Source organism: Melospiza georgiana, chromosome 29 (genome assembly GCF_028018845.1).
Source record: "Melospiza georgiana isolate bMelGeo1 chromosome 29, bMelGeo1.pri, whole genome shotgun sequence".
Classification (NCBI taxonomy): domain Eukaryota; kingdom Metazoa; phylum Chordata; class Aves; order Passeriformes; family Passerellidae; genus Melospiza; species Melospiza georgiana.
Genome location: NC_080458.1, coordinates 956,773 through 1,028,339, shown reverse-complemented (window position 1 = coordinate 1,028,339; position 71,567 = coordinate 956,773). Strand labels below are relative to the sequence as shown.

Genomic DNA, 71,567 nt, shown 5'->3' with positions numbered 1-71,567 from the left:
GGGTTTAGGATTTCTGTATAGGGGGGTCTAAAGAAGTAAGATGGAGGAATTGGGGCGTGTCCTGTCCTTCTTCTTCTTCTTCTTGGCCTCCATCTTCTGTGGTGATGGTGGCACTTTGGGATTGGTCTTTACTAGAAGTGCACCGGTAATAAGGGTAGAAGGTATTGGGGAAAAATTATAAATATTGTATACGTAACTTCGGGTATAAAGATAAGTGACCGCCCTGGGGGCTCTCAGTGTGCTCATGGCTGGCTTGCTGTGAAGACCTCTGTTGGGCTGAAAGAAAATCTTTTAGATAAACAATTAATAAACACCGAGACAAGATCAGAAGTCTCTTCTCGTCCTTTGAAGCGCCGGGCTGTCCAAGGCCACCCTGGGCCTTTCCAGGCCACCTAAACAGCTGAGAAACCGACACACAGAGACCATTCTGAGCCTTTGGAACCCATTGGAACCTAGGGTCCATTGGGATATTGCAGGGCCTCATGGAACCAAGGGGACCTTATGAGCCTTCGGAACCCATTGTAACCGAGGGGCGATTGTGACACAGCAAGGCCTCATCGAACCATGGAGACCATTGTGACACATGGGGCCTTGTGCAACCAAAGGACCACTGCGGCACTGCAGGGCCTCATGGAACCAAGGGCACAATAGTGACACTGTGGGGCTCCAAGGGATCAAAGAAGCATTCTTAAAGTGCAGAACCAAGGAAGCCATTGTGACACTCTGGGGTGTTGAGAATTTAGCTGACTAGAGACTAGAAAAGTACAAGGCCATGGCTAATTCCAAGTCCTGCACCTGCAAGATAGTGTGTCCTTGGGCCTAGCTGGGTATGATAACAAGTGGACAGAGAGACGTGGGAAATAGAGAATGTAAGCCCAAAGGAATGACGAAGACTTGATGGTATAGTTTAACCAATAGATCACTTAGCTTACAGAATATTCATAAGCTTATTATTTGCTGTATAAGTGTCTGATGCTCTCTTCAATAAATGGAACTTGCTTATCACTCATATTTAGTGTCCGAGTTTCCCCTCATTGAAAAATAGCTCATCCCCAACAAAGGCCTCATTCTGCAACAAATGGCTGCCCAAACAGGGACCTAAAGGAAGTTTGAACTTGAGAGCCATTCTGCAACAAATGACGCCTGAACAGCGACCCTATGGACTCTACAGACCCTACAGACTCTACAGACCCTACGGACTTTACAGAAGATTTGGGCCTGTGAGCCACGGTCGGTGCAGTATTTTGGTGTCAGTCCCGATGCAGCCCAGGAGGCACAAAAAGTGGGCCCTGTCTTAGGCGACCCTACAGAGGAGTCCTGGAAAAAGGCAAAAGGGCGGGCTTCGGTGCCCTGGCGACCTCACAGGAGAGTCCAGGTGACTGAATGCCTGGCGACCTCACAGGAGAGTCCAGCTGATTGAATGCCATCGACGTTTTGCAAAGGGCTGCAGCAGCGCTGACTATCAGGTTAGAAGGTAATGGAAAGGCAAGTGGCTAATCACCTTTTAGATGCTTTTTAGAGAAACGAGGATTACAGGGTATAGATCTGCTTATTAGAAAAGCGGGGACTATAGACTGTCGACTTGGGAAGAGAATTCCCGAGATTGCTGCATATAGACTTGTAAAGACGTGCGTTGTGGTGCTGGCGCTGCAAGTATACGCACAGTGGGTCAGCAACCCTGCTGTGATGGCAGCAGCAGTCGTGGCTCGGGGCGCCTGCGGGGCTGTGCCACTCCGAACTCGGCATGGGCACTGCGCCATGGGGAGGAGCCGCGGCGGCTGGTCGCCTGAGATGCTGCGCTGCAGCGGCGGTAGAGGTGGCAGCCGCGGGGGGAGCGGAGCCGCCGTGGGGGGAGCGACCCACGCTGCCATGGGTGCAGCGCTGGGTGCGGCGCATGCAGTGATTCAGGCTGCCGGCTAGTCTTGCGAAACCAGAATCCCAGCGCGGGGGGGTCGCCCATTCTGACACAAGCGGCACAGGACCAGAGCGCTTTTCCAGCGTGAGCGCTTCTCCCTCCGCCCCGCGGCCAGCAGGAGTCAGTTTCGACTTAGCAACCTAAACAGACAGTACTTTGACAGACTCCAAGTATAGCTCCGCGGCTCAGCTGGCGCCTCCACAGACAGTGTCTCTGGCGCACAAAACTCGGTGCGGCCGGCCGGCGCTAGGCGAGCAACAATACGAACAGCCACAGAGCGCAAGCCAGGTGGGTGCTGTGCCCACGGTGCGGTGTGGTGCGCACCGGCAAGGCTGGGTGCACGGAACTCAGCAGCAGGCGGGCAGCCTGTGGCGGGGCCCACCGTGCCCTGCTGGCAGCCTGAAGCGGTGGCGGCAATGGCGCAAAGAGGGCGCAGCGTGGTGGGGGGGCCCCCCGCCTCGGGGGCCACGACTCGCGCAGCCGAAATGCTGCGCTGCGTCCAGCAGCAGCTCCGTTAACCCACCGCACCACAGTGACACGAACAGCAGCGGCCCGATCCCAGGGCCTTCCAAGCGCGACTACTTTCCCACCTCCGCCCCACAGCCGGCAAAAGCTTCAGTTTTAGACCTAATAGCCATAATAAATGTGACTCTTGTCAACAAAAGAAAAGATCTCTACTGCAATTAAGAGACTTGTGATAATAAATAAGCGACACCGAACAGCATTGCTATCAAGACGCTCCTCACCTAAGTTAAAAAGACTTTTTGTTCTTCCTGGCAGAGACTGTAAAAGAGAATGAGTAGTGAATGCGTGAGCCAAATTTCAGCCGATTTAGCTGAGCGTCCATTATACTGTCTTCAAATCACCTGTATTAACATAGACTTTAAACATCAGAAGCCCAGATAACTCAGTCGGTGGAACATCAAACTCTGAGATTGTATTTTGAAAAATTTAAAAATGTTAAAGATGTGTTAAAGCAAATGTATAAGTAAGATGTAATAAGTGTGCTTTTTGCATTCTTTGAGCTTTGCTTGGATGTGGTAGATGTAAAAGCAAGCACTGAATTCAAAAGAATTTTTCCACAAGTATACCTTGAACAAACTCCTTATGTTTAGGTGCATTCAAGTGTAAAAATGCTGTAGCACACACATGAAGGAAGTTGTTTTAGCTTAGTATTTTAGAGTCAGGCCTGTAAGTAAGTTATAGTAAATGCTATATTCTATGTCTATAGTAAGTTACATCCGTTGCTAAGTAGTTTAACCTAAATTATCTATTAAGTGCCATTAAATGTTAAATACTGTTAAGGTTAAGTTTTGTTAAGTTTATGTCCTGTTAGGTTTAAGTGCTGTTCAGTTTAATTTCTGTTAAGTGGTATTAAGTTTAAGTGAAGTTGATTCTGTTACATTTAAATTATATTAGGTTTAAGTGTTATGTAGAATTTAAAGTCAGTTAAGTTCTGTTGAAGTTAAGTTCTGTTAAATTTAAGGGATTTTATGTGTAAGCTCTGCTGAGTTAAAGTTCTGTTGAGTTAAAGTTCTGTTAAGTTTAAGTAAAAATAAGTTTAGGTGATGTTAAGTTCTGTTAAGTTTAAATATTTTAAGTTTAAGTATTTTAAGTCTAAGTGCTATTAAGTTTAAGTGATGATAGATAGATTTATGCATTTATGCTAAGCGTTTATTTTATGACTTGTGTGCAAGGTGTTGTCATGAACATCAGAGAAACTCTAGTTAAAAGAGACAATCAGAAGCATTTGTGAGTAAAGCCATTCTTGTTTTAAGTGTATCTGCTGCTTGAGAATGGAAAGCAAACTTACCAGATAATCAACGCAGATGAAACCTGCACACATGTTGCTCCTTTAGCTTATTTTTGTAAGTTATATTAGCACACCTTTGTTTGAGCCTTGTAGCAGCATAGAATCCTTTCTGTGTCTGTCATATAGCATATCCTATAAATAGTGATAGCCTTTTCAGTTTGTCTCCCTGTCTTAGATCCCTTGTAAGAGAAAAAGCTTGCTAGTTGAGAATACTGCTTGTAATGTAATAGTTGTTAGAATTGCCTATTCTTGTGTTGCAGAGTGTGAAGCAGTTAGCCCATAGAACTTTGCTTGTTCCAAAACAAAACGGGGGAAATGTTGAGAATTTAGCTGACTAGAGACTAGAAAAGTACAAGGCTGTGACTAATTCCAAGTCCTGCACCTGCAAGATAGCGTGTCCTTGGGCCTAGCTGGGTATGATAACAAGTGGACAGAGAGACGTGGGAAATAGAGAATGTAAGCCCAAAGGAATGAGGAAGAGTTGATAGTATAGTTTAACCAATAGATCGCTTAGCTTACAGAATATTCATAAGCTTATTATTTGCTGTATAAGTGTCTGATGCTCTCTTCAATAAATGGAACTTGTTTATCACTCATACTGAGTGTCGGAGTTTCCCCTCACTGACAAATGGCTCATCCCCGACAAAGGCCTCATTCTGCAACACTGGGGCATCATGGAGTCGAGGGTCCATTGTGACACAGCACGGCCTCGTGAAACCATGGAGGCCATTTTTACACTTTGAGGCCTCGTGAAACCAAAGGTCCATCGTGGCACTTTGTGTCCCCAAGGAACCAAGGAGTCCATTGTGACACTACAAGGCCTCATGGAACCAAGGAGTCCCTTGGGATACTATGCAGCCCTGTTGGGCCAAAGGGCAATTGTGGCACTGTGTGGCACCCTGGAACCAAGGAGAAAATTGTGACACTACAGGGCTCCATGGAACTCAGGACTGATGGAACAATGTGGGACTCATGGAACCAAAGATTCATTGTGACATTGCAGGGCCTTGTGGAATACTGGAGCCCATTGTGACATTTCAAAGCCTCATTGAACCAAGGGGCTCTGCAGGACCTTGTGGAACCATGGAGACAGTTTTGACACTGCAAAATACACTATGGAAAACAATACAGAGAGAATTGTCTTGTCCTGTATTCTTTTCCGGTTTATAGACTGATACCAGCAATGTCCAATTGATATTGACCCCCAGAACCTCCTAATGCAGTCTCAATAGATATGAAAATCAAAACTCTTCATGGCTGACAATGAATCCCACTTTATCCCTAACCCCTCCCTACCATTTCCCTCGTCCAAGCTCTGGGACTTCTACAGATCAGGAATGGTGTGGCCAGCAGGAGCAGAGCAGTGATTCTTCCCCTGTGCTCAGCACTGGTTCAGCAGCACCTAGAGTGCTGTGTCCAGTTCTGGGCCGCCAGTTTAGGAAGGCCATGGAGGGGCTGGATTGTGTCCAGAGAAGGGCAACAAGGCTGGTGAGGGGTCTGGAACACAAGTCCTGTGAGGAGCAACTGAGGGAGCTGGGGTTGTATATCCTGGTGTCCTGGTTTGAAAAGGAGGTGAGTTTTTTGGGATGCTGTGGTTAGGCCAATAGGTGCTCAGATTTGAATATTGGCACATGGTGTGGCCACTGAGGACATGAATATGCCTCTGAGAACACAGGGGGTTCAAAGCAGAGAACTGCCAAGAAAACTTTCTTTTGGTTCCAGTGGGTGAAAGAGGTCAGAGCTCCCCTGCCCAGCTGCAGGCTGGGTGCGGGAGAGGAAGCCATGGAGCCGGGTGAGGTAGGCAGGGGCCTTGGGCAGAGAGGGGAGGTGAAGGCCCCTGCAGGATGGAAGGGTGGAGGAGCACTGAGAGGCAGCAGGCAGCCCCCGGCCCCCGAGACAGAGAGAGACAGAGCCTGTGCCTGTGCTTGTGCCACCTTGAAATTTGACATCATGTGCTGGCAGCACGGCTGAAGGAGAAGAGGGGCATGCAGCAAGGGTGTGGCGAGAAGGTGCCCAGCAGGGCCAGCATGGGAGTCCTGGACAGGCAGAGCCTGAGATTTGAACTCTTTTCTTGGATGATGGAAACCTTACAAATGCTGATCCTCCTGGATCTGAATGACAAGAGAGATTGAGATGAAATAGAAGGAAATGGACAAGTGTGATGAAAGTCCGTGCAAGGGAAAGATATCAGAAGAGTAGAGAAAAATCCTAGATGATGGAATGGCATTTGGCTGGACTTCTCTTGTATAGCCATGGACAGAACCATTTTTCCCGTGACACAGAGAGTGCATTTAGGGGGAGGCAAGGCCAGAAAACCTGCTGGCTTCTGCCTGCACACAGCCATGAAGTTGTCATGTTCCAGAGGGGGAATGTGCTACCTAAAAGCAAACCAGCACATTATCCTGGGGGAAGGAAGAAATTCCCCTCTAGCAGATCAGGTTTGGGTAGGGATGTTGTGGGGATATAGTCAGGCAGGCAGAGCAGCAAGAGAGGAGACCAAACACTGTGGACTTACTAGGAATAAAAGCAAACCTGAAAAGCAAAAGAAGGAAGGAACACAGCCAAGACCATCCCTATAACAAAGAGATGGCAAAGAGAATTTAAATGGGCAGTAAAGCAGCAAGGAAGAATCATAAAACCATGAGAGCAACCAGCTTGCCATAAGTGACAGAAACACAGGCTGTGCGTATGGACTATGGGCTTCAAAGGCATTTTTTGCCTGGAAAAACAGGACCAGCACTGACTGACAGTGTGGTTCCAGTATGAAAAGCCAATCTTGGCTCTCCAGGGATTCCTGCTGCCTGTGAAGGCAAGCTGGGCTGCTGGGCATTCCTGCCTGCAGCCAGCAGGCCATGTTCTGCCCTCTGGGGTTCACAGACACAGCACACATGCATTTTCTAGCACACTGATATCATCAACCCCTGAGCACCAAAATGCTCTCCAAAAGTCTAAACCAGATGATTTGGACTCCCTCCTGTCTCCTCCCACCAGCCCACTCTTGGCACAAGCCTCATTTGAGAAAATATCTCCCATGACTGAAATTCCAATGGTCTCACGTTTTCCTCTTTACAGTGGAACACAACTGCTGACATTTTTCAACTTTTTCCCTCTCAGCTCTCTTGGGAAACTGCAAAACAATCTCAATTTCTTCAAGTGAAGCTGGAATCCTCCAGGAGCACATGGCTCTGGATGTGCTGTCGTTCTCCAAAGGGAAAGCAGAGCACCGTGTTGCTTTTGGAAAAGATGAGCAGAGCTGGAGGAAGCTGAGCAGGAGCCTCAAGTGGCACCTAAAGGCCTCTCACTGCTTCTGCTCCATCACTCTGATTGCAGGGGTCTTCAAGAACACGGTTCCTGCAGTGCCAATGCCATTTAAGAGAAGTGACTCCAGCATAAAGTGCAGAAGGCTCAGCCTCTGAGCTTTGGCTGTGACCTGCACAAAGGGAGCCAAACTGGCTGAGAGAAGCAGAGATTCCTACCAGGAGCCAAGATTAACCAAGGAGACACAGGGTGTGCTATAGACCCAAGGCAAAGCATGAGAGCAGGTAAGAACTGTACAGCCCTCAACATTCCTGTCAATCCAGAGCTTGCAAGAGAAGGAAACTCCTTTGGGATACACACCATCAATGCATGCCCAAAATCAGGGGACAAGTCTCAGCACAGAAAGGTTTCCACCACCTTGCAGAACAAGGTGCTGAGATATTTTCTTCTGCATGTGCTGCAGCAGATAACTTGCTTTGCTGTACACTGGGAGAATGACAGCACTCTCCTCTTCCAGCACAGTGTTAAAGCTTCGTGTGCCAGCACTTACCTTGTCCTTATTCATGAGACACAGCACCATTTCAGAGACCTCCCGAGCGATGAAGTTCTGAAATACCAGCTCTGGTGGGGAAACCCCAAACCAGCTCTGTTTCGGGGCAGCTGACGGCAGCTGGAGAGGAGAGACAGCAGGGAGAGCTTCAGCTGCTGTGAGGAAGGTTCATGCAGGAGAATCTTCCACTGATCCCCAGTGAAGTACAGACTCTGAGGGAGCATGTCTGCCCAGCCCACACTGGGCAAACAGTGGCTCACCCACCTCTGCTCTGAGCTCATCCACAGCTGCTGGGCCACACAGAGCAGGCTCAAGCCAAGCTGCTCTTTTGGCATGGATTTCTCCAGGTTTCCTTCTCCAGAATGCCAGGCAGCACTTTCCTAAAACACAGCCCTGTGCCCATGTGGTCACAGAGCTCTGGGGCACTGACTGAGCACTCATGGAGCAAGTAAAACCCATGAATTTACATTAGACTCCATGGGAAAGAATTTTGGAATGTTCTTTACTCTGAGACAGGGAAACCGAGGCCCACACAACTGCAATATCTTTTTTGCTCTAGAACTTAGACATCAGTAAAAAGAGCACAGGCCCAGAGGAGGTGTGAGAGATGAGGTGACATTTGACTGAAGCCAGAAGTTTATGAAGCAAACGAATGGAATTTCTTGGTTCTGTGTGTTGTTTGTGGTTTGGATTTGTTCAGGTTGGTTTGTTGAGTGTCACAGTCAGAGGCACGGGGTTGAAGACCTGACCAAAAAGAAGGAGGATGAGAGGAGAGGGGACAGAAAAGTTGGTGCTCAGTAGAGAATGGAAGCACCTGAGTACCCATCCAATGGCAAAGGGCACAGGGACCGCCCCAGCCGGGTACAAAGGGGATACAAAGATTGCCATTTTCTCAGAGGGTGTGTGTGTGTGTGCTTGGCTCTCCAGGAGGGAGACATGCCCGGCTCAGCTGAATCGTTACTAAGAAACACTTTTCTTTTGCTCTGATGATTTTGTTCCTTTTCATTGTACTTAAAAGTTAGTACGTTTCAAACAGAGGGAAGAGCAAAAATAAAAAGACAAATGAGATGAAAATAAAAAGACAAGTGAGGTGAATGCTGAATGAGGATAAGTTTCAGTTATTTTCTCAGCAACTTGGGTAAAAGTAGAGTTGGTATCTCCTTTTTCCATGAGCTTTAAATGGGTGCTTTCTTGTCATTACTGCAATCTTATTTAATGTCATTGTAGAGGCACATCTGGAATGACACAACAACAGCAAATGCTTCTGGAGCAGAGACATTGTTTGGAGAAAACTCTGCCCTGCTTTGTCTGCCACACTGCTGTCACTGCAGAGACACAAGCAGGTCTCCTCTGTGACTTCACAGCAGACACATTCTGCTGAAGGGAGTGGCTGCAGCACACTGTCCCTTAGCTGTGCCCTTCCCTGAGGTGTTCCCAAGGCTCCTCTCCAGGACAATCCTTTACCTGGATTGTGTTCTGTGTCTCTTACTGCCAATTTCCTGCTCAACAGCCCACCTCAGTCACCTACCCGTTTGGACTGTGCTTTATACTGAGCTAGTCCCGCCAGAAAAGCAGCTTTAAACACACCTCTAAGTAGGCGCTGATCCAGACAAAGCACATCCATTCCCCTCTGCCCAGGGCCAGTCCCCTGTACATCTGGCAGCCTGCAAAATCTAACACCCTGTCAGGGTCCAACACATTGTTCCAGCCCAAAGAAGTAATGCAATTTGTTCTGTTAAATCTGAAGTAATTCCTGCAGATCCTTGTCCTTCAAAGGCCAACGCTGCCACTCTGGAGGGAATCTTGTGACCCCAAGCATTTGATGGTGGCCACACCAAAGCAAGAGGTGGCTCCTCCAGCAGGAGAAGGGCAATTTTGGGCCTCTGCGTCCCCAGCCTTCCTCCTATTGTTTTAGCAATGGCAGCTGCACTCCAGCACACCCCAGCAGCTTCAGCAGAGGGTATTTGTGTTGGCTTAGTGCAGATCAGGACTCCCAGTCCACCACTCCCAGCACCTTGCAATGACAGCAGGACCTGGACACTGAGGTATTTTGCTGGAGGCAAGCCTGTCACAAGCACACACCTCTTCAAACTTCATGTGAAACAGAAAGGAAAAGAGCAGGAAAAGGCTACCTTTGGGCGAGTCTCACTCCTGTCTAGAAATGGGCCAATTCTGGGCAGAATACTCCCCCCAGAGCTGGCCTCCTTCTTCCTGCTGAGAAACTTCTCCCTCTGGAACTTAGAGGGAAGCAGCTGAAAGGCAAAAATACACCAGCTAGAGCCTCAGAGATGTGCTTTTTCAGAAAGGCTTTTCTTGAACAAGTGGCACTGGTGAATAACTTGTGATCACAGCCACTAGGACAGCCCTGGGAGCCCTGGAAGTTTCCTGCTGAAATACTTAGCATCAGTCAAATAATAAGACAGAGTGGAACACACATAGTCCAGCCACATGGCTCTGTCCCATTGGCTTGTCCGTGACTGGATGGGACATGGTTGGGGATTTCTGCTCTTTGGGCATTTGTTTCCTCTTACGTTTCTTTGGATTGAGGCAGTGACCTTTCCAGAGAATGGGGAGGAGCTCTCAGAACTGCCTGAACTCCATCCCTGCACAGCACTCAGAACTCACAGCAAGGAGGTATTGCTGCTGGCTGAGTCCAAGAGATGAAAGAAAACAAAGTTGAACCAAGAGTGAGGTGCACAGGAATGTCTCTAGGTTTTAGTTCTCCCTGTTGATTGTTTTCTCTGTCTGGGCTGACAGAGCCCTCCACAGAAGAAAACAGAGGCATCTCCTTGACAGAGCCTCAGCAGTGCGGCATCTTCAGCCAAGGGAGCTGCAGACAGCAAGGGACCTTTGTGGCCCTGGCTCCAGCGCTGCCTGCAGGGCTGCATCTGTGCCCACACAGGAGCTGGGAGAGAACAGCTGCTTTGGAAGCTCTTCCAGCTGGGACCAGCCATGGCTCTCAAGGCTTTGGGCAGAGTATGAACTTCCCCCCGCCACATGCCCAGGTGCCCAAGGGCAAGATGGTCAGAGCAGAACAGGTGAGTGCCCAGCCTGACAGAAGGAATTCCTGTGGCAAAGGGAAAGGGACAGAACACATGCCCAGGCCTTCAGCTGTACATTGGTTTCACTTGGCTCCGCTGGCACAGCCAGGCAAGACACAGCTGAAGCATCCCACAGTGTTCCCTATTGCACCAGGACAGCCCCAGCAACAGCAGCACAGCACAAAGGCCTGGGGAGGGGCTCTGCAGCTTCACAGCCCTGCTGGACAACAGGGGCAGGGAGAGCAGGGACACCAGGGCAGTGCCAGCCTTAACACAGCCCCAGTGGGTACTCACAGTAAAAGACTTCAGTCCTTTCCTGGACAAAAGACGAGGTGTTGTGGTCTTTTCTGGGAATCCAGACGCCATTTCCAAGGGAGGATGTCGCAGATGACTGACAATGCCTCAACAAAACTGGAAGGAGCAACAATGGAACTCTGAAAATCCAGAACCCAATTCATGGTTGTCCTGGTTTAGGACAAATTAGGGGAAATCTCCAAAAGGGAGCCCCCCAAAACAAAACAAACCTCCAACCACCCCTCCCCCAACACCGGGTTCGGGAAGGAATTTCTCGGAGGAGCAAAGTGGAAAACAAAACCTATTTATTTACAAGTAACAAAAAGAACACTCCCCAACACAAGAAAAGGAAAGAAACAGACTGTGTATGGTGAGGGCTTCAAGCTTCTTTTGCAAGCTCCAGGTGTCCTGGACGTCTCAGGTCAGGTCCGGAACCGGTCCAGTATCTTCAGGGGAGGGTAAGAAAGAGGGAACAAAAGAAAAGAAAAAAAAACAGCGCAAAAAAGCAGAAAGCAAGCAAGCAAAGCGGCTAGCCAAGCCAAGCAGCAAAAAGCCAAAAGCCAAAAAGACCTGGTCAAACACTCCCCCCCTCTCTTCCCCGCCCCGCCACAGCAAGACGGCCGGGGGGGGGGAAGAGAGAAAAGGCACAGCTGCCAGACACAACACACGATATTGGGATAAAGGCTGTCAACCCACGACACTCCACCCCTTATCCCATATCGTGAATATACAATAAAACTTTCATTTCACTTGCTCACACCTTTGACACTTACGCATTCCTCTCATCTTACTTGCTCAGACCTTTGACACTTACAGTTTCCTTCTGTCTCACATTCAACAAACAATGACATTCATATATGAGTCTCATCCCACAATCAGGTCTCCCTGAGGTACACACCGTGTTGTTCCATCTTTCTGCATTATCCACCATGTATAACCTGGTCCTTGAGCAAAGACAATCCCACGGATGGGTTTGTCTGTACTCGAGGCAGGGTTGATCCATACTGTCTTTCCCAACAAACCTCTGACATGGGCCACTGGGGCTTTATCCCCATCTACTATATTAAGGAGCTCAGACTGAGCAGGACCTGCTCGGTTGGTGGAACCTCGAGTGTTAACTAACCAGGTAGCCTTTGCTAAATGCTGCTCCCAGTTTTAAAAGACCCCCCACCCAATGCTTTTAAGGTGGTTTTTAACAATCCATTATACCTTTCCACCTTCCCTGCAGCTGGTGCATGATAGGGGATATGGTATATCCACTCGATGCCATGTTCCCTAGCCCAAGTATTAATAAGATTGTTTTTAAAATGAGTCCCATTATCCGACTCAATTCTTTCGGGAGTACCGTGCCTCCAAAGGACCTGCTTTTCAAGGCCCAAGATAGTGTTACGGGCTGTGGCATGAGACACAGGGTAGGTTTCCAACCATCCCGTGGTGGCTTCTACCATGGTCAGTACATAGCGCTTGCCCTGGCGGGTTTGAGGCAGTGTGATATAATCAATCTGCCAGGCCTCCCCGTATTTGTACTTAGACCACCGCCCCCCATACCAGAGGGGCTTCACCCGCTTGGCCTGCTTAATGGCAGCACACGTCTCACAGTCACGAATAACCTGAGAGATACTGTCCATGGTTAGATCCACCCCTCGGTCTCGTGCCCACTTATAGGTGGCATCTCTACCCTGGTGGCCTGAGGCATCATGGGCCCATCGTGCTAAGAATAACTCTCCCTTATGCTCCCAGTCGAGATCTATCTTCAACTCCCCTATCTTTGCAGCCTGATGGACTTGCTGGTTGTTTTGCTGCTCTTCATTAGCTCTACTTCTGGGGACATGGGCATCTACATGGCGAACCTTCACAGGTAACTTCTCTAACCGAGTAGCGATATCTTTCCACTCTTCCGCAGCCCAAATTGGTTTTCCTCTGCGCTGCCAGTTCGCCTCTTTCCATCTCTTCAGCCATCCCCATAGAGCATTGGCTACCATCCAAGAATCGGTATACAAATAGAGCTTTGGCCACTTCTCTCTCTCTGCAATACCTAGGGCCAGTTGAATAGCTTTGATTTCAGCAAATTGACTGGATTCGCCTTCTCCTTCAGTAGCCTCTGCAACCCGTCGAGTGGGACTCCATACAGCTGCTTTCCACCTCCGTTTCATCCCTATGACGCGACAAGAACCATCGGTGAATAGAGCGTAACGCGTTTCTTCTGCTGGTAACTGATTGTATGGCGGAGCTTCCTCAACCCGGGTCACTGGCTCTTGTTCCTCATCCGCGACACTAAAGCTTTCACCTTCGGGCCAATTTGTAATTATTTCCAGGATCCCAGGGCGATTTAACTTCCCAATTCGAGCGCGCTGCGTAATGAGGGCAATCCACTTACTCCAAGTAGCATTGGTGGCATGGTGGGTAGAGGGAACCTTTCCTCTGAACATCCATCCCAGCACCGGTAGTCGGGGTGCCAGAAGGAGTTGTGCCTCTGTACCAATCACCTCTGAGGCGGCTTGGACTCCTTCATAGGCGGCCAAGATTTCCTTTTCTGTTGGAGTATAGTTATCTTCAGACCCCCTGTAGCTCCGACTCCAAAATCCCAATGGTCGGCCTCGGGTCTCGCCAGGCACCTTCTGCCAAAGGCTCCAGGACAGACCATGGCTCCCGGCTGCAGAGTAGAGCACGTTCTTCACATCTGGTCCCGTCCTGACTGGACCAAGGGCTACAGCATGAGCGATCTCCTGCTTGATCTGGATGAAAGCTTGCTGCTGCTCAGGGCCCCAATGGAAGTTGTTCTTCTTGCGGGTAACCAGATAAAGGGGTCTCACAATCTGACTATACTCAGGGATGTGCATCCTCCAGAAACCTATAGCACCTAAGAAAGCTTGTGTTTCCTTCTTATCAGTTGGTGGGGACATAGCAGTGATTTTGTTAATAACATCTGCAGGAATCTGACGCCGTCCATCTTGCCACTTCACTCCCAAAAACTGAATTTCTCGGGCAGGTCCCTTGACTTTGCTCTTCTTAATGGCAAATCCGGCTTCCAAGAGAATATGAATTATCTTCTCTCCTTTCTCGAACACTTCTATTGCCGTGTTCCCCCAAACAATGATATCATCAATATATTGTAAATGTTCTGGAGCCTCACCCTCTTCTAGTGCAGCCTGGATCAGTCCATGACAGATGGTAGGACTGTGTTTCCACCCCTGGGGCAGTCGGTTCCAGGTATACTGCACTCCCCTCCATGTAAAAGCAAACTGGGGCCTGCATTCTGCTGCCAGAGGGATGGAGAAAAACGCATTAGCAATATCGATGGTCGCATACCACTTTGCTGCCTTGGACTCCAGCTCGTACTGCAGTTCCAGTATGTCCGGTACAGCCGCACTCAGTGGTGGAGTCACTTCATTCAAGGCACGATAGTCCACAGTCAATCTCCATTCTCCGTCAGATTTTCGCACGGGCCAGATAGGGCTGTTGAAGGGTGAGTGGGTTTTACTGACCACCCCTTGGCTCTCCAGCTCTCGGATCATTTTGTGGATGGGGATCACGGCATCTCGATTCGTCCGGTACTGCCTGCGGTGCACTGTTGAGGTGGCAATTGGCACTCGTTGTTCCTCTACCTTCAAGAGTCCTACTGCAGATGGGTTCTCTGATAGTCCAGACAAGGTATTCAATTGTTTAATACCCTCTATCTCCACTGCAGCTATTCCAAAAGCCCACCTGAATCCCTTAGGATCTTTGTAATAGCCATTCCGGAGGAAGTCTATGCCCAAAATACACGGAGCCTCTGGACCAGTCACAATCGGATGTTCCTGCCACTCCTTCCCAGTCAAGCTCACCTCAGCTTCCAACAAAGTCAACTGTTGTGATCCCCCTGTCACTCCAGCAATGGAAACAGGTTCTGTCCCCACGTGTTCCGATGGCATTAAGGTACACTGTGATCCAGTGTCAACCAATGCTTCATAGTCTTGTGGCTCTGATGTGCCAGGCCATCTGATCCACACCTTCCAGAAAACCCGGTTCTCCCGTGCCTCTTCCTGGCTGGAGGCAGGGCCCCTCTAAGCCAGATTGTCCTTCTTTCCTTGGGCATATGCCTTAGAAGTTCCTTCAAGGGGATCGGACATGTCATCGTCATCAGCATACTTAACATCTCGGCTACGAGCGACCGGAGCTGCTATCCTTTTGGTGATACTTTCTCTTTTCTTCAAATCATGCACCCGTTGTGCCAAAGCAGCGGTGGGTTTTCTGTCCCATCTCCTCATGTCTTCTCCAGACTCACGCAGAAAAGCCCATAACTCAGCCCGTGGGATGTACCTTCTCTCCCCATCAAAGGAGCGCCAGCGTTGGACACCAGGGCCTCTAATTTGTACAGCTGAGATTTGAATAAGGTCCTCCTTAATCTCTTCCCGGAGTTTCTTATGATTCTCCTCTATTTTGTCCTCTAGTTTCTGCAGTCGGGTTTCCACTGCTGCAATTCTGGCATGAGTTGGGCCATGCACAGCATCTGCATACGCTCGAAGCTTCTTTGCCATATCGAGCACAGTCTCATATGTATCATCCCGCTTCATTATTGCTAGGGCAGAAGCGTATTCAGGTGGCCCAAGTCGCACAAGTTTCCTCCACATTATAGGTGTGCATGGTACCAGGTCCGGATTCCTAGTTGTTGTATCATCTGAGAAAATGAGCTCTGCCACCGCCATCTCTCTCAGGCGTTGGATCCCCTGTTCTATGGTCTTCCACCGTGTCTGCTGCATATAGAGATCATCCGTACACAGGTATCGTTCTGCTACGCTTCTTAGGACCCGTTCCCAGAGGCTGTGAGGGTTAGCCCCCCTCATCATACCTTGATCAATGACAGGATCATGTGACAGGGATCCCAAATGCCTCGCTTCAGTACCATCCAAAATTGTAACCTCCCCTGCAGCATCCCAAAGGCGGACTAACCAACTAATTATAGATTCGTCAGGTTGTCGTCTGTAATCCTTTCTTAGGCCTCTGAGGTCCTTCAGAGAAAAGGAGTCAATATTAGCTCCAGATTCTGTGCCCCTTGATGTGGCCTCTGATTTTGGTGAGGGTCCTTCTCCTGCATCATCATCATCATCCTCCACCTTTCGATCAGTCTTGCCTTTACACTTTCCACCTCTTGTATTAGCTGCAACAGCCATGGGTTGGGGCCTATTGTCTGATTCAGCTGCTAGCCTGGAGCCTGGGATGTTAGCTGCAGCCTGGGTCACTGGGATAGTAACTAACTTATCTCCCTGTTCCCTTTCTGCTATCTGCTGCTCCACAGTATCTAGCAGAGTACGGTAAACAAACGCCAAGGCCCAGCTCACTGCAGTAACCCTTTCCTCCTTAGTATTACCATGGCACTTCTCCCTCAAATACTTTGCCACCTCGACTGGATCCTGAATTTGATCAGATGGAAAGTCCCAATCTATAGGATCGGAAAATTCCTTTAAAGTCTGGCCCATGTCCTCCCATTTCCCACTCCAATCAAGATTTTTCCTGCTTTGTTTTACTCCTAAGTCAGGAGTGTCTCTAACCCCTCTAGAAATCTCAGTCTTCATTTTATACACACTCCAGACAGTATAGAAAAGGCTTAATAAATTAAATGCCAGAAAGATGGTTTCTTTCAAACTCAGGGGAAATTCAATATTTTCTAATAGAGATGTCAACAATTTGGACGACAAGAAGGAGGACAGAGGCTGAAAAGCCCCTTCCCCTTCTTCTCCCCAAACAAACTGAGTAAACAACCATAACAGCAACCCATACATTCCTGAAATAAAGTCCAGCATTTTTATCCGACACATCATCACACATAAGACCAGCACAATGACTATTCTGGTTAGTGCCCCCCGCTTACAAAAGCTACTTATTAGGGACAACATCAGAGCTATTTTTGGGTAAGGAAATAACCCCAGGGACCACAAAAGTATTAAAACTTCAAAAACCCCTAGGGACCAGAAATACCGGCAAGCTTCCACTCCAAATGACATTATGAATCACCAATATGCCCACCAAAATAGCCAAAACCAAAATATTATTGTTATAGGTTTTTTTTCCACTGTTTTTTTTTTTGGCCTCCGTTTCCCGGCCAACGCACCAAAAAGTATATTGTCCTGGTTTAGGACAAATTAGGGGAAATCTCCAAAAGGGAGCCCCCCAAAACAAAACAAACCTCCAACCACCCCTCCCCCAACACCGGGTTCGGGAAGGAATTTCTCGGAGGAGCAAAGTGGAAAACAAAACCTATTTATTTACAAGTAACAAAAAGAACACTCCCCAACACAAGAAAAGGAAAGAAACAGACTGTGTATGGTGAGGGCTTCAAGCTTCTTTTGCAAGCTCCAGGTGTCCTGGACGTCTCAGGTCAGGTCCGGAACCGGTCCAGTATCTTCAGGGGAGGGTAAGAAAGAGGGAACAAAAGAAAAGAAAAAAAAACAGCGCAAAAAAGCAGAAAGCAAGCAAGCAAAGCGGCTAGCCAAGCCAAGCAGCAAAAAGCCAAAAGCCAAAAAGACCTGGTCAAACACTCCCCCCCTCTCTTCCCCGCCCCGCCACAGCAAGACGGCCGGGGGGGGGGAAGAGAGAAAAGGCACAGCTGCCAGACACAACACACGATATTGGGATAAAGGCTGTCAACCCACGACAATGGTACATTCAAGGCATATACTGGTACTAAAAATGTTACATTACTTGAAAGTAGCTAAGTGCTTGTTTGGTGTAAATAGCTAGTATAGTTAGACCTCTAGTTGGACTTTATTTGAACTATATGGCTACTTTGTGCAATTCACAGATGGATCATACTGAAACCTGGAGCTCAAAAGCTGAACATTAATAAGAGTTGGAACAGACAAAGTCGTAGCTTAAATATTACTCAAAAATAGCTAGAGTGGGCCTCCTCTTCTTTAGGCTAAAGCACCCCTGCTCTCTCAGCTGGTCCTCACAGCTGAGAGACTAATGAGAGACTGGAATGTTATGGCTAATGGCTTAAATGTCATTATAAAGGACTTTCTGCCCATTGTGACAAAACTGTATAAAGAAGCTGCGACCACTCAAGCCCACGCTTCCCTGAAAATGCCTCCTGACTGGAACTTGGCACTGTGAGTTAAGCTGCCTAAGGGAACTTGAGACAAGATCAAGGTGACACTACCGTCCCATTAGCTCAGGTCTGGGGAGAAGTAAACAAAGCTGAGGAGTAAAACCTATCTACAACAAAGCCAAACCCAGCAGCTGTCCTGAAAATCAGCCCTGTTTGGGTTCAGGCTGGGGAAGTCATAGCCACAGACTCTTCTGCTGAGGCCAGGTTTGCACACAAACCTCCCAGCAAAGACCTCCACAGTGCCTCCAGACCCATTCCTGAAGCCTTGCACCCGACGACTGCAGGGCATGCAAACTAACAGAACAAATCTGAAAATCCAGAACCCAACTCATGGCAGACTCGAAGGATATACGGGTGCTAAAGATTTTGTATTATTTGACAGTAGCAAGAGACAGACTCCAACTTGCCCCACCCCAGGGAGGTACCTGGGCAGTCCCACCTTGCCCAAATCTGCACTAATCCATTGGAGTTTTACATTTTGCCAGACCTCACCACAGAGAAGACCAGAAGAGGATTTAATGGTATGCTGCTGGCATCCATGGAATGGTGATATTTTCTACTAAATCTGTCTCTGTCACTCTCTTTCTCCACCCCTTCCCAACCCCCATCCCCCTCTCACTTTTTCTTTTCTTTCTCTCTCTTTCTTCCTCACATTTACTGTTCTATAAAATCCAGACTATTGACTTTGGCATATGGTCTCATTTGCACCTCAATACAGAGGCATCCCCCTAATAATTTTAATCACCAGATGATAAAAACCCACTGAAACTTGAACAGAACTTATTCACCTTTAAGCAGTTTAAACAATTACTATAGGAAAAAAATGCATAGACTAGTATATTTAGAAGATGTTGCATTTCTTCAGTGAAAAAAAGCACAATCAGTAGAGCATTTACTGTTCATCCTTTCAGGTGTACATGTCACTGAACTACTGTGCCAGAAGACTGGCATGATCACATCCTGTATTTCCCTTTGGCATTCTCTTTCAGAGCACACATGAAACAAAACCAAAAAGTTCAACTTTAGTCAGTCTTTACCTTCAAATGAAATTCAGGACTCCCTAGCAGAGACCGATGCTCTGCACGCTGAGGAACTTTTCACAGAGGCCAATGCTCTGCACCTTTAGGAATTCTCTGTGCAGAGCAATGCTCCGTGAACAATTCCCCTGGCGAATGGCCTGGTGCAGCCGCCTGCAGGAGCCCGGGCTGCGCACACCCAGTCAGGGCCGCGCTCTCAGGCAGCTGAGGCCGCGCCGCTGTCACAGGCGCTGAGGGCCCGGGCGCATTTACCGGGCAACCGCGGCGCCGAGTGCAGGGCCGGGCGGGACCGGGCCGGGCCACAGGGATTTGCAAAGGAGATTGGCACTGCAGCGACTGACTGCAGTTTGGGGCTTCCCAAGAGTCTTTCTGTAAGTAATGAAAGGTTAAAATGTGGGGATAAAGGCACCAATGTCAGGTGTATACATTGCTCTTTGCCGCACTAGTATTCTACCCTGGCCGGAATAGCAGGAGGGGCTGAGGGAGCTGGGAAGGGGCTCAGCCTGGAGAAAAGGAGGCTCAAGGGGAACCTTCTGGCTTTGCACAACTACCTGACAGGAGGGGACAAAAGGCTGCTGCAAGTTCAGGCAGCGCCAGAGCCGCCTGGCTCCGCCTCTCCTCTCCCGCTCCGCCTCTTCCTCCCTCCCTCCTCCTCCTCCTCCGCTCCCGCAGCCCTCACAGCCCCCGGGAGGGGCGGGGATGGAGCCGGGACAGGCCGGAACGCAGAGAGGGCTGGGGGGATGCCAGGAGTGGGAGTGACTGGGCTGTACTGGGATCATTCTGGGTGACTGAGTTCTACTGGGATCATCCTGGGATCACGCTGGCAGTGAGGAGGAGCAGCGCGATGGCTCCAGCGCTTGGGCTGGGGGCGCTCCTTGGGGGCCAGGGGGAAGTGGGAGGCCCGGCACGGGGACCCTGAACCGCAGCTGCCGGCACGGGGACCCCCCTGTTCCCCTTATCCTGCACAAGGCTCCCCCTGAAATCCCCATTTCTGGACATCAGGGCTCCCTGCTTCCCTTCTCCTGGCCATCCCATGGCTCCCAGCCTCCAGACTTGCTGTGGGCTTGACCCTGAGATGCCCTGGAATGCCTTGGTCCCCCACTCCTGCCTTTCACAACCCCCAGCCACAGCTTTGTGCAAAATCAGAGACCCCCTGAACTCCTCGTTCTCAAACATCCCGGGTATCCCCACCCTGGTCCTCCCTTTTTGGGAAATCCTGGACTCCCCTTTCCTGGGCTCAAGGACCCCCTGGAACTCCCTTCTACCTCTCCACATCCCTGATCATGTCCCCTGTCCCTCAGCTGTGCCCTGTCCCTGTCCCCTGTCCCTTGGTTCTGTGGGGCCCAAGGTGGCAGCAGGAGCCAGGGCAGCCCCAGGGGAGAACAACCCTGAGCCCCAGCTGGGCCAGTTCCCCCCAGGTCACTCCCAGCATGGGCCCTGTGGCTCCCAGTCACTCCCAGCATGATCCCAGTATGATCCCAGGTGTTTCCATTCACCCCTACTATAGTTTCAGGCACTCCCAGTATGGTTCCAGTCCTTCCCAGTATGATTCCAGTATGAACCCAGTGACTCTCAGTACAGTGCCATTTGCCACCAGTATGGTCCCAGTCACTCCAAGTCACCCAGTATGATTTCCAGTCACTCCCAGTAGGATTCAAGTCACTCCCAGATACTCCCAGTATTATTCCAGTAACTTCCTTTATGGTTCTTTTGTGATTCCAGTCACTCCTGGTCTCTCCCAGTACATCCCAGTTGTCCCTAATGTGTTTCCACTCACTCCCAGTTGCTCCCAGTAGCTTCCAGTATGATTCCATTTGCTCATAGCCACTCCCAGTCACCTCCAGCATGATTCCAGTCACTTCCTGTATATCCCAGTTGCCCCAACGTGGTCCCAATTGCCCTCAGCCTGCCCCTAGTCACTTCCAGTATGATTCCAGAAGGATCCCAGTCACCCTCAGTGTGGTGCCAGTTGCTCCCAGTATGATCCCATCTGTCCCAGCATAGTTCCATTTCCTCCCAGTGTGATCCCAGTTGCCTCTAGCACAGACCCACTCCCTCCCAGTATGATCCCAATCTGATGCCATGATGATCCCATTTGCTCCCAGCTTGGTCCTAGCTGCTCCCAGCTTGGTCCTAGTTGCTCCCATTTCCTCCCAGTCTGATCCCAGTTGCTCCCAGTGGCCCCTGTGTTATGTTTTGGAATGGGAGGAAATTTAGGGAAGTGATACAAAGTTTTTTGTGGATCTGACAGTCTGTTGACCTGCTGAAAAGTTAGACATGCTTTTGTGAAGCACACATGGTAAAGACCAAAAAATTCAGAAACTTTTCTTTTCTTTGTTGGTCGGCAAGGAGGTGCTGGGTTTGGGTTTGGGCTTCAGCTCTGTGTCTCGGCTGGGCTGGGGTGGGCTGGGCTGGGCTGGGCAGTCTTGCTGCAGGCTGGGCTTCTTTTCTATTTTCTGGGTTTCTTGCTGGCTTCTCTCTCCATGGGCTCTGGTTTGGCCAGGCTGGGCTTCAGCAGCTGCTGGGCAAGGAGACAGGGGAGGCTGTGGAGCTTTAGCCAGAGCAGGGCTGGCTGTGGCTGTGAAGATCTCGCTGTCAGGCTGCTGCTTCTTCTTGTGAGCATGGCTGAGATCAGAGACTTCTGTAGCTGCTGTAGAAAACTAAACACTAACTATAAAGCTGATCTGAACACAACTGAGCCACAGCTTTCTGTTACAAGTTATTGGTGGGTTAGGTAGGCTTCAGGCGTGATGTTAACTTTTTCAGTACTTCAATCTTCTTTTGAGTGAGAGAAATAAACAAAATGCAAGTATATTGAAAACAAGATGAAGATTCAAGTTAATAGTAATTCCCAGATGGGAGGGGTGAGAAGATGCTTTGTTTTTAGAGCTGAAATACTCTTGTAAGATATAAAGAAAAAACTCTTTTCCCTTATAACACATAAAACTCCAAGGAAATGAAAGTGTTTGAATTGATATTAGTTAAAGTGTGGGATCTCAGCACCTCAGGACTGATGTGTAGAGTGACCGAGACCACCCTTGGGGGGCTTGGGAGTCCTGGAATGTTGCCAGAAGTGTCTGGTGGCTGGACTTTGATCCTACACGGGAGACGACACCTGTATGAGGGTGGGAGGATTTCACTGGGGTAAATGGTGAAGGGATAAGTTAATTAGAGTGTGAAACACAAGGTTTAAGATTTCTGTACAGGGGGGTCTAAAGAAGTAAGATGGAGGAATTGGGGCGTGTCCTGTTCTTCTTCTTCTTCTTCTTCTTGGCCTCCATCTTCTTTGGTGATGTTGGCACTTTGGGATTGGTTATTACTAAAAGTGCACTGGTCAATAAGGGCAAAAGGTATTGGGGAAAATTGATAAATATTGTATATGTAATTTTGAGTGTAAAGATAGGTGACCACCCCGGGGGCGCGCAGTGTGCTCATGGCTGGCTTGCTGTGCAGACCTCTGTTGGGCTGAGAGAAAATCTTTTAGATAAACAACTAATAAACACTGAAGACCGAGAAAAAACCTGAAGCCTCATCTCGTCCTTTGAAGCGTGGGCTGTCCAAGGCCACCCCGGGCCTTTCCAGGTCTTTAAAACAGCCGAGAAACCGACAAGTGGCGTTCGCTGCGTGGGCTACTCCCCACCAACCTTTCGGGGGGAAACAGCCCTGAAGAGCTGAAGAGCTGAAGAGCCGAGAGGGCAGCTCCAGCCTTGGACGAATTCCCAGGAGAGCAGTGATAACTCCTGAGGAGAGAAGCCTGAAGAAAGAAGAAAAAAAAAAAAAACAGCCAGGAGAGTCTGCAAAAAACAGCAGTCACTGAGAATTACATCTCTCAGCTTCTGCCAAAGAAAGTTCGTAGCAGAGCAGCCCAGACCGGAACCAGAAAGGCGCCTCTGGATCCATCCCTCATGACCTGCTGGACGGAGATCGGGAGCCTTCGGACCGCTCTGATGACAGATTCGGTGAGAAGGTCAAAAAATAAGAACATGGGGGGCAGACTCTCCCAGGAACAGCGGGAAATTTTGTCCGCCTTACAAGGCGTGGCTGAATCATACATGGAAGGGATCCCAAAGAAGGTATTAAAACAACTTTTATTGTGGGTGAGGCTCAATTATCCACTTGCAGAGACATGCCTGCTATTCGAAGTGGGGTTTTGGCAGGAAATTAACAGACATTTATATCTCTTAGCAACGGAAAAAGATGAGACAGCGTTAAAGCTGCTCTCGCCAGCAAGAATAATGCTAGAAGGCATTTCGGTGCAGTCGAAAAGACTGGCAGGACCCTTAGAAGGAGGGGGGGAGCAAAGCTCTGAGAAAAAATTAGCTCTGGCCTCAAGTAGCCAGGGGGAAAGGGCTCTCGAGGAAAGAGAGCAGGAAATAGTATCAAAGCCTCTGGTCCCAAGACCCAGAAACCCCAGGAAACTCCTAAAGCGTCCTGAAACCCCGGAGAGTACAGGGGAGTCAGGATCGGAAGGGAGGATGCAGGGGGGAGAAAAGGGATTGGGAGGGGCGCTTTCTCGCAGCGGCGTGGCGGCAGAGCAGGGCGGCCAGGCTGCGGCGGTGCAAGCGGGGGGCACGGGTAAAGAGATAACGGGAGACACGAGTTCCGGTGCGGCTTTTGTCAGCGCAGAGCCGGGGGTGGCGGCCGCCCCGGCCGGCAGGGTAGCAGAGATGCACGCGGCGGGCGGAACTTGCAAAGACCCGGGAGGGGAATCACAAACCAGCACGGGCGGCGAATTGGGGGGAGCTGCGCAGCCCCGAAGGGCCACCGTAGAGAGACGCGGGAGGCGCGCTGTTGTGACGTCAGACCCGGTGCGGAGGTCGGCTCGGATCGCGGAGTGGGCCCGGGTGCCGGTGGGAGCCGGGCTGCACACACCGGTGGGAGGAGTGGACACAGCGTCAGAGGAGGAGGAGACAGAGTCAGGGACAGACCGAGGGGAGGAGACTTCGGGTGGAACAAGGGGGAGAGAGTGACGTCAGCTCAGGAGAGACAGGCAGCGGCTCGGAGAGCACGCATGCGCAGAGAGCAGAGCACGGGCAGGGGCGGGCCAGGTCCCCTGTGATGTCTCGGGCGAGGAGGGGCCGTGCTTGGGATTCTACGTCCCGGGGCTCCACACCTTCTCCAGACCTGGTGCCTTTAGTCGAAACCCTCGGAGTCCAAAGCTCATCCCTTCAAGGGGGACGTTCTGGTGTTCGAGCTCCATTTTCGGCTGAATTAAAAGCCAGGCACACTCGGTCTCAAATCAGATCGCAGACACGGCAGTCGACCGGAAGAGCAGTCGAGCTCATTCCGTCATCCGAGCTGGGGAGGCCGGTGACCACGCCACCAGTGGGAGGAGGAAGAAGTGCAGACATGCCGGATCTGTTCGGTGGAGCCACAGCGCCATCTCGTGGCGAGACTGCAAAAATGCTGCAATTTTTTTCCAACAATATTTAAAAGGAAAAGCACTTCAAAGAAGACAATGATAACACAACAAAGGGATTATCCATCGACTTCGGGATTTCGTGAAGACGATGAAAGTTCAGATGAAGGACAGCAACAAGGAGAAGATGTCATAAGGATCACAGCATCGGAAGGTGTTCCGGCATGGATGCTGTCAGCAGCAGAAACAGCAAAAAGCTTCTTGCATTCATTTGATACAGCAAAAAAGAAATATCAACAGGATCCTCGAGTTTCCTTTTCGGATTTAGAAGCGAGGTCAAAAACCTCAAGGCAAAAAATGAGGTACGATGAATCACCGATGACATCCACAACACCATTATTCATGCAAATCTCAATGGAGTCTCAAGAAGAGGAATTTCAAGAGCCGGTGAAGACGATGGATTGGAAGCGAATCAGAAAAGCGTTGGCAAAAGGAAAGCATTTATTTCCGGGATCAGGAGATCTGACAATGCCGGTGACATATGATGCCCAGGGACAGAATCCAAGGTGGGAAAGGATGGGTCATGAGACACTCAAAGACTTAGGGAAGGCGGCTCAAACTTTTGGGCTGAACTCACAATACGTCAAACAGCTACTAAGAGGGACATTCACCACGTATGACCTCACACCATATGATATTCTAAGTATTGTGGCAATGATTCTCACTGACACACAGAGTCTCGTCTGGGAAAAAAGGTGGAGAAAATATCTTTCTGAATTGCGGAATAGATATCAAGGTGGGCCAAACGCGAACCTCACAGAAGGGCAGTTAGCAGGGGATCCTCCAGACGACAACCCAGGGGAACAAGCAGTGCGGCTTCCACGACGAGTGTTAAGCGACATCAAAGAAGCAGCACAAATGGCAATCATGCAAATCACACCAACAGGAGCTCCAGAAGTCCCGTTCTCTTGCATCAGGCAAGGTCCCGCAGAGCCATTCATGTCGTTCATCGATCGACTCATGCAAGCCGTGGATCGACAGGTGACGATCGAAGAAGCGAAGAGGCCTCTCTTGGAGAGCTTAGCTTTCGGCAATGCCAACCCAGATTGTCAACGGGTGATTAGTGCCATGCCAGGACGGCCATCCTTGGCAGAGATGGTGGAGGCATGCAGCAAGGTGGGGACACCTCAGCATGTCGCAGCGATTGTGAAGAACGAGTTAAGAGAGGAATGGGAAGAACAGTGAAAGGGACATTCAGAAAGGCAATCAAAGGACAAGACATTAGAGAAGATGCTCGAAAAAATAGTCCATCAACAGAACGAGAACATCAACAAAGTTCTTGTACGATGCAGAAAAAGAACAATCCCCCAGGAGGACAGTGCTACAAATGTGGGGAGTTTGGGCACATGAAAAGGAATTGTCCACGAACACATACGCCAGCGCCAGCACAGAAGGCGGAATGGCCAATTTGTGCACGGTGCGGAAGAGGAAGACACTCTGTGAAAGAATGTTATTCCCAGACAGACGTGGACGGAAATCTGTTACCGCATCCGGGAAACAAGAAGCAGAGCGCGGCCGTAAATCGCCAGCACGCTCAGACACAAGTACTGGCGGTGTCACAAGAGCAGACAGGGCAATCATCACTGAGCGACAAGCAGATGCCCTCAGCAAAACCCTCAGTCGATTCCACAGTGACCCAGACCCCCTCCCACCAGGGGCACAGTGTGCACTGGCAGCTTCAAAACTAGTATGCTTTCTAGATGAAAGTCATGCGGAGATACCAACGGGTACCTGCGGGGATTCATACAAGAAACAAAATTTCTTGATAGTTGGACAAGATAAATGCAGTATTCTTGGACTCATTGTTTATCCAACGGTTGTCTCAGCAGACAAAAATACTGAATTAACAGTTTTGGCAAGAGCACTTCGTCAACCATTGACTGGACCGGAAAATACTGTGGTTGCGAGAGCTTTCTCATTGCCGCCACACGCAATTGGAGAGGTCATGTCAATCTTCGACGAAGAAGGTTTCCCTATGAAGGAACATGTTGAAGTACATACCACATGGGTGAAGCACATAGGTCGAGACCGACCCACGCTCACATGCCAATTGACATGTGGGGACAGGACAATAGCAATCAGAGGTATGCTCGACACAGGGGCGGATGTAACGGTAATATCTTTTGGCCACGCAGTTGGAGCTTGGTCGCACCATTGGGTTCTCTCTCAGGCATAGGGGGAGCATCTCTGTGTCTGCAAAGTGAGAATTCTGTCGTTGTCAGGGGACCAGGAGACAAGACGGCGATCATTCACCCTTTTGTAGTCCAAAAGCCGATCACAGTCTGGGGTTGGGACCTTTTGGCACAATGGGGCGCGAAGATCGAAGTGGATTTTTAATAGGGGTCACTGCGGCACTCGCCACATTGAAGTTGACATGGAAAACAGATGATCCAGTTTGGGTGGATCAGTGGCCCCTTGAGCGGAGAAAATTGAGTGCTTTGAAAGACCTGGTCCAAGAACAATTGCAGAAGGGACACATCAAGCCAACAGATAGCCCTTGGAATTCTCCAGTGTTTGTCATCAAGAAAAAACTATCGGGCAAATGGAGGTTGTTACATGATCTCAGGAAGATCAACGAAGTCATAGAAGACATGGGACCACTTCAGTTAGGACTTCCATCTGTCTCAATGATTCCCAGAGATTGGCAGCTTGTGGTCATTGACCTCAAGGATTGTTTTTTCAGTATTCCACTCCATCCAGATGATGCTCTGAGATTTGCCTTTTCAGTTCCGAGTATCAACAAGGAAACGCCTCTGCAGTGGTACCATTGGTTCGTTCTTCCACAAAGCCTCAAAAATTCTCCGACGATCTGTCAATGGTACGTGGCACGAGCTTTGGCACCAGCGCGGAGGAAATTTCTGAAGGTGAAGAGCTTTCATTTTCATCATGGATGCTTTCATTTTCATTACATGGATGATTTGCTCATTGCAGCATCAACACAACAGGAGCTGCAAGAAGCTCGTGACTGTGATTGCAGAGATGCAAAAGGCAGGTCTGGAAATCAGCATTTCAAAGATTCAGGAGGTTGCGCCTTGGAAATATCTAGGGTGGAAAATTTCAGAGAGAACAATAAAACCTCAAAAAATGGAGATCAGCACTAAGATCAGCAATTTGCATGATTTGCAACAGCTTTTGGGAGAAATCAACTGGATGAGGCCAGTTTTGGGAATCACAAACAGCGACATCCCAGTGTTGCTCAATCTTTTGAGAGGAGACACAGACATTCGGTCTCCCAGGACACTCACGCCAGAAGCGAAAAAAGAGTTGGAGAAAGTCACGGACGCGATACAGAAAAGGCAGGCACATCGATTTGTTCCAACGTTGCCTTTTCAGTTGGCAGTGCTGGGGAAGAAAACGCAGTTCCATGGTTTGATCTTCCAGTGGGACAAATCACAAAAGGACTCTGATAATCATAGAGTGGATTTTCCTACCACACAGGCCCGCAAAAACAATTCTCACAGATCTGGAGATGGCAGCACAGATCATCATAAAGGCGAGAACAAGGTTGCTGACAATGGCAGGAAGAGAATTCTCAGTCATCAGATTACCTTTGAAGCGAAACTATTTCAATTGGGCAATGCAACAATCGAAAGACCTGTTAATCGCGTTGTTAGCGTTCCCAGGAACTTGCACAATCCACTTTCCACGACATAGAATACTGCAATCACAGATATGCTATAGAGCAAAACCAAGAATAAGTGAAGAACCTTTGGATGGGATCACAGTGTTCTCAGATGGCTCAGAGAAGACACACAAATCAGTGATCACGTGGAGAGACTCAATGACAGGGGATTGGGAATCAGATGTGAGGATGGTTCAGGGGTCTCCACAAATTGTGTGGAGTTGGCAGCCATTGTCCGAGCATTTCAGTTGTTCGAACAACCTCTCAATCTGGTGACAGATTCCGCATATGTTGCGGGTGTGGTCAAGAGATTGGAGGGTTCGCTCTTGAAAGAAGTCAATAATGAGGTTTTATACTCATATCTAACGAGCTTGAAAACACTGCTAGAGAGCAGGGAAAGAGAATATTTTATCACACACATTAGAGCGCACACAACACTTCCGGGGTTTTTAGCGGAAGGGAATGCTCTGGCGGACAGGTTGACAATGCCCATTTCGCAAACACTGCCGGACATTTTTGAGCAGGCAAGATTAAGTCATGCGTTCTTTCATCAGAATGCGCAAGCGCTGATGGAGTCCTTTCGTCTCACAAAGAGTCAGGCGAGGGAGATCATTAGTGCTTGTCCAGACTGTCAGCTTGTGCAGCCACCTTCTTCTACCGGAGCAATCAATCCGCGGGGGCTGCAAAGTCTTCAGTTGTGGCAAGCTGATGTCATGAAGTATCCATCTTTTGGAAGGCTCAAAAATGTTCATGTTTCTTTAGATACATTCTCAGGTGCAGTCTTTGCTTCACCACATGCAGGGGAAACAGCAGACCATGCTTGTCGACATTTTCTGCAAGCATTCGCATCATTAGGTGTGCCTCAGGAGATAAAAACAGATAATGGTCCAACGTATACAGGCAGGGTGCTTGACAGATTCCTGAAAAGGTGGGGTGTCAGACACACGTTTGGTATTCCACATTTGCCCACAGGTCAGGCGATCATTGAAAGAACACATCACACCCTGAAATCCCTTCTGGACAGGCAGAGAAGGGGTGAACCAAAGGCAACACCTCACATGAAATTAAATAAGGCACTGTATGTGTTGAACTTCCTAAATAGCTCGTCTTCAGAACCTAATCCACCAATCGTGAGACATTTTCTAAACAGCACACAGGCAAAGCTAAGGGAAAATCCTTTAGTTTTGATCAGAAACCCAGAGACAGGACAAATAGAGGGTCCTTTCAAACTAATCACTTAGGGCAAGGGTTTCGCTTGTGTTTCCACAGATTGAGGTCTGAAGTGGGTGTCAGCGCAACACGTGAAGCCATTTCGAACGTGAGAACACGAGAACGCTGATCCAAGAAACAAAGAGACGAGTACTCAGACAGAAGTCGAGACTCAGACTGGAAAGAGCGATTCAGAAGAGAAATAAAAGGAAACTAAGGACTTTGGGGAATTTTCCGCTACAGTCTTGAATGAAAAGCAAAACAATGATTTCACACAAAAGCGAAGTAATGAGTTTCATGATGCTTATGTGCATCAGTCTTTCATTCATTGCAATAAGCAATGGTAGAATTCTTTGACATCTCTCCCATTTGGAGAGGAATTTTAAAAGTAGGGTTCTATGTTTTAATAGTTCTCCTAGTCCTCATACTTGTCGTCCCATGCATATTTGCATGTTTAAAACGTGCCATGAATCAGATAGCAAAAGACGTTTTCTTGGTGCAAACAGAAGGGGGAGATGTGGGATCTCAGCACCTCAGGACTGATGTGCAGAGTGACCGAGACCACCCTTGCGGGGCTCGGGAGTCCTGGAATGTTGCCAGAAGTGTCTGGTGGCTTGACTTTGATCCTACACGGGAGACGACACCTGTATGAGGATGGGAGGATTTCACTGGGGTAAATGGTGAAGGGATAAGTTAATTAGTGTGAAACACCAGGTTTAAGATTTCTGTACAGGGGGGTCTAAAGAAGTAAGATGGAGGAATTGGGGTGTGTCCTGTCCTTCTTCTTCTTCTTCTTGGCCTCCATCTTCTGTGGTGATGTTGGCACTTTGGGATTGGTTATTACTAAAAGTGCACTGGTCAATAAGGGCAAAAGGTATTGGGGAAAATTGATAAATATTGTATACGTAATTTTGAGTATAAAGATAGGTGACTGCCCCGGGGGCGCGCAGTGTGCTCATGGCTGGCTTGCTGTGCAGACCTCTGTTGGGCTGAGAGAAAATCTTTTAGATAAACAACTAATAAACACTGAAGACCGAGAAAAAACCTGAAGCCTCTTCTCGTCCTTTGAAGCGCGGGCTGTCCAAGGCCACCCCGGGCCTTTCCAGGTTTTAAAACAGCCGAGAAACTGACAGTAAAGGCTTCTACATTAAAGTAAGCAGATGTTGAAATAGCTGTAATCCCATGAGAAGTTTGTACAAAGAAAGAGCGTAGTCTTGTGCTTCTAAAAATGAAGATCTCTGCTCCCAGAGATGAAGAGGATTTTAGAGATAGATAATGAGAATTTTTGCCTTTGAACAGCTCATCTTTAAAACAATACCCCATCAATCAACATAGCACATCTCCAAGCTGTGGGAAGGCTTGTAGAAATAAGAAAGATTTTATGATAGCAAGGTTCCCCTGGCAGTTGTTATTCATGACAAAATTGAGAACCATGAGAAAACTGTTTTTTCCTTTTGTAGAAAAGTCTCCATAACTTTAACAAGAGGGACTTCTCTCCCTAAGTGAACTAAAAAATGACTATTTTAGAGGTAGTAAACTGACTAGAAATCTTAAGTTTAGTTTCTTTACATTGTCAGTGAGAAAGAAAAAATTGTCGGGAGAAGTATTCTAAAAAGTTTGCTTTCATTCCTACTACCTGTTTTTTTTTCTTTTAGTTACTATTAATAAAATTTTTCTTTCTACTCTTTTAAAGTTTTGAGCCTGCTTTACCTTTCTCCTAATCCTATCTCACAACAAAAAATAAGTGTATTAGTAATTAACCACACCAAACCCATGACATTCTTTAGTCCATTGGCCAAAAAAGCCTCAAAATTAAATAGATCTTAAATTAGCAAACCAAAACCACAACACCCTGGCACAGAGCCAGTCACTCCCAGTATGATCCCAGCATGAATGCACTGTGATCCCAGTCTTCCCCAGCACAGTCCCAGTCAATCCCAGTTGCCCCCAATGTAGATTCAGTGACTCCAGTCGCTCTCAGTGTGTTCTCAGTCATCCCCAGTATGGTTACAGTCACTCCCAGTATATCCCAGTTGGTCCCACTGTGATCCCTGTTGCCCCAGTTCTGGCCCTGCTGAGTCCCAGTGTGCTCTGATCCTGCTCCAGTGGGTCCCAGAGCTGGGTGCAGTGTATCCCGGTGTATCGCAGTGTATCCTGGTGTATCCCCGTGTATCCCACTGTATCCCGGTGTGTCCCAGTGTGTCCCAGTGTGTCCCAGTCTGCCATTCCTGACAAGTCTGGCTGGCCTTGGCCCAGTGACACTCTCACTTGCCTTCCAAACACTGAGGCTCTGTGCTTTCCTTCCTATAGAAAAGAACTGTCCTTCTCAGCCAGGTACCCATGGCCACAATTGGGATTTCACTTCTAGCATTGCCTGTTGTGACAGACTGGAGGAGATTGTTGGCTCAAAACATTTCATGTGCTTGGGAGAAAGGGCAGGTCCAGCCTTGTCCTGCCCTGTAAGCCCAGCCCTGCCCTGCCCTGTGACCCCAATCCCCCCAGAGCCTCTATCCCAGCCCAGCAGTGGCTGCCAGTCCCTGGCACAGCACAGGCAATGCTCCACAGCCATCTCTGCAGCCCCCAGCCCAGCTCCTGAGGGACCAAATGAGCCCAAGGACCACCCATGGGAAGGGCCCAGGAAGTCCAGGGGGTTATTGAAGGCTGACCACAAGGCAAGCACACATCTTGACCCTACCTCCTCCTGGAATTTCTATCTGAACACTGCTGCAATCTAGGAGTTGGTAGCTGTGTGTGTGCTTCTCTGTATCTTTTTTGTCTTTCTCTCTTTCTAATTCACTCTTCTTGTAAATTTTGAGTAACCTAAAATTGAACAGGCTCAGAGTTAGTGAAGTTGAATGGGCCAAGTCAGTGCTTTGAGAAGTGTTTTTTGTTGATTGAATGTCATAATAAACCTTTTGCCAAAGTTTCTCTGATTTTCCAAAGTTCCCAGTAAAGGCTGTTTTGTTGTTTTGAGCTCCTGAGAATCTCTTGTTGGTATTTCTCCAGAGCACCCAACTCAGAGTACAGAAACAGCTGTAATTCCTTTTAAATGTCTTCTTGAGAGAGTTTTTTGGGGGATGGGAGTCAGGGCTTGTCTGTCCTGCTTGGCACAGCCCAGGCAGGGCTTTCCCAGCCACATTCCACACTCCATTTCCCAGCTGAAGCCGCTGGTGCCTCTGAGTTGTGCTGTCCCAGCCCCAGGGACACTCTCCTTGTCTGCCCATTCCCCCACGGTCTCCGGGCAGGTATGGCCTCAGTGGGGGCTGCTGACATCCTCAGCACCTTGGAGGCTGCTGCTGAATTTTCCTGCTCCAGAGGCTTTTTCAGCCTTCAGCTCTCCAGTGCAGGAATTCAGTGTCCCAGGGCTCAATAACATTCAGAACACCTTAACAAGCCAAGCCTCTGGGAATAATTTGATTTAGGTTTTCAAATCTTTTGTGGTTAATCGGGCAGATTTCAGAAATGCATTCAAACAGAATATATTTTATTTAAAAAAACAGTGAGAAAAGATTTCTTAGGTCCCATTTAGGTTTTTCCCTGTTGATAAATTGATATGTGCAATCTCCAATTGACACTGAATCCAAGTACTTCCTCATGAATTTGAGTAGATATGAAAATCAAGACCCTTCATGTCAGGCTGACAATCAATCACACTCTGTCCCTACCCCCACCCCACCATTTCCCCCATCCAAGGCCTGGCACTCAGAGCAGCCTTGTGCAAATCTGAGCTTCCTCCAGCCCAGGCTGCACCTGCAGCTTTCAGCTCCTTGGCTCCAACTCCCACCTGCTTTCCTTGGAGAAGGAGCTGCCTGAGACACAGAGGGACATTATGAATTAAAAAAACATGGCCATTAACTGCTTTATACCAACACAGAGTAATGGCAACCAAAATGCACTCAGACCAGGGTTTTTTCCACTCTCTTTCAAGCCTCGCGCATTAGGCACCAAATTTTGTCCTGGTTTAGGGCAAATTTGGGAGAAAACCTCCAAAGGGGCCCCTCCAGAAAGCAAACCCACATTGCCCCTCCCCACAACCAGGTCAGGAAGGATTCCCTGTAGAGAAGTGGAAAGAACCTGTTTATTTAACAGGCACAGCACCCCCAGCACACAAAATTAACAATACCAGGTGACACCACTCTTTCACCACTCTGAAAAAGATGACAAATTCAGAAAGCCTCTCTTGGGGGCGGTCGCTCTGTTATCAGTCCCTCAGGTGCTGGGGTAGCTGCTGCAGCCACAAGGTGCAAACTCTTGGTGTTTCCCAGGTCCCAGTCCAGAGCAGGTTTGAGTGGTTCTAAAAAAAGGAAAGGAGAAATAGTCCAGGGAAAAATTCGGACTGCTTAGCTAAACTAATTAATGAACAGAAGCAAAAGCAAGAGCAAAGCAGGAGTAAAGCAGAAGCAAGAGCAAAGCAAAAAGCCGAGCAAAAAGCAAAAGCAGCACCATGTACTGCCCTGTCTCTGTGTCCCGCCAGCCGTGGGGGAGTGGCTGAGAGCAAAACCAAAACAAAACTTCGCTCTTCAGAGCCAGTCTTGAAAGCACAGAACATAGTATCCAGCATAAACAGAACAGACAACTGGGGATACAAGCGTCCTAACGTCACCCTAGGACAGCAAAGTTATTCCAAACTGCCCCCCAGCAGCTCCCTCCTCACCGATGCCATCTGCTGGGGCTGTGCCAGCTTCAGGAGATGCCTCCAGGGCCTGCATTCCCTGTGTGAAAAACGCATATTGTATGACTGGCTTTTAACAAATATTAGAATGAATATTATATGTGTTGTGTTAGAAAGTTATGTTGTACTAATTTTCTTAAGTAGTGTTTTAAATCTAGTTTTAGGTTATAACATAATGTTAAAATAGAAACTATGCTATGTAAGATATTTTTTAAAGAGAGGACTTACAGTGAGATAGCAGCCACAGGACACCTAAATCTTTCAGAGAAAGAGAATTTATTGCTCTCTTAACAGAAGAAACGAACTTCTTCTTGCCTGCTCAGCCATGAAGACGCCGTCAGCATTCAGAGGAAGAAGCTGACACTGACCAGACAGAATCCTGTGTTTGAATAGAATTTATGCATCATGGATGAGGGGTATGAATATGCAACAGGTTATTGTTTTTAAGGGTTAATCCTCTGTTAACCTGTGTCCTTTCTTGGGCTTATTTTGCCCAGAAAAAGGTACTTGGACATCCATGACTCTTTGTTCTTCTTGTCTCATATTGTCCTAAAACTTAATTGTCCAAATTTTTATTATCCTAATTAAATTAATCTTTTTATAACAATTTAATTACTACTAAAATTTGAAAATTTTAAAAAGAAGTGATTGGCGTTTTTCACACAGTATCTGACACAACATCCCATGTACCAATGTTTCTGGGGGAACCATTTACAACATGGGGGGGGTCACAGGATGTGAAAAACACCAATCACTTGTTTTTTAAAAGTTTAAAAGTAATAAAATGGTTATAAAAATAGCAATATAATTAGAGTAATAATAATTTGGGTAATTTGGATTAAGACAATATGATACAATAGAAACAGAGTTATGGATGTCCGGGTACCTTTTCTGGGCAAAATAAGCCCAAAAAAAGACACGGGTTAACAGAGGATTAACTCTTAAAAACAATAACCTGTTGCATATTCATACCCCTCATCCATGATGCATAAATTCCATTCAAACACAGGATTCTGTCTGGTCAGTGTCAGCTTCTTCCTCTGAATCCTGACGGCACCTTCATGGCTGAGCAGGCAGGAAGAAGTTCGTTTCTTCTGATAAGAGAGCAATAAATTCTCTTTCTCTGAAAGATTTAGGTGTCCTGTGGCTGCTATGTCGCTGCAAGTCCTTTCTTTAAAAAAGTATCTCACATAGCATGGTTTCTATTTGAACATTATGTTATACCCTAAAACTAGATTTAACCTACTACTTAAGAAAATTAATTGTAAAATACAAAGTTGTGTTTCGTGTCAAGTACAAACAGGCGATGTGTGTTGTTGTGAATGCGAAATGTGTAGACCCCGACAATGAGAGAGCTGTGAATTCTAATAATAACTGAAGAGAATAAAGCATAGAAAAAGGCCTTTAAACCTATCTATTGTTTGCAAATTAACCCTAGTTGATTTAAGAGCATTAGAATTACAGTGCTAAAAATGTTGCTTTTTGCCTGCATTTAATCCATAAAGAGTTCTGCAGTAATAACCTTTTGAAGTATAATGTTAGAATATTACTTGTATCCTTGAAACTATAGCTTTAGAATATATATAAAAGAAATATGCTTATCTTACGCCTTATTGAAGCAGAGAAAAACAGCTTGAGAAAAGAAGATGAACATCACATCAAGAGTTTATAGTTTCGACCAAAAAGAAGCTAGACATCACTGTTACGAGATTTATAGTCTCTGCAATTAAAAGGTGAACACACATCTGAAGAGCTAGACCCCACCACATGAGATTCGTCTTTCTTCTTTCAGAAATGAAACCATCACCATCTAGAGATACTCCTTTTGAGATACATCCTGAAAAACTAAGATCACAATAGTGTATAGAATCATGATGTAGTAATTTAGAACAAAAGTTGCTGATGAGTAAAAAAATTAGAAACAGAAACTGCTGGAAAAGCTGATAAGTACCCCTATAAATACCTGTAACCCTCAATTATCAGTGTGCAGTTGGAGGGAAAACTTCCCCCACTGTACCCAGCGCTGTATTGCTCATACTTTACCATATTAAATAATAAATTGATTGCTGCTTGAATATTAGCCTAGTCAAGCTTCTTATTCATAACATTAATACAGCATAACTTTCTGACAAAACACATATAATATTCATTTTAATATTCGCGAAAAGTCAATCATAAAATACGCATTTTTGCCACAGGAGGACTGGGCTCTCCCAGTTATTCCCTGTGCAGGCGTGACCCCCCCCTTCCCCTCAGAGCTCTCCCGCGCTGAGGGGCCGCTGCCGCTTCCCGCCCTTCGCGCCCGCCCTCAGCGGCCGCCGGGAGCTGGGGCCGTCCCGTCCCGCCCGCCCTTTTATCGGAGCCATGGAGAAGGAAAACCGCTTTAAATTGTTCATGCCGCCGCGTCTGAGCGCTGCGCAGGTGTCTGCGGGCAGATCCCAGGTAAGTGCTCGGCCGCGGGGCCGCTGAGGGCGGCCCATATCACACCTTCCCCCCACCCCCCCTCCCCCGGCTGCCCCTTCGGGCTGTGCTGCTCTGGAGGCCGCGGCTGAGGAGGGGACGGGGGGAAAGCGCAGGGGCCCTTCTCCGGGGACACGGGGACAGTGCTGGGCCCGGGGAGTGCCCCGGCAGGGCCCCGAGCTGGAGCACACACACACCTGCCCCTTGCTCCCAAAGAGCCCCGAGCTGGAACACACACACACCTGCCCCTTGCCCCGGGCTGGAGCATACACACACCTGCCCCTGTATAGGCCGGGACGGCTCCTGTGCTGGACTCATTTCTGTGTGTATGCCTAGTGTGGCACATGCACAGACATCTTTGGTTTGAATTTCAAAGACCTTTGTTGTTGTTATCTATCAAAACTGAAGGGAATCATCTTCTCAAGCATCCGCTCTGTGTTGTAAGTCCGTGTTTGATGTGGGTAATTCAGCCCAGAGAGCGAGCAGGGCTCTATCGCTGGCCGGGGTCTGTGTACAAATCACCAACGGGATGGGATTGCTGAGGAACTGACTTGAGCTGTTTTATTTTCCCATCATCAGTCTCATTACATGGTTATGACAGTGGGAAGATGCCAGCAGCTCACACCCCAGGCAGCTGACCAAGAACTTAATGTTACAACTTACTTTAAAAGTTTTTTGACCAGTCACACAAATCAAAAGCACATTGACAGTAGTTCAGTCCAAGCACTATAAGCACACGTACCTTTGGTTAAAACAATGCTTGCTTATTTTGAATACAATACCTGCTTTTAAGCCTTAAAGCAAAATGCACATAGCTCCATTATTAACCTTAAAACTTCCTAATATCTGGCTAGATAAACTTTTCTGTAACTTAGGGAGTTATTCTAGCCAAACGTTAATACACAGACCATTGTTCTATTTGTCCTTACTTTTCTACTTTTTACATTATTTTTTCTGCTGACCTATCTCATGGCTACTGCTTGGCTCTAATCCCAGTTCTGCTGTCTCTGAGACTGCCTTTTGCAGCTTTCTGAAACCCCTCTGATTTTATGGATTCCCACAGGCCCCACTCAGATGCTCGCACTGGCATTGGTGTCTTGGTCTCACTAGATCAGGTGTGCAGTGAAAATGTACTGTCCCCACACTGAGTTACGGGAATTCCACAAGTTATTTTTTCATGTCGAAGCTCCTAATGAAGTATTTTGAGATTAGGGATGAGATATTCTGACAGCAGATGAGTTAGCAGTTTACAGGATGAACTTCTGTGACTTCAAAACCTTGTAAAAGGGTATTCTCATGCTGACACATAATCAGATATGGTTTAGAAGTGCCCTTGGAAGTAAAGCAAAAAAGAAATATCAACTACTGGTCTTGAAAAAAATAATTTGTCTCCCTGAGTCCTTTGCCATGCAGCAGTGCCCAGACAGGCAGAAGCTGCTGAATTGCCTGCATTGAAAGCTCCCCTTTGGCCACAGTCTATAAATCAAACTGCAGGACACCAACAGTTTGATCAACCACTGGGAAGTAAGAAGTGAGTTCCAAAGCCATTACCAATACCTTGGGCTTTGAAAATTGTAGGCAGCTGTTTTATTAATGATAAATTCTATTTTCACATCATCGGTAGGGATTTTTTTCTCTTGGATTTTACAATTTATTTTTTACAAATCTACCCATAAGGAACTAATTTTTTAATTTGTGCAGGGTTTTAATAGATGTTCAGATGATGACTTTAAGCTGCCATTCGATGTGTGGAGCCGTGGCGAAATCACTGATTCAGGTACAACTGGAATGTTTGCCATGCACCTTCTTTAGATTTTTATATATTGTCAGGTTTTAATTTTCATGAGTAGTCTCACAGTTCCATATCTGTAACTGTTAAATACAGTTTCACTGTTACTTGTTTTAGAAATACATTGATCAAAATCTCTTTATGTTTCAGATACAATTTCACAGCAAGTGAAACTTTGCTCTGAAGTAGATGAAGAGGTGAGCTAAGTATCAACTCTGCCCATCTAATTAATTCCTTGGGGTCTTTTGAATTTGTTCCCAAACAGTGCCTAAAGCATTATTCAGTAGATATTTTAGGGCTAAAGGGAGTAGTCAAAAGGGAATAATATTTTCTGTCTCCTGTTTAAAGCTGAATAACTTGGAGGAGATATTTGTGATGTAGTGAACATGCCTGGAAACAAATCTTTAAAAATTAGGGTGATTGCAATATTGTTGTTGTTTTTTTCTTTGTTTGAAGTGCCTGCGAAGTCTATGAGCTTTATTTAGAGTAAGACTTAAACACTTAAGTATCCTTGTGGAACTGGTTCTGAATATTCTGTTGAGGGGCAGAAGGGTTGAAGTCAGAGTATTCTTTGGAAAACTGAAGTAGATTATCCCAATTGCCTTGTCTGGCTTTATTTTATCTGTAAAACAATGAATTCAGTGGTTTCCTCAAGCACTGTATTCTTCTCACAGTGTCTTTACCAGCACATCTCTGCTTTAGCACAATTCAGTACAGCTCATTTTTTTTGCAATACCTTCTGTACTTTGCAGCTACAAAACACTGTTTGCTACCACAAAATAAAACACATTTCTTGTGCTCTTTCTGCTGATTTTCATATTCCTGACAACTTTTTAGACTCTTTTAATCCTAAGCTATTAAAGTACCATCAGGACTGTAACAAAAGTGTGATGCAGCCAAAACAAGGATGGTGTTTGGGAGTGTTGTAAGTGAACCAAAGGGCTTGTGTGTTGCTCTCCCTGCCTCGACCACTGGCCCAGCACTGCTTGTAGGGCCCTTTCAAGGTGTTCTAAGGGCACAAGGGTGGTGCTTTTCCTTCCTGCTCTGTGTGAGCAGAGAACTGCTGGGACACTTGGATATTTATAAATCCCTGGGTCCAGATGGGGTCCATGCCAGGGTGATGAGGGAGCTGGCAGATGAGCTTGCCAAGCCTCTCTCCATCATTTATCAGGAGTTGTGGCTCACTGGTGGGGTTCCAGATGATTGAACACTGGCCAGTGTGACACCCATGTACAAAAAAGGTAGGAAGGAGGATCCTGGTAATTCCAGGCCAGTCAGCCTGGCCTCAGTAGCAGGTGAGATAATGGAGCAGTTCATACTGAGTGCTATCACACAGCACTCACAGCATGGCCAGGCTATCAGACCCAGCCAGCAGGTGTTTACCAAGGGTGGGTCATGTCTCACCAAGCTGGGCTCCTTCTGTGAGCAGGTGACCGCCTGGTGCATGCAGGAAAGGCTGTGGGTGTTGTGTATCTGGGCTCCAGCAAGGCCTTTGGCACTGTCTCCCACAGCACACTCCTGGAGAAGCTGCAGCCACGGCTGGGACAGGAGCTCTCTGTGCTGGGCTCAGAACTGGCTGCATGGCCGGCCAGAGAGTGGTGGTGAATGGTGCTGCATCCAGCTAGCAGCCAGGCACCAGGGGTGTCCCTCAGGGCTCTGTGCTGGGACCAGTTCTGTTTAATATTTTTGTAGACTACATGGATGAGGGCATCAAGTCCTTGATCAGTAAATTTGCAGAGGACACTAAGCTGGGAGCTTGTGTTGATCTATTGGAAGGAAGGAGAGCTCTGCAGAAAGACTTAGATCAGTTGGATGGATGGGCAGAGTCCAGCAGCATGAAGTTTAATAAGTCCAAGTGCTGAGTTCCACATTTTGGCCACAAAAATCCCCTACAACATTCCAACCTGGGGACAGTGTGGCTGGACAGTGCTCAGGCAGAAAGGGCCCTGGGGGTGCTGGTGAATATGAGCCAGCAGTGTGCCCTGGTGGCCAAGAAGGCCAAGGGCTCCTGGCCTGGATCAGGAATGATGTGGCAGCAGGAGCAGTGAGGTCATTCTGCCCCTGTACTCGGCACTGCTGAGGCTGCACCTTGAGTGCTGTGTCCAGTTCTGGGCCCTCAGTTTAGGAAGGATGTTGAGATGCTGGAGCACATCCAGAGGAGGGCAACAAGGCTGGTGAGGGGTTTGGAACACAAGCCCTGTGAGGAACGTCTGAAGGAGCTGGGCATGTTCAGCCTGGAGAAGAGGAGGCTTAGGGGTGACCTTATTGCTCTCTACAGCTTCCTGCAGGGAGGTTGGAGCCAGGTAGGGTCGGTCTCTTCCACAGGGCAGCACTGACAGAACCAGAGGACACAGTCTCAAGCTACATCAGGGAAGGGATAGGTTGGATATTAGGAAAAAGATTTTCACCAAAAGAATAATAAAGCGCTGGAATGCTCTTCCCAGGGAGGTGGTAGAATCACCATCTCTGGATGTGTTTAAAAAAAGACTGGACATGGCACTTGGTGCTGTAGTTGAGGTGTCAGGGCATAGGTTGGACTCGATGATCTGAGAGGTCTCTTCCAACCTCATTATTCTGTGATTCTGTGTGTGTCCATGGCAATATCACAGGTACTCTTGGGCAAAGTCTCTGAAGCTGCTTTTACTTAACTCAGCAGTGTCTGTCAGAAGGAGAGGACAGAAGTGGTGGGAAGAACCTACTAGAAGGAATTTTGGCTTCACTGATAATTCTGGCAAAACTTTTATTGATTTTGGTGGACTGAAGTTATCCATGTCTTTAGGCCCATCTATTTGGTGATGTCTGAAGGGGATTTGGGATAGTTCATTGTATTTGTTTCTCCTGTGTGCTTTGTAATGCCTTTTGATACATACATAGAGGATGCACAAAGATTTAAACTTGGACTCCTGATCATATCTAAGCTTATATCACCATCTGTGGAAAAATATTACTCTTGTGATGTTTCTAGGAGAGAAATATGTTATCTACAACAATATTAATTAGATATTATATACTATAAATTGGATAGTATTTGAGATTAAATTGTGGAACCTGTTTTAATAGAATCCAGAAACAATGAATGAATTGTTCTCAAAACTCTACAAAGAGGCTGAGAAGATCAAGCAGTGGAAACTGACTGTGGAAACTGAACTAAACCAGAAAGAAAGAAAACTCCAAGAGAATAGAAAGATTATTGAAGCACAGAATAAAGCCATTCAAGAACTGCAGGCCAGTATTGTATAGTGTACATTGAATAGATGAAGTTCAGTGTTTCCTGATTCAGTATGACACTGTTATTGATACAATTAAATATTAAAGACTGTTGCAGTTTGGTTTGTGCCTTAAGAAAGGGATTATTTTGAGAAGTTGCAGGCACCTGTCCTGTGTGAGTGTGTGTATGAAGAATATACCTGTAAGTGTCTCATTTGCTGGTAAATTATTGTTCATTAATTACTGCATCTTTCATGAAAAAGATGACTCAGCATGTAATACCAGATAAAACCAACTTCTGTCTACTGATGCCCTAAATGACTTTTTCATGAGGGATTTGAGAAATCAAAGTGCATTTCTAATACATTTTTCAATAACAGTCTTTTTGCATTTGTTCCCTATGAAATCAGTTTGAAAATGGAAAACTCCATTTGAAACTGGAAGATGAGATATGTGAAAATAAAGATCTCTTGAAAGAGTAAGTAATAGAACCAAGTATATATTTTTGTGGTGGAAATAATCCATTTTCACATGGGCAGTTTTATGTAGCTGTTAAATATTGAAGGTCATTTCCATTGTTACTCCTTAGGTGCACAAAGTACTGTGCACTCCTGTGCAAACATGATATTTTTTCCTCCTTTAGAGCTGCTGCTTCGAGGCATCTGTGTAATCTGCTCAAGGAAACCTGCACTCGTTTCACAGAGAAGACCAGCAAATGTAAATGCTTATTTAGTTTTTATTTATCAGAGTAAATGTGCTTCTAGCTTGCTCTGAATTCACAAACAGAAGCAAGAAGAAGAAATTTCTCGTGCTGTTCAGAGAAGTTCTCCAGTTGAGATCGACTGGATGTGGCTCTCAGAATGAGAAGTGAATTTTAAGTGGCTCACAAAATTGGAAGTGAAGCCCCAGGTCTAACAGACTTGTGGTTTGTAATGCTAAATGCAGAGGGCTTTTGAAGGCAGTGAAATTGTTTGCTGCAGGGTTGCCAGCCTGGGAGCTCTCTGGGTGCCCAAACAGTGCTCCAGGTTTGAGGCAGTGCTCACAGCCCCGACTGGCACTGGAGCCACTGCAGGGCAGGGCAGGGCTCCCCAAGGCTGCTCAGCCCATTGAAGCTTTGCAGTCCCAGCCACACTCTGGGAATATATTCAGACATAAGAAGTGACACTTCATGCCTGTTTTTAGGCAGTAGAATCTACTCTGAATTCCCAGCACTCTGGAACAAATTTCCAGAGCTGACATTTCCTGTTTTCAGCCATCACACATTTGTGGGGAAAAAAGGTCTTAACCCCAAGGTATAATGAGTAACTGGAATTCTTCTCATGAAACTGAACAAGCCAAGACAGTTGGATAACCTAATGAAGTTTAAATTCTTGAGGTTTTAAAACATGTTCTTGATTGGGAATTTTACTTTATATGCAATTTAGAATTTTACTAACTTGATCGTGGATACTTAAGAAGTGTCTGTTTCTTTTTTGTCTTAATTCTAGAAACACTAGAATAGTTGGAATACACTTAATTCTAGAAACACAGTGCATAGATGTACTGTTCTTTTTTGATACCTGTTTCTGTTACTGTTCTCTTTTTAATTGTTTTCTATCAATTACAAAAGGGAAAGAAAAGAAGGAAAATATGGACATGGAGTGTTGCAATTTTATGACATATCTGTGGTTATAGATTATAGTTTATAAATACCAACAGTTTTGATACATTATGATTCAACAGCATTAATACTATAATAATTAATATGGTCACATAAGCTGATCCAGAATTACACTTTTCACAGAAAAAAATATCTTGGGAAGGAAATTTAAAAGCTGAGCTTGCTCAATGTCTCAATGAAATACACATTTTCCCTAGATTCTAAATTTTTTTAGATTGTAACTTTTGGCACCATGTTTCATAATGACTTATTTAATAAGAATGGAGCTGATAATTCCTTTTTTAATTCATTATGCTGATTAAGTATTATGACTTGGGCAGCTGGCATTCTTGTTCAAAAGAAAAACTTTCTCCTATGTTCTTGCTTTGATAGATGAACAGGAAAAGGAAGCAACAATACAATTGTATGAGGAACTTCACAGCAACGTAGAAGTAAGTGACCAAGCTTGATGAAAGGAATGTGAGTTATGTGAGCTGAGCTGAGTGCCATGTTTATGTTGGGATACTGTTTGTATCCATCATGTGTGGGTATCATGTCATGTGTGATGCAGGAAGTTGGGTTTTCAATCCCTTTTCAAGAATTATTTTTGTGTTACATCAAACACATTCAATGGAGAAAGTGCAGCAGTGTGTGGGATGTAGATCCCTGTGATCTGGGTGATGTGTGCTTAGTGCTGGGTCACTGCCACAACTTCTGGCTTCTTTTTGGGCTCTGTTTCACCTCCCTGCTGGTTCCTCAGAATGGTTGAGGTGGGCAGCAGCCCCTGGAGAAGTTCCAGGGTTTCCAATATTGAACTTCAAATATTAAATTTTGTTTTTAGAGAATGACAGTGGCATTTGAAGAGCTTCGTGTGCAAGCAGAGAACGACAGACTGGAAATGAGTTTCAAATGTGAGAATTCTGTTTATTGAGTTTATGCAGCTGGCTCAGTTTTGTACTTCATAGCTTGTGTTACACACGCAGTGTCAGGGCAGGCAGATGTGAAGTGCTGGAATGGTGAGCAGCTCACACTGAGACACTGGGACCCTTCTTTTATTCATGCTGCCTTTGGTCACTGCCTGGCCGCTTCTGTTGCTGTTCCACTGGGCCAAATCTGAAACTTTATTTTTCAAACAGTCGCTCAAAATTGAAGTTTTGTCTGTGAAGTACAGTCTAGAGATCAATATTTATTTCACATAGTTTGTTTATTTAAATGAGAATCCACTAGTGTATAGCTACAGAAACTTTAGCTAAATGCTCTCTCTCTGTATGTATAGCCTGCTATGTTCCTGTTTCATTTTCACATGGTCTTTTCTGTTTGTATTTTGATTATAAAATCAAACATTGCCTCAACAATTACTCTTGGAAAACAAATGGTAGAGCTGTAGAATTCCAAGCAGTCTTAAAGTGGAAGTTGTATTGAACTTGGAGTATATTTCAGCTAGAATGTTAACTATGGATGTTACTGTATCTCCAAAGTAAAAGAAGAAGCGGAAAAAGTGGACAAGTTTGAGAAAGAATGCAGACTGGAAGTCAGCCAAAAGGAAAAGCAGGTTTGCTCATTTTACCATTTAATATGTAGAGCTTTATTTGTGCCTAAAGGGGCAATGCAAGAGCCAAGAAGTGTTTCTGGGTATTAGTAAAAAAGACAAAATAATGTCTGAAGCTGCATTTAAGTCAAATTCTGCTAAGTTTAATGATGTTTCAGTACCTTTAGTCTACTGGAATTGATGGTTTGATTTTGAATTGGAGAACATTTTGTTTAGAGTAATGTGACTTGATCAATATTTGGCTAAGATTGTATCTAGCCAAATATTATCTATCTATCTATCTATCTATCTATCTATCTATCTATCTATCTATCTATCTATCTATCTATCTATCTATCTATATCTATCTATCTATCTATCTATCTATCTATCTATCTATCTATCTATCTATCTATCTAATCTAACTTCAATGACAGCAAAATGTCTGCTTATCATAGCTGGGGTACAAATGAAAATTATTATCTGTCCCTTTTCCAGACTTCATGATGATATTTCTTGCATTTTTCTAGATTTCAGCTCTTACCATACAGAGAGATGAAAAAGATGATGTCATAAAAGACATCAAGGCTCAGCTGCAGACGTCACAAAATAAGATTGCTGACTTAATGGAAGCAAAATGTAAGAGTTCTGCCTGCTGTATTTAAATGTAATTGTTTACAGAATTTCAATGTAGTTGTTTATGATTGTTTGTTTATTATATGTAATTGTTTATTAGAAGCATAGGAAACAGGGCCATGATAGTCTTATTCTGTTGCTGGTTGGCAGCAGAATTTTGGGGCCTTGAAGGCCTTATTTTTGTTTGGAACAGGAGCTGCTCATGTGGGAGCAGGACTGGCAGGGCAGTTTTTAGGGTGAGTCAAGCAGTGAGAGCTTTTGAAAATTGCAAGGGGAAAATATGTTGCTTCAGTTTTGCAAATTTAAAGTCAGGTAGATGTCACTGAGGAAACTTACTTTTCAGAACTTACTTTTCAATATTTTAAGCCATCTATATTCAAATTTTATCTATCATTTTATAGTAGATGATGTCAGTACCATTGGTCTTTGTTACATTCTTTAAATGTATGTAATTTTCCATTTTTAGCAGCATTTTTTAGTAAATATCCTATTTTTAACAATATAAACTTTTTTTTTTTTTTGTTTAGTACATAATGAAGAAATGTTAAAGGAATCCCAGGTCAGTAAAGAACATTTGAGGGCAGAGCTGGAAGAGGCTAAAATTTCATTGCAAAAGGCAGAGGTACCCCTTACTTATAGCTTTACAGTAGAAATAGACTAGATGATCATTTGCATAAATAATTATGGATACTTTAGACACGAAACAGCTGTAGCTGTTTGTTGGAAAACATGTTTAGAAATGATATCATGTCTTGAAGGTTGCTCAGAAGAACTTGGAAACTGAATTCCAGACTACAGTGAAAACATTAATTCAGGTCACTGGAGAAAAGGAAGAGCAGGAGGAAGAATGTAAAAAACTGAAGGCTTTGCTTGCAGCCCTGACAGAGGAGTTTGAGACTTCTGTTGCAAATTTGAAAAGCTTGCTGCAAGAAGAGCAAAATAGGTAAATTAATGAGTTGAAATTCCAAGAGTGATCTTACAGGTTGCAGTCTATAACAAAACCAAGAACAATTGGAAATGAAGCTGAAATTTGGAGGTTTTTTTCACACAGTGGTCTAAATGCAGAGAATTTATGTAATTTTTTTTTTGTTTGTGATAGTTGATACTGTATAAAAAGTAAATTTTGCCCCCTTCAACTTGCATAATTCTGTCTTTAAAAAATACAGATTTCTGTAGATATATATTTGTTTACTTTTATGTCTACTGTTCTGAGGTTGTAAAACTGTAATTTGATGTGTGTTGCAGGCAGATAAATTATCTGCCTGTTAAAAGTTAAATGTTCTTAAAGTGCTTGTGGTAAGACTTTGTCTTATTGTCCTGTAAGTTTCAAATGCAGTCCTTTGTACTCTACATTTGGGATTTTTCATTTACCATTTTCCTAGATTAAAGAAATCTGAAGATGATTCAAAGCTGCTTACCTTGGAGCTCCAGAATAAATCTGCTGAACTGGGTAAGGCTTGTAGAAAGGCAGAAAATGAGCTGGGCAGTAATAAAAATGTTTTCTGCTCTTTTCTGGAAATGGACTGTCTCTAGTAGTTGAAGAAATGATTTTACAGTACCTGTACCTGTCAGGAATGCCTGGATTTATTTTTACTCAGCTGATCCCTTTTCTTTGGGGGTCATTGGTACTGGCAGCAGCCAAAGGGCAGTGCTGTGCACAGCTCCAATAGTCAGACCATTCATGCATGAATTCCTCTGCAGGTCATTTTGGTTTGCAGCGCAGAGCAGCAGCACTGCAGGTGCCAGGAGTGACTTCTGCAGCAGAGATAAAACCCTCCCATGGAGGTTTCTGTGACCCTCCCCATGCTGGAAGTGGAATGATGCTGGCAGGGGTTCTCTTTAAATATCATCAATTTGATACCCTGTGGTTTCTAGGGATGTGCTCCTTAGTCCCCAGAGTAAGAGCTCTGCCTTGCTGTTGAGAACTTGTAAAAAATACCAGAATTGTGACTGTGCACACAGAAACCATCTGGAAGTTAGTAACAACTGGTTTCCTTTCTCATCATATCCATCTGATACCTTCAGCAGTTCAGATTTTTTCTGGAACAATGCAGGTGCATCAATACTTGGAGAATACTCCAGTCTTACAGTCCATGGTTTATTTGAAGCTATAATTGTGGAAAACATAATAGGCTCTAAATTTTATTTAGGATAAATATTTAGCTTCTCTTCAGATATAGATTTGCTAATGTCTGAATCATCTTTTCAAATCTACATTTAGATTAAGTCATAAATTAGCTTTTCATTTTCTTCACTTAATCCAACAAGTTTTGAGAACTGGGTATTGCAAAAGGGTAAATGTTTTATACTGCCTGCTAATAATGAAAAATTATTCCTGTTCCATTAATTTTACATTCCATGTGCTGTAGAAGAGATGACTAAAGTAAAATGTGATAAAGAAGTGCAACTTGAAGAGCTGTCAGAAACTCTGGTAAATGTTCATTTTATTAATCTCATGGCATTTGCTCTTCATATGAAATTCCTCTTGCTTTGTAAGTATCTTAAATGCCATAAATAAACACCATCTAGTCTACCTTAACATTTCTACTAAACTTTCTCACACACAATTTCAGTGTTTTCTTTTAAGAACTTCTTTATCGCCTCTGTTTTTCTTGTCTCCCATGCTTTTGGTTTTTCTTGTCTCTTGTGCTTTTGGTTTTCCTTCTCAAGGTTTTTGGTTATTTCTTCTTTGTTCATGCCCATTCAAATGCCACTCCCTCTGGATATAAAGTTTTCCCATTTTTTCTTCCTTCCAGGAAGGTAATTAGCTCTGGCCTCTGGGAACCCTTCTGTGCTGTGACACAGGCCCATTTTCTGTCACAGAAGTCAAAGCTATATGAAATACACTCTTAACAGAAGTTTATTTTCATTATGATTTTATATTTACAAGCCTAACAGGAATCCATATCAACTCAAGTTAAGATAGTGTGAAATCAGGTGTGCATTTTACTGTGTCTGCTTGTTGTTATAATCTGTGCATTGAGTGTTCTGAACTGAGTTTCACTCATTTTCTAAAATGGGCAAATTGGAGGACTTTGATTGAAGAAGAATCTTGAGGCTACTGTAGAAAATATGCAGAGAGAGAAAAATGTGGAGAGAGAAATGAAAATGCTCTCCAAATGAGAGAGGTCTGAAGTAGGGCAATAGTAACATGTTTTTAGAAATAGTGAAGTTGCACATCATGAACTTGTATACAAATTTATACATAAGAAACAGCACCCAGAGCAGGGTCCCACCCTAATTTTGCAGCCCAGGTAATGAAACTCACAGCAGGGGACAGACATGAACAGCACTGGTGTCACAGTTCACTGTCTCGCGCCACTTCCAGCTCCCAGCAGAGATTGGAAAGATGCAATCTGGATAATCCATGGCATGGATGTTATTTGGTTCTTCTGAAAGCCTTGTGCTCTTAGCTCATGTCTGATAACCTCCAGCAGTTGGAGTTTGCACATGGATACTCAAAACTCTTCCTTTTCATTTTGCAGAAAGAATTCCATGGTTTGAAAGCACAGCTGACAAGTACAGCTGAGAAGGAACAAGATTATTTAAAGCAGCTTGTGACTCTGAAAACAGATCTTGAACAAGAGGCGTATGACCATTTTGAAAATAGAATATTTCATTAGTTTTGGTGTAATATAGAAGTTGCTTTAATCCACAGTGAAATGAACTATGATTGTTTTCTAATGGAAGTTTTGAACCACATATATGACATTATTTATATACTTACATTTCTAAATTCCCCTTTCTCTATTTATATGTATTCTATGGCATATGTAGTTGTTCCATATCTCTCTGACTTATTTAACAAGAAGAGAAAGTTTCTGAATTCATTGTTAATCTTGCTTTAAAATACATCATCTTCACTAACCATTATATTTATATAAAAGTTGACTCTGATTTTCTTTCCTTCTTCTGTCACCTTTTTACATCTCTCTGACTCTGCTGCAAAGATTGTATTTGTAGATAAAGGCCTGGACTTCTTTCAGCATGGAATGACACTTGATAATGGGTATGTTTAATTTAAAAGGAGATTTCAAAATCCATCTTCTTATTCCTCTTGGCCATTTGTTTTAAATTAGGTTAAAGAATGAACAGCTAACAGTGTATCTCAGTAAGCTTTCACTAGAGAAAGAACGAACAGCACAAGAGAAAAATGCTGTGGCTGCAGAACTCAAGAAACTGCAAGAACAACAAGAGGCAAGTTGTAAACTTCCAGCTTTCTTGAAAGGACAATACTCAGTTTGACAAATGACTCAGTTTTGCAAATTAGATGATGAGCTGCAACATGACTTGGGTCTGTAGAGTACCTGAGCTACTTTTTCTTTTTGAATTGGAAAGGAAGTGTATTTACACTTGTGAACAAGGCAGGTCTGTGTGCTTTGGATGGCTTTGAATTTTTTAAGAAGTCACTTTGAATTTTATTTCTTTGCTGACACATGGGTCTTTATTTAGGATAGTAAGAAAAAAGAAGACAATACAAAGCAGTTAGTTGAAAATCTAGAAGAGGCAAATAGCCAGCTAAGGCAAGTAAAAGCAAATATTATTAACTGATATTGTTAAAGGAAGTAGACTCAAATAGTTAGTTGTGTTCAAATGCTGCTTTCTGGGATTTTTTGATTAATGTTTTTCTAGATTATATAGCTAAACAGAAACTATTCAGAATTGCTGTTGGCCAAGTAGAAATTTTCTCAGATTAGAAATACCAATTGCTGCAGATACAATGTTTTCCATCATTTTGTATTCCATAGTAAGAGCTGTCTTGTTTTGCATTAGACATCTCAGGTGTGAAGGAAATTCAAATGGAAGTTGAAGGTTATGGATGAAATGTGACAAGGCAAAACTGGATCAGAGTTACTCTCTGTATCCCCAGTTCAATAGGCAGCTCCCATGTTTCACAGCTGCATTGCAATAGTCCAGGTCAGGATGTATTTTTCTGGGGTTCCTGGAACATCTTCTCCTACTTAAAAGAAGTATGGACAGTTCACATATTGACTTACTGAGCCTGTCGCTGCATTTCAAGAACATTTTCATTGAGCAGCTTATGAAGTTCCCATCAACATTAGCAGCTCTTTTTAGAAAATAAAATATGGGTTTATTAGAAGTACTGAAAACAAGTTAAAGGCAATATGTAAATATATACTAATGTTTGTTAATTTGGTACTTAGAAATGAACTGGAGTCTTTGAAGGAGAAAATGGCAAAGACAGGTGAAGAGATGAAAAGTACACTGGATGAAAGAGAAGAAAATGTATGTCCTGTGTCATGAAAATATCTTACAGAACCTGCAGGGCAGCATTCAATGTAAAATCTTTGTTGGGATTTTTTCTGCAGAGCTCTGCCTGGGGGATGTGATCTCTGCCAGAGGTTTCTTCTTTCCCAGCTGCTGCCAGCTGTGCCCTTGTGTGTCCACATGTGAGCCCTGGTATTTCAAAAGACAAGCACAGTCACTGGGATGTTCACTCTTTGCTGGAAGTTTAATATTAAAGATTTGTTTGTTTTCAGACAAACAGAGAACCTGTTTTTCTGTTTTTTATATACCCACTCAGTGATGGATGGGCTCTGGATTAGCTTTTTATATGTATTGTGAGTTTGAGCTTAAATAGATACAAACATTTTTACTTTCTTTCTATTGGTTCAAAGCAACCTGGGGTTTATAGCATTAGAATGGATTTCAAAATTTCATTGTAAAAGCCTAATATTTACAATTTTAATTTCAGGTTAAGAGAACTGAAAATGAAATTTCAAGAAAGGAAAAGCCATTGAAGATTGTAGAAAATAATTGGGAAAATTCATTTTTTCATTGATGTAGGGAACTTCATACAAGTGCATTTTTTAAATTGTGAAAATGCTGGGGTTTTTTTCTTCTTCTTTCTTAATTTCATAACCACTAAGGAACTGGTTCACTGCTGTTAATTAACATCTTGTGGTACTTTATGGCTAAAACTCTGATTATTCTAACATGTCAGCTGGTGTTTCAGTCCCATTGGAACAAACCAGACTGGTGCAAGGGCAGATTTGAGAACATTTACAGGAATTGCTCACATAGGGAGTAATTTGTTGAACTTACTAATTCACGTCTGAAATATCTCTTTCAGATGAATAATCTGAAGAAACAGGTGGAAAATAAAACCAAATGCATGGAAGAGTTGCAACAGGAGGTGTGTAGAGATTTTAAATGTCACAAATACATAAACACATTATACTTTAGGTTGCCTTTTCAGCAGGTTTGTGTCTGCTGTGATGTCTTTAGATACACCTATGTAATTTAAAAATTCTCCTTTTTTATCCTAACCCTGAGCAAACTAGGGAGTCAGCTTTGGAATCACTTGATTTGTGTAATGAGCCTTAATTTGAAAAAAGCAATTACAAAAATAATATCTTTAATAAACTTCTACTCTTTTTCATTTAGTGCATAGTGTTATTTATGTACTTGTATGAGTATCTCAGTTATCACTAGTAGAAAAGAATTCTGCACTAGTACAAATTGTATAAACTTCAGTGTAAAAATAAATAACTTGTATTTTTGGTCATGACATCTTCACACCTTCTGTCAGCAGCATCTTAGTTTTAATTCCCATTCTGCTCCTCATTTGTTATTCCCTGCTGCTGCTCAAGAGGAGCCTTTCCTAAGGTCATGAAGAAACAGTAATTATCACAGAAATTAGCTGAACATTCATTTGTTTGAAGAATTGTTCTGGAACCTGAGCTGCACAACAGAGAGTTATTTGCCTGATGAAAGCTGGAATTTCTTGATGCAGTTAAACCATGACATAATTCTGTGAACTTATTAAGATACAGTGCTTGTTTCATTTTATTTCAACAGAATAAGGTGCTGAAAAAGAAAATTACTGCAGAAAGCAAGAAAAGCAACACTTATGAAGGCAAGGTAGGTTTAAATAACATCATGTAGAAGATGAGGTGAGTGTTTTAAGTCCCAGTGTAAGTAATGATAATAATGATAATACTTATTAAATACATTCTGAGCTGGTTTATGGATCTGGGATACAGACTTTGCAGGAATGAGCTCATAGTTTTTAGAAGATGGTTCCATTTTAATCATTGGGCACTGACTATTGGACATTTAAGAGATGGATTCAAATTGCAATTATGATGCTTCTAATCAGTTCCTTACTTTTTTTTTCTTTTGTTGATAGTGGACTGAACAGGGTTCAGCAACCTCATTGTAACAGAAAAGCATTTAAAAGACATATATATACATATATATATATATATATTACTCTTTTTAGTCTGTTCTTTAAATGTGTTCTGCAGTGGCAATCCCTCTGATGGGAATATTGTGTCCAGCTTTGGGTACTGCACTTGAAGAAAAGTGGAGTTTTTTGAGGCTATTCATATGATAAACTTAAATGGAAAAACTGTAATCAAAATGCACAGCTGGGAGGAAAATGTACCATAAAACCTGTGAAAATCTGATACAGATTTACAAGAGAGAAGAAACAAACATCTGTGTTTGTTTTTTCCTGAGGCATTCAAAGCATTTAGGGTGACTGCTTAGGGCAGTCTTCCCCATTGTGCTGTTGCCATTGTTCCTTTGAGTATTTTCTAACTCACTTCAGGCCAAAGTTCAACTCTTTATTAAAAAAAAAAACCTGAACTTTTAAATAGGAAACACTTGAATCATACCTGAAAAGTAACAGTGTTTGTGCTCAAAAATAAGAGGTAAGAAAAAAATCATCAACATAGTAATTACTAAACAAATAACAGCAGCAATTCTGCATTCTCCAAAGGTGAATAAATTGCAGTTAGAGATGGAAAATATGAACAAGCAACATAAGGAAGAAGTTGACATCTATAAAAAAGAAATAGAAACAAGAAAAATAAATGAAAATAAACTTCGTGAAGAGGTGAGAGGTGTTAATTTTTACTGCAATTTATTTTTTTTAATTTAAAATGTTTTTATGAAGATTTATTGGCCAGAGTCCTTGCTCATATTTCAGTCTTATTAACATAAATGGAACTTGTTGTGAATCCCTGTGAACAAAGCTTTAGTACTGTTAGGTGCTTAGGTTGAAGTATTTGAATATGTCTTTGAAAATGAGAACTCAATTAAAAATTCTTTCTTTCAAGATATAGTTCAAAGAAATTCCACCCTTGGTATAAAGTCAGCCCAGTTAAATTAGATTATAACTTCTCCCACATTAGTATTTTTCTGCCCACACATTTTTTGATGGCAATGCTAAGAAATGTTAGGGCAGAGTGCTTGAAATGGCATTTTGGTTTGGAGTGAGCTTGCCTGCCATGGCTGTACCTTTGATCTTGCCCATGTAAACAATCTGCAGAAAAGATGAGGCATTTGAAAGGGATCTTAAAAGCAAATAAAGCCCAAGTGGGACTGCAAACTTTGTACCCACAGGGGGAAGAAGAAATTAAGATTTAAAAAAAAATATATTGTTATGTTGATGAATGAAATGCAATTTATTACTGACAGGTAGAAAAGATGAGGTTGCTTTGTGATGAAACAGCAATGATACAGAGAGAAACTGATGCCAGATGTCAGCACAAGATAACTGAGATGGTGGCACTGATGGAAAAGCACAAGGTCAGAGATTTTCCTGCTTGCTGTGGTTTGCAATGTGTGATACCATGTCAATACCATGTTTATAACTTGTGACACCACATTAATGACCTTTCAAAAGCAGAAACAGGCCTGAGTCTGGGAAAAGGAAGCTGAACACATGCTGGACTTTGCATCATCTAAAATCAAATTCATTGAAGATTTTGAAAAGATTCCTATGGGCAGATAATTCCGGTCATCTAAACTTCTGGGATTTTTAGATTTTTTTTCAATTCAGACTTCCTTTGATACCATGTGAATGCAATATTTTTCAGTATCAGTTTGGCCTCTTTCTCAGAGGTTACCTAGTGACTGTCAGCAGTTTAGCTTGACACATTTTAGTTTACCTTTCTATTCCTCATTTTGCAATATCTTTAGCAGATACATTAATAAAGATGGCACAGCTGGCTCTTAGTGCTGAGCACATGTTGCTGCACAGAAAAAAACCACTCTCTGCCAGTCCACAAAATAATATTTGAATTGAGCATTTTCTGTTTTACAGTTTGTGCAGAAGCATCAACGAATCTTTTCTTTCTGAATCTTAAGAGCCTGGTTTGAAAAAATGATGTTTTAAGACTGGATAACTCCATAATTGTAACATTTAGTCACATGTTTTGAGTTTGTTGTTGGTTTGGTTTTTTTACCACAGAATGAATATGATAAATTGGTTGAAGAAAAAGATGCAGAGTTAAAAGTATACAAAATGAAACAGCAAAAGCAGATATCATCAGAAAGAGCACTGGTAAGGAGCACTTTGCAATGGTCAATAATTCAGTGAAGGGGCTGATGTCCTTGTGGAGTGGTTTTATACTGGCTAAGTGCCAGGCACACACAAAAAAACATTCACTCATTTTTCTCTGCTGTAGTTGAGCAGTGGAGGGGAAAGAAAAATTCAGGGACTGAGTTGAGATAAAGATTAGGAGAAAAACACTTTGAGGGTAAAGCAGATTCAAACTTAAATAGTATAAAAAATATTATTAATAGAATTAAAAGTGAGTAATGAGAATTAAAATAAACCTTTAAAACACTTTTTTTTCCAATCCCTCCCTCTTGCCCACCCACAGCACAGAGAGACAAAAGATGTGATCTTCAGTCAGTGTGTGACTTCTAAAGATCTTTTTTCAGTTTGCTTCAAAAGTTTCTTTTCCTGCTGTGCTCTGGGGTCTTTCCCACCAGAGACAGTTCTCTGGGAACTTTTCCAGTGTGGTTTGAATTTTTACCAGTAGCAATCCCACCCAACCTGCTGCACCAGATCTTATTCTGGGCACTAAAAACTCAAAATGTTTCTAAAAAGAAATTGGAGTAGCAGTGTGTTTGTGTCTGCTCCTCCAGGTAGTGGGTCATGTTCTGACTCCCCACTTTGAATAGGAAATTTTTGTTTTAAATATTTAGATTGTGCCCTCTCACCCCTGTTCTCCCAAGGGTTTTAAGGTATTACCTTGAACACTTCTGATCAAGTACCTATTTCTAACAGTGCTTCAGTCTTTTTTAAACAAGCTAAAGCAAAGCTTCAAGTATAGGGCTGAAAAGCAAATAGAATTATCTTGTGTACCTAATGAGTGTCCCTGTTAATTAGTCCCTGTGTCACTTGGGACTGTTTTCCTTTTTCTGGGCTGTGCATAGTTAACCCTGTCCTCTATTTAATGGTTTGTAGGAAAATGAACTGTCATGTTTGAAAAAGGAACTGTCCTCCCTTAAGGAACAACTGAAAGCAGAAATGGAAGAAAAGGTGGAGTTTTTTATTCCCTGAGCAGTGGGGGTGACAGGTGTGGCCTGGGCTTGTGCTGTGGGAAGAGCTGGATTAGAAATGAAACTGAACAGAAAAATAGTGACTTTGGAATGCTGGGGTTGTGCTAAATCTGCTAAAATGTGCTAAATCTGGTCATATTTTTGTGTGAACTTTGTAGCAGTCTGTGATTATAGACTGTGCTCTGTCATTACACCAAGAACATTTTTAACAACTGAAATCAAATAAATATGTCCTTGCTGTCACATAACTCTTTTGTAGGAGAATTTCGTAAAAGAGCACTCTGGCAGTATGATTCCTGAAAGTGAAAAGAAACACAAGGTAACTTGAACTTTTTAATTGCTTTTAGAATTTGGGAGTGTTTATATGTGTAGAATCAATTGAAATGCCATGACAATGACATGTTTATTTGCATTCAACAAAAGACATTGGAATGCTTTTGACTTCAAACTTTTTAAATTATAGAAAATACAGACTTATGTTCCTGGTACTCCTAAACCTTGTTTAGATCTATACAGTGAATCTATTCATGTAAAAAATAGAAAGTCTCCAAATTATATTCCTAAAATTAAAAAGATAAAAGTAAAAATAAAAAATGTGTTCTTCTGAACAGGAAGCCCCTTGGGCAGTCCAACATTGAAGTTTTGTAACTCCTAACAGTGAATTTTTCTTGTTGCATTTTTCTGCCTGTATTTCTTACTTCTCTGTAGATGATTTTTTTTCCCCTGGGATAAGAAGGGATTTTAAAGGGTCACACCATTCTATGGAGATATTAGACAGCAGTTTCTGAAAGGGCTCCCAGTGTGTAATTTTTCTTGCTCAGTTGTTGATTTTTTTATGTCTCTACAATTGTTTTACTTAGTATTAAAAGTGTCCATTTGTAAAGGCACTTTTCCTCTATGGAAGAGAAAAAAGCTGATATAGCTGTAAAAATGGTCAAAGTATCAAAGTAGTCCTGACTGCAGAACTCACCCTTCTTCCTGTCAGGAGTTCACTTGTGGTTTTCACATTGGAACAATGGAATCCAGCACCATTTTGATGTTATCTGTCAAAAAAAGGGTTGCACTGGACCATTCAATGCTTCTCAGTTTAACTTCTAATGAAAAAATTATTTTAAGTAACACCAATCTTGATATAGCTATCAGTCTTTCTCTGGAAGCCTTTTCCTGCAGTTTTGTTTGTTCCCATTTTCTTTGATGTTTGATAGAGTCCAATGGAGTGGCTACAGTTCAGAATAACCTAAATTTCTGCAGATAAGCATGGAGAACTTAAATACAATGTGCCATGAAACTCAGCTCTTCCATAGCTTCCCCTTCATTCTCCTCATTTGGCAACAAAAATAGTACAAAAAATGATATTTATACCCCACCCCACTTTGTTTGGATCTTTGCTCCATGTTTGGATGGAAAGATCAGAGTTCCACCATTTCTCTCAGGTGAATTCTTGGACACTCAGACTGTAAACTGGGTCCTGAGTTTGGCTTTAGATTCCATACTTACCCCATAAAATATAATCTAAAAAGAGAAACATTTTCTTTCCCAGACATATGTTATAAAGACTCCTCCAAGTGATAAAATGCAGAGTGGAAGAAGCACAAACCTGCCTGCAGAGCAGAGCAGCAGGAAAAAGCAGAAAGTGCTTGTGCAGCTGGACACTCAGTCAGACAGCTCTGAGCACACTGACCTCCTGGTAAGAGCCAGAGAACAAATCATGTGCTGAGCAGCTCTTTGTGCTTACTGCTGGGGCTGAGAATGGAAATAAAGAGTTTGGGCTTCCACATTCAAGCCAATATTTATGTGTATATTTTTAATTTATTGGTTCTTTCTGGAATTGTAGTTGTATGTACATAATTAACATTCTTTTTATGGAACTGTTAAGCCTCATAATGACATCTTAACTTTTTTTTTCATAGTTTAATATCCTTAGGGGGAAAGAAAAAGTATTTTTAATATAGTGTGACTAAGTAACTTTCAATTTAACTTTTAACTTTTAATTTAATAGAGCATAGTCTCGGAAGAAGAAATGTTTAAAAATTTGTACAAAGATTATCCACAAGCTTCACAATTACATTCCACAGCACCAAAAAAGGTATGTTAGCCTTTCCTAAGATTAAACCAAGCAGTTAATCAGATTGTTAACAGAAACTAAAGGATGGCTTTATTTTCCTTCCTAGAGCCCAGCTCCATGCAGTGTGAAATCTCCAGGCTCTGCTCTGAAACTCAAAACCATGAGGAGAATGCGCGAGGCAGGCTGGACTGCACTCTCCAAAATGGACAGGAAAAGGAAAATTAAAGATGCTGTAAAGCTCTTTGCTTAAAATGCAGAAATATCCAGTGCCCTGGCATTGCTTGCAGGGCTGTTTTTCTCTCAGAGTTAGTGATTTGTTGCATTTTTCTGTCATACTCAGTGTGTTTAATACTATGTTCATTCCTTTACACAAATAAACTTTAGAGATCCATAACTGCAACCCCTGCAGAGCATTTTCCACCTTTCCTCCCTTGTGCTTCAAAATGTTGGGAAAAAATTGGCCAGTTTTAAATTTGGAAATAAATAGAACTACATAGAAAGTTGTTTCAAAGCTGTTTCTAGCATTAGAAATTCTAGTTTTAAATAACTTCTGTTCTTTTACATTTACTCTGTTTCTCTTAACACATAAATACTTAGTGGAGAAAATGTAGCTGTTAAATGAATGTTCTTTTACTGAAGTCCACTTGCTTTTTCCTGCATTTTAATGGCTGTTAGACCGGTCTTTTAGATTTTTTTATTTTCAGTATGTTAAAATGGTTTTGAAACTTCTACAATTTCAGTAGAATTACTTGTATTTAAAAAGATTTCAGCTTCATAAGGAGTAAAATATGCATGTTATAAGATTGTGAAGACAATGTTAAGATGCCATTAAATTGTTTATCTGAAATATTAAGTGTGGGACTATTTGTTGTTGCTTTACATATTTGAACACAGACAGAAATCACCCACTGGGCCTTCCTAGGGACCAGCACAAGGATAGTTTAGAACATCTATTTCTGTATTAATCCTTGATTAATCTTGGTTTCACAACAATGACAAACCCTACTTCAGAGCCTAGACATAACAAGAAAACTACAAGTACATCTTAAAATATCATGAAAAATCAAAAATCCCAAATGCAGCTGAAGTGGGAAGCAAAACATATTTGTTTTATTATTTTTGTGTAGTCTTAGGGATAGGCCAGTAGTTTGGGTTCCTTATGTTGAGCTGTTGAGCAGTGATGCAAATGAGATTTGTTATTGTATGTAGCTAACAAATATTGTGCAAAGACCTGGAAGAATATGCTGTGCTTTCCCCATGAGCACCTGAAAGTGAAAAATGAGAAGTTTGTACTGCCCACTTCTAGACTCAAACAGTAACTAATCAATTAGAGCCTTGGTATTTTTTAGGGACATGAATCCATGGTATATCACATAATTCTCCTGATCCTGTGAGTGTGTCCTGTGAGGTGCTGTGTCAATCACCTGAAAAAGTACAAAAATATTGCCAGCAACACTGCAGAAAGCTTGCAGGAAATGTGTAAAATCACATCTGCCCCTTTCTGTGCCTGTTTTCATTAATGGATGAGGGTGCCCTGCTTGTGGCCATGGCAGCAGTGCACGGCTCCATCTCTCCTGTCTCTCTCTCTGGCCTCAGGCCCAGTTCCCTGGAGCACCCATGGGGGAGAATCCAGGGAGTGAAAGAGACAAAGGGCCCAAACTCCTGGGCTCAGACACAGACAGGTCCATGGGGGAAGGAAAAGCTGTGCAAGGAAGCAAAGCCAGGAATTCATTCCCTGCTTCCCATGGGCAGGTGAGTGTTCGTCTGTGCCCAGGTGAGCAGGGCTCCACCCCAGGCAATGGTGACCTGGGGACACAAATGCCGTCACTGCCAGCATCCCCCCCTTTCTGCTCCTTCCCCCTCTTTCCAGACTGATCCTTCTTCCACACGCTCTGGGAATGCCCTGGGCAGGAGTCAGAGTCCCTGTCCCCGCTGTGTCTCTGCCCCTTTCTGCTGCTCTCCCAGCCCCTCGCTGCCAGGGCAGGATGAGGAACAGGAAAGGCCTCGGCTCTGGGTAGGAACAAAAACCTCCTGGAACCTTCCCTCTGTTTCCAGGCCAAACCCAAGCCCTGCCCCAGAGAAGCCCCTGGGAAGGAAGTTCAGTCTCCCCAGCCCAAAGCAGTGCCCAGAGCCCATCCCAGCCCCAGGCACTGCCTTCCCCAGAGCGTCTCCTCTAGGGCAGAGATGGCCCAGCGAGCACCAGCCGCTGGCGATTGCAGCTCAGGGGAAAACAGGCGGGAGGGGATCCATGCTGGGCGTTCCAGTGGTGCTTTATGGGCCAGCACACCCAAGGGCTCCAAGCACCAAGAACCAAGAACAAAGCAGGGTCCAGGGTTTTATATGGGACAAGGGAGGTGGAGCTTTGGTGTTGCCATGGTATTTTCTGAAAAATCCCTTTGCCAGGAGTTTTCTCCTGAGAAGCTGAGAAGCCTCAGAGGAAAAGAAAAACAAAAATTATCTGCTGCTGTGGAATGCAACAGGTGCATCTTTGATTGGTCCATGTTTGTTGTTTCTAATTAATGGCCAATCACAGTCAGCTGGCTCAGACTCTCTGAGAGTCACGAGATTTTGTTATCATTCTTTTCTATTCCTTGCTGGCCTTCTGATGAAATCCTCTCTTCTATTCTTTGAGTGTAGTTTCAATATATCATTTTCTTTTAATAGATTATAAAATAATAAATCAGCCTTCTGAAACACGGAGTCAAGATTCTCATCTTTTCCCTCATCCTGGGGCCCCTGCAAACACCACCACACTTTGGGTCTGAGGCCAATGGGCAGAGGGAACAAGGGCAGTGCAAAGGCGGGACAAAAGGGCAACAACCAACTGGGATTCAGGGGACGAGCTGCAGGGAACGGGAACCAATAGGAAAGTGGGAGTGGGGAACATTCTAGAACTGGGGAGGAGAACAAGGATGATGTAACTTGGGTCACGAACATGTAACAGACATCACGCCAGCAGGACATGCACCAGGGGACAATGTCGCTACACCTGTGGGGATGCTGCCACCAGGATGCCTCCAGTGACACCAGCATGGCCCTGCATGGCCCCTGTGGGTGACACTGACCCTTGCCCTGTCCCCAGGGGCGGTTGGGGTCCCCTGAGCGCGGTGGCCCTGGGACACCCTGGTGGCTGTCACTCACTCCTGGGCCCCTTGTCACCAGCTGAACAAGCTCCCATCCTGCCCTGCTGGGGGGTGACATTTGGTTGGGACACCACAATGGTGGCAGGGAGGACGTGGTGGCAGGAACTGCATCAAGCAGCGCCATGGCTGAGATAAAGGTGCTGGTGGCACTGTGGTGGCACTGATGCTTTCCCAGTTCATGTCCCCATCCATGTTCATGTCCTCCCATGTCACCATCCATGGCTGTGTCCCCGCATGTCCCTGTCCATGGCCATTTCCAACCCAGGTCCCCACCCAAGGCTGTGTCCCTACACATGCCCATCCAAGCCTTAGTTCAATGTCTTGATTTTTACCCCAATTTCAGGGTTTTCAAAGGGATGAACAGAAACCTTTGTGTTTGAAGGCCAAAACAAAAGGATTTATGTGTCCCTGCCAGAAGAGCATCCACGTGCTTGGGTGGGTGGGAAGAACCTTTTTTGGAGGGGTTTCTACCCCACTGTCTCCAAAATCATGGGTTTTGCCCCAATCCGACCTGATTTGTTTGTGGAAGATGCCTGTGGGGCAGAGAGAGTTAAAATGATGGATTTATGTTGGAGAAGACCTCCAAGGCCATCCAGTGTTACTTGATGCCACCAAAAGACGCAAAAAGTGAGATTTTTCTGGGGTCAGAAGTCAACAAATCTGCTCGAAGTCACTATAAGACACAAAACAACACGAGCGCACATACCACTGTTGTCAAGGTGAAAAAAGGAAAGTTTATTTTCTGACTCCAACATTTATAGTTTTCCAAAAGTGACAGTGGATCAGAGGGTGAAAGTCCCACCTCTCCAATGACTCTGGACAAACCAACAGTCCATCAAATTTCTCCTCCTCCATCAAAGAATGCAAAACAATAAGTTATTTACAGGAAGTGTGTGAGAAAGTTTGTTACAAGAATGTAAACATCAGAAGGCTTAGAAAATCTTAAAAAATCAGGGCAACAGCTCTCCACAATGGATTTCTGATGCTGGTCTGTGGATGTGTCCAGGTGCTCATGGGGAGCCAGGAGCCAGCCAGGTCTCTTCCTAACACAGATCACTGGCACCAAAGGTCACCAGGGCTCTGCCCACTGGGGTCACATCATCCAGTGCTGATCCTCCAATGAGGGATGGAGCTGTGCAGCTGGTGTAGCACACAAAGCTCTTCCTGCCCTGGGGGCACTCCCACAGCTTCCCTCAGTGCTCGCTGCATTGGTGCTGGGTCAAGGCTGACCTCTGGGAGAAGCTCTTCCCACACTGGGGACACCCGTAGGGCCTCTCCCCACTGTGGATGTGCTGGTGGGCAGTCAGGTGGGAGCTTGTCCTGAAGCTCTTCCCACACTCCCCACACCTGTAGGGCCGTTCCCCCATGTGGCTCCGCTGGTGGGCAGTCACTTCATAGCTGGTCTTGAAGCTCTTCCCACACTGGGGACACTCGTAGGGCCTCTCTCCAGTGTGGATGAGCCAGTGCCTGATGAGGGTGGAGTTCTCCCTGAAGCCCTTCCTACAGCTGAGGCAGCGGAAGGGCCTCTCCTCTGTGTTGAATGCGCTGGTGCTGGAGGAGATTGGAGGTGGTCTAAAACCTCTTCCTGCATTTATCACACTGGTACGGCCTCTCCCCTTTGTGAATCTTCTGGTGGCAGATCAGGCTGGAGTTGCAGGCAAAGCTCTTCCCACACTCCCCACACTTGTAGGGTCGTTCCTTCATGTGGCTGCTCTGGTGGATAATCAGGCTGGACCTCAAACTGAAGCTCTTCCCACACCTGGGACACTCGTAGGGCCTCTCCCCAGAGTGGATGAGCTGGTGCCTGAGGAGGCTGTGCTTGTGCCTGAATCCCTTCCCGCAGTGGGGGCAGTGGAAGGGCCTCTCCTCGGTGTGAGTGCACTGGTGCAGGAGGAGGCTGGAGCTACTCTGAAAGCTCTTGCTGCATTTGTCACACTCATAGGGCTTTTCCCCTGTGTGGCTCCTCTGGTGGAAAATCAGGCTGGATCTGGCTCTGAAGCTCTTCCCACAGTCAGGACATCCGTAGGGCCGTTCCCCCTGGTGGACGTGCTGGTGGCAGCTCAGGCTGGAGTTGTGGCTGAAGCTCTTCCCACACTGCCCACACTCACAGGGCCGTTCCCCAGTGTGGATTCTATAATGGTAGGTCAGGTGGCATCTCTTGCTGAAGCTCTTCCCACATTCTGAGCACTTGTGGGGCTTCTCCCCATCCTGAAGCTGCTCAGGGACCCCTGGCTCCAAGCTCTGGCCGCCTCCCTGGAACAGGGTGGGTCTTTCCTCCTCAGATCCCGGTGATCCACGTTTGCAGCCTCTCCTTGTGTGGGATCTCCGGAACTTTTCCTCCCCATTGGATTCCTGTCCTGTGGAGCCGCTCAAAATGGCCTCTGCCAAGAGGTTCTGCCGTGGGGATTTGTCCTCCCTGCTCTCCATCCTCAGCTCCTTCCCTGGAAGAGGAAGGACAAGGAGAGGATGGGATTTGCCTCTGTGCCAGAGGGAAGGGGAAGGAGATTCCCCCCAGTGCATCCCTGGCTGGACAGCATCAGCAGTGGGGTTGTCCTGCAGCCGGGGGCCATGCTGGGCTGGAAGATGGAGCAGGACAGAGGGGGAAACGGGCACTGACTTCTCCTCACTTGCCTAGGTGCCCTGGGCCATCTCCTTCCTCCTCACAGCCTCCTCCTCCACCTGGCCAAGGTTTGGGAATGGGAAGTCCTGGTTTGGGAAGCAAAACAAGTGCTGAGCATGTTGGGTGTGATGGACCCGGTGCCCAAGGGCAGCTGGAGAAGCCAGCGCCCCTTTCAGGCTCGAGGGGCCCGGACCCCGCTCATCCCCAGCCTCCCGCACCCCTCCCAGCTGCCGGGGGTCCCTCTGCACCGGGATTGCCCCTTTCCGGGGCTCTTTCCGCTCCTGGGCATCCGCGTTTCCCCCCCGGCTCTCCCGGGGATCCCCAGAGCCGGGATCGCCCCCTCCCTGCCGGTACCAGGCCAGCGCCCCGTGGGACCCCCCGAGATCCCTGCAGGGCCATTTCCGGCTCTGCTTTGGGCTCCTGCATGATCCAAACATCCCCGCCCCGCCAAAAACCCCTCTCGGAGACCCTCCCGCCATGGGCTTGGGGCGACTCCCCCTCCCCGCTCACCTGCGGGCTCCGGAGGGGCGGAACCGGGGCAGCTGCGGCCCAAGCAGGGGAACCGCGTGGGGTTGGTCCTGTAGCTCCTCCTCCGCTGTTCCTCTTCCTCCTGCTCTGGCCCTCCGCTTCCTCTACTTCCCGCTCCTCTCTTACCCTTTCCCTTTCCTTTTCCTCCTCCTCTGTCCCTCCTCTCCCTCCTGCTCCTGCTCTGCTTCCAGCCTAGCCTGGGCAGTGCCGGCACCCAAAAGCAGCTGCGCTCTGCCCTGGGGAGGGTTCCAAAGTGGCCCCGGCCCGCGCGGCTGGTGTTATGAACAAAAATTCGGTTAATATTTTTTTTGTGAGAAAAAGTTACAAAAAGGCAGCCAGATCACTGTCCCTGCCCAAGTTCTGCGTGTTTTGTCATTGTAATCACGGTTCGTTGAGGCTAATCGCTCCTTTTGTATTAGCAGAGCCTTGCCTGAGGCTAAGTTGTACCTTTCCCAGAATAGTGAAGACACCTGAGAAGGTGGGGGCAGGTTATGCAAAGTGACTCCAAGACCAGCATTCTTTGTGGGACCCCAACTCCAAACTCACGGAGAAAACCCCAAAAACAATGATCCAAATAAGAGTTGAGAGACTGGAGTGATGTCTGGATTTGAGGAGCAGAGTGCTAGGCCTGCAGAGATGCTGGAAACCTTCATTGTTCCTCACCCTGTCTTCGAGAGCCCCCGGGCCAGGTCTGGGAGGAAGCGAGACCCAGATCGAACCAACAACTGGAAGGGATCACCAGGCCCTAAAGGCTCCCACGAGGACCTGATCCCCAGCTCTGCCCCTAGTGGACAAAGCTGCGCATATCCTCCTCCTCTGAGCCGCCATGGGAGAGATGACGGGGACTGCAGCCCTGCCGAGCCGCCCAATCCTGAGCTGATCACTTTTAATAAAGGCATTAAAAAGGAGAAGAAGTCTCCTGGCCCTGTTTATTTCAGCTGGGGGCGCTCGTCCGGAATAGCCACGCCGCAAGAGGACTCAGGACTGGCCATCTTGGATCTTCAGAGGACAGCTGGCTATCAGGACCAGAGGGATCGGCTCAGGAGCAGTGATGCAGAGGAGCACCAGAGCACCGGACTGGTGAGAAATCCGGTGGCGGGAGTGGGAGACGTGCACATGTGTGTGTGAGTGAGACGAGGCCGGCAGCCAGACCCTCAACCTGAGACTGGACCCCTTAGTACTGCGTTTCCGGCTTTTCGCGAGAAACCCAGCCAGGAACAGGGGGAAGCAAGTGGAATTAGTGTGAGTGAGTCGTCTCCCAAGGGGGAATAAAGGGCCCCCCGCCTCCGGACGTGCGGAGGGAATATTTGTGTTTGAGCGGCACGCACCCAAAGTAAGTCCTGACAGAGGGAAGTCAGGCAGATTTGTAAGTCTCGAGAAGGATTCGAGTAAGATTTGTCAGTCCCGAGACGGATTCGGGTGTTTCACAAGCCCTGCAGGCAAAGTAAGTCCTGACAAAGGAGTCAGGCAGAAACCCCAGCGAAGGAGGCTGTGGTTTGCTTTTAAGTCCTGATACGGTGAAGCCTAAAAATTGGCGGGTTAGGCAAACTAAAAATCAGGCAGTTATTTTTCCTGACTGAGGGAGTCAGGCACAACCCGGTTTCTTAAGGCCGAGGCTTCGTGTGTTCAAGTCCCGATAGATGTAAGACCTGATGTTGGGAAAGTTGGGCAATCAAGAGGTCGGGCAGTTGTTTCAGTATAAAGTCCTGAGCATCAGGCAGAAATTTGAAGTTCAGTGGAGGAGGCTGAAGCTCCTCAAACAAGGTTTTTTTGAAATTCCCAGTCAGTAGAGGCACCCTTGGGACTTTTTTTATTGAAACCTGGAAAATTGGAGGGTGTAATAGTAAAAAGACCGGCAAGAGACTGAGGTATATACATCCCAATAGTCCCTTAGGAGAATTGTTAGTAAAATGGGATTCTATAGAGGCCACGGAGGGATTAGATAAAGTGGAAATGATCCATTATTGTATGGAAGTGTGGCCAGAATTAGAGTTGCAAGGAGGATGGCCTTGGTGTGGGACAAAGGATAAGTGGTTGTGCCAACAATTAAATAATTATCTGACAGCTCAAGGCGATACTGATCCTGAGCAATTACTGTATGTATCTTGCTGGTTAAAGAGCACTGTTGGGGATGAAGGGATGCGAATTTGTAAGGTACAGAGGAAGAAAGAGGGAAATGAAGGAGGGGATGATAGGACTAGTAAAAGATGGACCCCCTGGATTATTTGCCTCCTTCTGCCCCTCCACTTTATAATCCTCTTCTTCAGGAACCTCAAATGGCAGGTCCGGTTCTTCCCCCAGCTGCCATCTCATTACCACCTGCTCAAATTCCTCCTTCTACCTCTTCAGCTTCTGCTATGATAAACCCAGTATTTCCTCCAGTTCCTTCTGCATCAACACAAGTGCCTACTCCAACTGCTGCATTCCCCACCCCTTCTCCAGCTCCGCTTAGTATCCGCTCAGGCTCTTCTCCCCCTCCTATTGCTGTCCTTTTACCTCCTCCTAGTTGGGACACAAATACCTCCTTGCCCAATAAACAGCTATCAGCAAATACACCTGCTGATGGGCAGAAAGTTCAGGGTAACCCGGATATCCCTCAAAGTAGTTTGGCATCTGAAGATGGGCCGTACTGTAGCACCAGATCCAAGACCTCCAAGGCAGAGAGACTCTTTCCCCTCAGAGAGGTTCCTATGGGAGGAGTGGCGGGAGGTGTTGGCTTTGTGAATGCTCCCCTAACTGCTTCTGAGGTGAGAGGATTCAAGAAAGAGTTGGGGCATTTAGTTGAGGACCCAGTGGGCATAGCCAACCAAGTGTATCAATTTCTAGGTCCAAATATCTACACTTGGGGGGAGATTAATTCCATCCTGAGTATATTATTTTCCCCAGAAGAGGTCCAGATGATTAGGGCAGCTGGCCTCAGAATTTGGGAGAAAGATAACAGTCCAGGACCCCAGGTGCCAACAGGTGAACAGAAATTCCACTAACGGATCCCAGCTGGAACCCTAACCAGGAGGAGGGGAGGAAGGCCATGATGGAATATAGGTCTTTGATAATTTGTGGGATCAAAGAGTCAGTTCCCAAAGGAACTAACACCCAATTGGCATTTGAGGGTACACAGGAGAAAGATGAAGCTCCTGCTGCCTGGCTTAATCGCCTAAGGCGGAATTTCCAGTTGTACTCTAGAATAGACCCAGACACCCCAGAAGGTCAAATGCTGCTAAAAGTCCAATTTGTTACCAAATCTTGGCCTGATATAAGGAAAAAACTGGAAAAGATGGAAGATTGGCAAGAGAAGGACATTAATGAGTTATTAAAAGAGGCATTGAAGGTGTATTTAAGGAGGGAGGAAGAAAAACAAAGGCCAAGGCTAAGGTCATGGTTGCTGTAGCTAGAGAAAATGCAGGGTGGGCAGGTCCACCACCAGGAGGAGGCAAGGATAGGTCAGTACTGTCAGGTGCAAGCGGGATGGAGACACCTCAAGGCTCTTTGAGAGAGCGACATTGCTATTACTGTGGAAAGGCAGGACACGTCAGGAGGTTTTGTAGAAAGCTCAGTCTCGATGAGGCAATAGCCAGGGAACAAGATAATTTAGGGAAGATCAGCCTCTAGCAACTGGAAGAAGCTTATTCATGGATGGCTCTTCGAGGGTAGTAAATGGAAAAGGAGCTTCAGGTTATGCCATTATAGATGGAGAAACATTACAAATTGCAGAAAAAGGGAAACTATCCCCAAACTGGTCAGCCCAAAGTTGTGAAATATATGCCCTGAAAAGGGGACTGGACTTACTGGAGGGGGACCGGGGAACCATTTATACAGATTCCCACTATGCGTATGGGACAGTTCACACATTTGCGAAAATATGGGAGGAACGTGGGTATTTAAGTTCAAAGGGAAAGAGCTTAGCCCATGAGAACCTAGTCTGATCAGTATTAGAAGCTCTACAGAAACCTACAGAAATAGCAGTGGTCCATATAAAGGGGCACCAAAGAGGAGACAGTTTAGAAGTTAGAGGAAACCGACTGGCTGATCAGATAGCCAAAGAAGCAGCTTTAGAACCAAGGGATCCAGTAAAAATTTTGAAGGCAAAAATGACACCTGAAAAAGGGGAAGAACCTGTATTTAGTGAAGAAGAATTAGAAGCTATAAAAGATTTAAAGTTACATCAGGGAGAGTGGTTAACCTCAGATGGACGGGTGTTTTTGAATAAAGCACTGGCTCGGACAGTGCTAACAGAACTACATAAATTAACTCACTGGGGAGTCCAAGGACTATGTGATCATTTCTTAAGAAATAACCTATGCATCGGGGTATATAGCCTGGCTAAAGCTGTTACAAGAGGGTGTGTCATTTGTCAAAAAGTGAACCAGAAAGTTATGAGAAAAGTAGCATCTGGAGGAAGGGAATTAGCCTTGAGACCCTTCCAAAGCATACAGATAGATTTCACTGAGATGCCCCCAATGCAAGGGTACAGATATTTACTGGTTATAGTTGACCATCTAACACACTGGGTAGAAGCCTTCCCGACCAGAAGGGAAACAGCTCAAGTCGTAGCAAAAGCAATCCTAGAGAACATTATCCCCAGATATGGTATGGTGAACACCATAGATTCAGACCGAGGTCCACATTTTGTGTCCCAAACATTACAAAATATAATTGGGGCTTTAGGAATGAAATGGAGGTTGCATAGTCCGTGGCACCCCCAGAGTTCTGGGAGGGTGGAGCAAATGAACAAAACTCTCAAAAATGTGTTAACTAAATTGATTGAAGAAACAAAACTGAATTGGCTGAAGTGTCTGCCCCTAGCGCTATTGCGCATCAGAACAAGACCTCGGTCTGACATAAGAATTTCACCTTATGAAATGATGTTTGGGCTGCCATTCTTGTTAACACCTTATAGCACAGAAGACTATCTGGAAGGAGAAGAAGCTACCAGAAAGTATTTAGAAAGAATTGGAAGAACTCTGGAAGGACTTAGGAAAAAAGGATACCTTCCTCAAACTTCCCCTCTTGACACCAAAGTTCACAACATTAGCCCTGGAGATTGGGTTTTGATAAAATCATGGAATACAGGAACATTAATGCCTAAATTTGAAGGCCCCTTCCAAGTGCTCCTGATCACGAATTCAGCTGTGCGGACCAAAGAAAAAGGTTGGACTCACATTACAAGAATAAAAGGGCCAGTCTCACCCCCAGGTACAGGACCAGATCCAACATCAGCTTCCCCCTCTGGCATTGGGCCAGAGTCCACACCACTCTCACCCCCCAGCGCTGGACAAGATTCATCTGCTTCACAAGCTAAATCACCTGAGTATGCTGTGATAAAAGGACCAAAGGATTTCAAGTTGACTCTCAGAAGGAAGAGTCAAAAAGACTGAACTGTGTGGGAAAAAAATTGGTATCAAGAGTTCTAATATTGCTTAAAATGTTTCAAAACTGTTATGTGTAAACTATGTTGGAAACAAGTTTAAGACTGTAAATAAGTGATTCTGGTTTAAGTTCCCCAATTTAATTCTAAAGACTCCAGGTTAATCCTCTACAGGACACTCCCCTGGAGGGGAAACCAAAATTGGTAGGGAACAGACCAAGAGAGGTTTAACCAGAGAAGCGGGTAGAAGGGACTCTAAAGAGCATGGAAGCTTCTTCTCAGTAAAAAAATTCCCCAAGAGGCAAGGCCGGGTGGGCAGGCTGTGCAAGATGACCCATATTGGACTCTTGGGAAGGGTAGTAATGATGGCTCTGATTGCTGGTGGTGCTCTGGGGAGCCCAGCTGAGCTGTGCAGTGAACACTACCAACCCCTCTAAGAGAAGGAAGTGAGCTCCTTGTCGTGAGTCCACATCAGTTCTAACCCTGATTGTGTTAACCCCTCCCAACTGGTCCTTTATCAGAAAAATAGCAGAGTGTATTGGAGAGCACACAATACTGCCACTTTTAGGCAGTCACTCCTAGGAGAGTGCCCTATAGGGGAAGCCTGGTTGTGCTTTGAATGTGATGCTGCTGAGACAAGCTCAGCAGATCTAGTAAAAAGCAAAGAAATGGTGAAAATGGTAAGAAAAATTGTTTTTTACAAGTATTTATATGAGTGTACTGGAAAAGAGATAAACCCCTTTTGGAACACATTTCAGGGGGAGCTCAACCCCTAGGTTTGATCTGGTCTGGCAGCTGCGCCGCTAGAGTGATAAAACCAATTTTCTTATTACCCAAAGAAACTGGATCAAGTTTGGGAGTTCCTATATATAATGATTTGGGAGAAATTGAACAAAACAGGCAAAGTGAAAAAGAAATGGAGAAAGTCCAAAATTGTAAAAGCCAAGTTCGGATCCCAATATCTATGTTAAACAAAGTTATGCGGCTCCAGGCAGTATTAAAGATAAAGAATTCAATTATTAGGAACATTTCAAATGAAATAAAAAGATTAGCATGTGTAAATAATGAGGAACAAACTCCTACACTTGATCCCAGTGAGTGGGAGAACCTGAAGATTTTCAAAAAGGATGTATGGGAAAAGGTAGTTTTTCTCGCTGTGTGTGTACTTGGAGGATTGCTCTTTTTACTATGCTTGTTTATCTGTTTTAGTAAAATAGTACTTGCCGTGCAGACCAACCTGAAGAAACCAAGGAAAGTAACAAGGTTAAGTAACCATGATTACCAAAGTGCACAAGGGATTTATAGTAGATTCAAAACAAAAAATTGGGAGTTGATGCGAGCTTAGAATTTAAGCTCGATCAAAGAAAAAGAGGGGGGACTGTTATGAACAAAAATTTGGTTAATATTTTTTTCTGTGAGAAAAAGTTACCACTACTGCTGGGTTGCTGCCTTTGTTATTGTAATCACGGGTCATTGTCGTTAATGGTTGTTTTTGTATTAGTAAAAGCCCTGGCTGGGGCAAGGTAATAGCCCTTCTCCTGGGTGGGGACCTTGCCCGAAGCTAAGTTTTACCTTTCTCAGAATAGGGAAGACACCTGAGAAGGTGGGGGGGGTTGTGCAAAGTGACTTGCAAGACCAGAATGCTTTGTGGGACCCCCATCTCCAAACTGATGGAGAAACCCCAAAAACAACGAGCCACCTAAGAGTTGAGAGACTGGAGTGATGTCTGGACGTGAGGAACCGAGTGCTGAGCCTGCAGAGACGCGGAACACCTTCAGACCCTCTCGCCCTGACCATGGGAGTTGACCCCGGTGGTGAGACCAAGCTGACAGAGTGGGAGGGGCACCATCTTATGGGATCAGGAGGCCCTAAAGGCTCCCAAGAGGATCTGATCCCCAGCTCTGCCCCTGGTGGACAGAGCTGTGCATATCCTCCTCCTCTGAGTCGCCCTGGGAGAGACGGATGCTGCAGACCCGTCAAGCTGCCCAATCCTGAGCTGATCACTTTTAATAAAGGCATTAAAAAGGAGAAGAAGTCTCCTGGCCCTTTTTGTTTATTTCAACTGGGGTGATTGCAGGGAAGACTGGGGACACTGGGGCATCCTATGTATGACATTGGGATGAACTGGAAGGGACTGGGAGTAAACTCAGGTGCATTGGAAGGGACTCTGCTGTACTGGTAGGGATTGGAGAAACACTGGGATTGAACTGGGGTCTACTTGGGATGAACTTGTCTGTTCTGGGGATGAACTGGTCTGTACTGGGAGGGACTGGAGGAGGCTGAATTGGCTCTTGCTGCCTCCACCGCATTCCATTTGCCGAGGCTCCCGTCCATCACCGACCGCAGCTGA

General features: G+C 45.3%; 1 protein-coding gene and 1 pseudogene across 1 annotated transcript; one reads left to right on the top strand and one right to left on the bottom strand.

Annotated features, from left to right (window-relative positions):
• The first annotated feature begins 36,278 nt into the window (after window positions 1–36,278).
• LOC131094571 (synaptonemal complex protein 1-like) lies at window positions 36,279–58,378 on the top strand. The gene is given in 30 exon segments (XM_058042230.1): window positions 36,279–36,375; window positions 38,065–38,151; window positions 38,314–38,360; window positions 41,224–41,388; window positions 41,781–41,848; window positions 42,014–42,087; window positions 43,403–43,461; window positions 43,851–43,920; window positions 44,488–44,561; window positions 45,068–45,176; window positions 45,701–45,795; window positions 45,932–46,116; window positions 46,556–46,623; window positions 47,543–47,623; window positions 48,208–48,308; window positions 48,659–48,762; window positions 49,253–49,370; window positions 49,626–49,696; window positions 50,339–50,420; window positions 50,890–50,950; window positions 51,266–51,330; window positions 51,996–52,058; window positions 52,921–53,037; window positions 53,622–53,732; window positions 54,397–54,489; window positions 55,402–55,476; window positions 55,756–55,815; window positions 57,037–57,183; window positions 57,496–57,582; window positions 57,668–58,378. Coding segments are annotated over 30 exon segments (2,778 nt in total). The 3' UTR covers window positions 57,812–58,378.
• Window positions 58,379–61,897: 3,519 nt separating this feature from the next.
• Window positions 61,898–63,131, bottom strand: LOC131094390 (zinc finger and SCAN domain-containing protein 2-like; annotated as a pseudogene).
• Window positions 63,132–71,567: the final 8,436 nt, after the last annotated feature.